This window comes from Vigna angularis, chromosome 8 (genome assembly GCF_016808095.1).
Source record: "Vigna angularis cultivar LongXiaoDou No.4 chromosome 8, ASM1680809v1, whole genome shotgun sequence".
Classification (NCBI taxonomy): Eukaryota; Viridiplantae; Streptophyta; class Magnoliopsida; order Fabales; family Fabaceae; genus Vigna; species Vigna angularis.
In genome coordinates this window covers 445,564-513,156 of record NC_068977.1, presented here as the reverse complement: position 1 = coordinate 513,156, position 67,593 = coordinate 445,564, and the positions used below count along the sequence as shown (strand labels likewise).

Sequence of the window (67,593 nt, the reverse complement as noted above, 5' to 3'; positions counted from 1 at the left end):
ACCAGAGAGTTCAACAACCAAGCTGTGAATAGTCTCACAACCTGTGGATGTTGCTTCTAAATGGAGTTGCAAAACAGAAAGTTCAACAACTGTGCTGTGAAAGTTCCCACAACCTATGGAGTAATCTGTGGATTCACGTAAGAAAACAGAATTAAAGCAGAGAAGAACACAGGCAGAGTGGGGAGTTTTCCATGGGCTGTGAAAGTTTCCAGGAGCAGTTATTGAGCAGTTATTGATCTCTTTTATGACTGATTTAAAGAGATTAAATTAAAGGAAAATTAGAGGAAGTTAGGAAAAAGGAAAACCACTCTCCTAAAAAGGAGGAATTTGTGGAAATGATGGGGGAGGAATGAAAACACGTGGAAGGGGGAGACAAAAAGGGTATTCACGCACAACAAAAGGGCTTCTTCTTCATCTTCTTCTTGGGGCTTTTGGCTGCAACTTTTTGCGGAACTTTTTGCTTTTTTATTTTTCTTTTCCATTATGCAGAACTAAATTTCCTTTTGTTAGTGGATTGATGTAGTGCTTTGGATTATATTTTCTGAACCTTTTTCAATTGATGTTAAGTTCATTTTAATTATCCCAGTGTTCTATTTATGTTTCAATGTCTATTCTATGAGCAGTTTCACAGTTGGGAGATTGGGAATTGCTTGCGTTTATAAATAGAACAGATTAGATGCTGTCACAATTGGGAAATTGGGCAGGACTAGTTAGTTTGAATTGAGATATGATTGTTTTTCATGATCTTGTTGAATTTGTAATTGGCCTAAGGGATTGGGGATTCAAATTCAAGGGATACGTTTGCCTACTAAGGGATTAGGGGTAAACAAGCTCTAAATAAACTCAAGTGGATAATTATAATTTACACATCGATTGAAAATGGGAGGAAATTATATGAAAAGGTATGAAATCAATTCTCTAACATTGTTTATATCATTTGAATTTCCATCACTTGTTTATGTTCATCATTTCACTGGATAAATTTCATCACTCAAAATTAAGTAAGTTAGTAAACTGGTACTCAACTCATTCAATCCCAGAGGACGATATTTTGTTACTACAATTACGATTGGTACACTTGCCAAACGTACATCAAGTTTCTGGCGCCGCTGCCGGGGATTGATTACTATTGATATTAGTGATCTAATTGGCTTAAGATTTGAGTTGTAGATGTTATGGAATTTTTGTTCTTATTTTTGAGTGTTTTTTTTTCAATTTTATTGTCACCTAATTTCTGTTGCAGTATTGTGTGTTTTTTGTTTTAGTTGTTTATTCGAGGTACTGTTGGCCCAGAAGAATTGCTTTTCGATTCAGAAATTGAACGCACTGCTAGAAGAAATAGAAGTAGTGCAAGAAGAAGAAAGAGAGAAAGAAGACAAGAACAAAGATTAATTGAACACGAAAAGGAGGCATTAACAATGGCAGACCAAGAACCTGTTAGAAAGACTCTTCGTGACTATTCAATGCCAAATCCTAATAGTTATCAAGGGAGCATTGTGAGACCTCCTATTCAAGCTAACAATTTCGAAATCAAGCCTGCATTGTTGCAAGTCATTCAACAGAATCAATTTGGAGGTGCAAATTCAGAAGATCCTAATTCTCACTTGGAGAATTTTCTGGCAATATGTGATACCTTGAAAATTAATGGAGTTTTAGATGATGCAATTCGTTTAAGGTTGTTTCCCTTCTCACTACGGGATAAGGCAAAAGGTTGGCTTCAATCACAACCTCAAGGAAGTATTTCTACATGGGAGGATATGGCCACAAAATTTGTAACCAAATACTTCCCTCCTTCCAAATCAGCGAAAATGAGGAATGAGATCACCTCCTTCGTGCAGCAAGACAATGAATCCTTATATGAGGCGTGGGAAAGGTACAAGGAGCTAATGAGGAAGTTTCCACATCATGCTTTACCTGAATGGTTGCAAGTGCAGACTTTCTATAATGGTCTTTCACCCACTTTAAAGGCAATGTTGGATGCAGCAAGTGGAGGATCATTCATTTTGAAAACACCAGAGGAAGCTTTGGAGACTTTAGAATTAATGGCAAACAACACAGTGAATATGCAGTTTGACCGTCAAAATAGAAAAGCTGGTGTGTTGGAGGTTAATACCTTGGATGCTATCTTAGCCCAAAACAAGTTGTTAACACAGCAGATTACAGATTTGACTCAGAAGATGGGAATTATGCAAGCGAATAATGTGAATACTAGATCTCCAGGGTGTGATTTTTGCGGAGGAATGCATCAAAATGGTGAATGTCAGGCAACTCACCAAGAAGCACACGTGAATGCAGTAGAACAACAACAAAACCAGTTCTCTACCAACTTTAATGCAAATTGGAGGCCCCAACAACCTAGACCTTGGAGTAATCCAATCCAATCTAACCCACCAAGGCCTCCATATCAATATCAAGCTCAGCCCAACAATCAAGGAAACAAGATGTTTACGTTGGAAAATGCACTAGAGAAGTTAACTATGCAAACTTCTACCTTTGTGGAGCAGACTTCAAATTTCATGAGTGAGACAAAAACAAACTTCAAGAACCAGGAAGCTTCAATAAGAAATTTAGAGAACCAGATTGGTCAGCTTTTAAGACAACTCTCTGAGAGATCTCCTGGCACATTCCCTAGTGACACTATACCAAACCCAAGAGAGCAATGCAAGGCAATTCAATTGAGGAATGGAAGAGTGATAGAGAATGAAAAAAAAAAGTGAGATGGAGGGAGAGAAAAAGAAAAGAGTGGAAGAAATAGTAGAAGAAAGTACTGAAAAAGAAGTTGAGAGAAAATGTGAGGAGAAGGAAGAGAGAGAGAAAAATCAAGAGAGTGAGAAAAAGATGCGTGAGTATGTCCCTACCATTCCATTCCCTCAAAGGTTGAAGAAGCAAGAATAGGCGAAGCAATTTGCAAGATTTCTTGATGTTTTTAAGAAGCTCCACATTAATATTCCATTTGCTGAAGCATTAGAACAAATGCCAAGTTATGCTAAATTTATGAAAGACTTGCTGTCAAAGAAGAGGAAGCTTCAAGATGATGAAACAATTATGCTCACAGAGGAGTGCAGTGCAATAATTCAGCAAAAATTACCTCCCAAGTTGAAGGATCCAGGGAGCTTTGTCATTCCATGTGAGATTGGAAATATAATGGTGGGTAAGGCATTGTGTGACCTTGGAGCAAGTATCAACTTGATGCCTTTGTCCATTTTTAAAAGGCTGGGTATTGGAGACGTGAAGCCCACTATGATCACTCTACAATTGGCAGACCGATCGATGACTTATCCTTATGGAATTGTGGAAGATGTTCTAGTAAAGGTGGACAAATTTATTTTCCCAGCTGATTTTGTGGTTCTTGACATGGAAGAAGATGCTAAAGTCCCAATCATTTTGGGAAGACCATTTTTAGCAACAGGGAGAGCATTGATAGATGTTGAACAAGGACAATTGATGTTAAGAGTGGCAGATGAGAAAGTCACATTTTCTATGACTGAAGCAGTGAAGCACAAACTTGACAAAGAAGACTGTTTCAAAGCTGAAATAATTGAGTCTCTTTTGTTGGAAGAGATAAAATTCCAGGTTAAGCAGAGTCCATTAGAGAAAGCTCTATTGTCAGGAATGAAAGCAAAGGAGTTGAAAAGAGGAAGTAATGAGGAAGAGGTATTGAACTGCGCTCAACAATTAGAAGTGCTGAAGCCAATATTCAATTCCACAAGAGGAATAGAAGATCTACACAAGGGTGAAAGTGGAGAAGTAGAAATGCCCAAGGTAGAATTAAAACAACTTCCTTCTCACCTTAAATATAGGTTCCTTGATGAGCAAAAGCGTAATCCAGTAATTGTGAGCAATGAACTTTCATGTACTGAAGAAGATAAACTTTTAAGGGTGTTGAGGGAGTATAAATCTGCCCTTGGGTGGAAAATTGATGATTTGCAAGGTATTAGTCCTACTGTGTGCATGCATAAAATTTATTTGGAAGAGGATTTCAACCCTGTGCCGCAACCGACCACCGATGCTGCTGAATCTGCACGCCCAAATACAATGCCACCAGTCGTGGAGCAACGTCAAAGAAAAAGGGCTCGTGCTTCTGCTAAATCCAATGGTATCACATTTCAAAATGAAGAACAACGATTGAGGTACGCTTCATTACTCAAGCGGAATATTGTGCCTACGCGTTATTTAGATGAAAACACATTAAGCACGTTAGGCATGTCTGAGGAATTTAATGGGATGCTTGAGAATATTGGTTGGAGTTCCTTTGTAACTCTAAAACCCCCTGCCTACGAGAACATCACAATGGAATTCTTGAGTTCTGTGAAAGCGGAGATACTGCAAGGAAAGGATTGTGAGGAAGGATTGATTGAATTTAGGTTGCATAATGTGTCTTATAGACTCACTTTAGCTGAGTTCAATGCAATCTTTGGTTTCCCAACTGGAGGTGAAAGGAACTATCCTAGAAGTTTTGATGCTTGGTCTTTTTGGTATCAATTGTCTCAATCAAGCTCTTTTGTCTCATCTGATTCCAAGGAGGCTAATATCCAACACCCCTGTTTTAGATATGCCCACCACCTCATGGCTCATACACTATTTGCTAGGGGTGATAGTCATTCTGCGGTTCGAAAGTCCGAATTATTATTCTTGTGGGGTATGGTTAACGATGTTCCATTAGACTCAGGAGCTTGGTTGGCAAGGCAGTTTCTCAAGGTAGGAAAAGCATCATCTGGGCAAATAGCAATTGGTGGACTGATCACCATTATTGCTTTGCATCTCAACATTTCTTTGGAGAATGACAAGGCAATCTCAGGAAATTCCCGAATTGATTTGGAAATGTTAATCCATAATGAGATGCTGGTGAAAAGGGAAGATCACTATTGCTTAGTCATGAGTGTTATCACAGGCTTGCAACCTCAACATCTTCCAAATCCAGAGTTCACATCAGTGCAGGGTAAAGATAGATGGACCTTCTCTGCTTCTCAATGCCAAAATCCCCCTCATCATGATCCAGAACCGTCATCTCACATACCTCCAGTTCCTCAGCCTTCTACGGCTGACACTCTTGCTCATATCCAGCAGTCCCTTACTGAACTCAAAGCACAACAAATCCTACATTATCAGGAGTTCATCAAATTTAGGGACAATCAAATTCTTCATCAGCAGAAGGTGGAACAACTCTTACAAGAAGTTCTCACCAAGCTCAACTCTAGTCATCACTAATCTTGTGAGTTCTAACCCCCTGTATTTTTTTTTACTTTCCATATATTGGGGACTTTGTAAATATGTAGGCTTAGGGTGTTTGTATGTATGACATCTTACCTTTTGCATTTGCATGTGCATTTAACGTTTATATGGAAATGTATCATTTTAGCTTTGCGTTCCATGTTTTGAACACTGATATTTTCTAAGCACATTGTGAATAGATTTCTGATTGCTTGTTGGGAAACTTCACACACTACACAGTGAAATTTGACACTAAGATACTAATGGAAGATAATATTTGGGGAAAAGATAAAAAATATTTTCTGTTAGGTTTCTATGGTGACACTCACTGCACTTGGTTACTGGAGAATTGTCTGTCCAATTTTAAATAAAAACTAAAAAAAAAACAAAACAAAAATATTGAGTGAATAATTTGACACCCCTTTGAGACTATATGTTACTGGGGAAGAGACACTCCTTTGAGACTGAGTGTGGCAAGTAAAAGACAAAATGAGTGGAAGATCCATGCTTAGTTGGCAGGTAAGTGTTTTCTAAGTGAGGAACCTACTAGTAAATCTTTTTCAAGACACTAAAATGTCAAATATTATCTGCCTTAATGTCTTGTTTCATACCTCAATTCAGTAATTGCACTTAGGGTCCCAATAAGTTAGTCATTATGCTTGAAATTTTGTGAAGTATGGGCTTGAGGAATATCATTGTTTGAACTGAACTTGAAATGAGATGGTATGTTTCCATTTAGGTTTTATATCATTCTGTGTGCATAATCATTCTGTGTTAGTTGAATTCTCTTTGCTTGAGGACAAGCAAACGTCTAAGCATGGGGTATTTTGATGTGTGAGTAAATGTAATTGCATTCATGTCTTAGTTTAGGTCATTTGCATGCATAATTGCATTCATTGAAGGATTTAGTCATGGATTATCTTTGTTTCGGATCATACATTGGCATTTTGTGTTTTTATTGTAGATTGATGATTCTAAGTGCCAAAATCACAATTTGGGAAGAATTGATGTACAAGATACCAAGATGAAACCAGAGAGTTCAACAACCAAGTTGTGAACAGTCTCACAACCTGTGGATGTTGCTTCTAAATGGAGTTGCAAAACAGAAAGTTCAACAACTGTGCTGTGAAAGTTCCCACAACCTATGGAGTAATCTGTGGATTCACGTAAGAAAACAGAATTAAAGCAGAGAAGAACACAGGCAGAGTGGGGAGTTTTCCATGGGCTGTGAAAGTTTCCAGGAGCAGTTATTGAGCAGTTATTGATCTCTTTTATGACTGATTTAAAGAGATTAAATTAAAGGAAAATTAGAGGAAGTTAGGAAAAAGGAAAACCACTCTCCTAAAAAGGAGGAATTTGTGGAAATGATGGGGGAGGAATGAAAACACGTGGAAGGGGGAGACAAAAAGGGTATTCACGCACAACAAAAGGGCTTCTTCTTCATCTTCTTCTTGGGGCTTTTGGCTGCAACTTTTTGCGGAACTTTTTGCTTTTTTATTTTTCTTTTCCATTATGCAGAACTAAATTTCCTTTTGTTAGTGGATTGATGTAGTGCTTTGGATTATATTTTCTGAACCTTTTTCAATTGATGTTAAGTTCATTTTAATTATCCCAGTGTTCTATTTATGTTTCAATGTCTATTCTATGAGCAGTTTCACAGTTGGGAGATTGGGAATTGCTTGCGTTTATAAATAGAACAGATTAGATGCTGTCACAATTGGGAAATTGGGCAGGACTAGTTAGTTTGAATTGAGATATGATTGTTTTTCATGATCTTGTTGAATTTGTAATTGGCCTAAGGGATTGGGGATTCAAATTCAAGGGATACGTTTGCCTACTAAGGGATTAGGGGTAAACAAGCTCTAAATAAACTCAAGTGGATAATTATAATTTACACATCGATTGAAAATGGGAGGAAATTATATGAAAAGGTATGAAATCAATTCTCTAACATTGTTTATATCATTTGAATTTCCATCACTTGTTTATGTTCATCATTTCACTGGATAAATTTCATCACTCAAAATTAAGTAAGTTAGTAAACTGGTACTCAACTCATTCAATCCCAGAGGACGATATTTTGTTACTACAATTACGATTGGTACACTTGCCAAACGTACATCACTTGCCAATATAACTTGTAGTGGTTTGTTTCTAACTTTTTTCGTGGTAGAACTTTGATGTGATAATCTATTGACATTCCTTCATGGTCGAGTTGCGTGACCGAGATCATGTTATGCAAGCCGAGCTCTTAGGTTGGTGTCACACTGTGTAGGCCGAGTTCATCTTTTGCAAGTCGAGCTTTGAGCTTGAGTCTATTCTTTGTAGGTTGAGCTCCAAGGCTGAGGTTACCCTTAATAGGTGGAGTTTCGAGGCCAAGGTCATGCTTTGTGTGTTGCGCTCTGGGACTGAGGTCTTTCTTATGTTTGAGAATCCCCTCTAGGGTGTTTGCTCAGGCTGTCAGGATGTTCAATATGCTTGTGAAACTTTGTCACAAGGTTGTCTGCTTTGAACTCTTCAAAATTTCTTTTGAGTTGATTGACTGCCACTTACCAAGCTTTGTAGTGTGATGGCTTCGAGCCTTGGTCCTCCGCACCTACATCATCAACAATAATACAAAATACAAGCATAGTTTACTTGTAAGGGACAGTGGGATAATGACATCCACATTTTCGGTGTCATCACTATCATCAAGAGGAAGGATGATGCTTTAAGGTTATCAAGGTTCCGTTGTTGGCTAGTTTTGTGTATATGATGTTAAGACAAAATCATCTATAAGACTAATATGTCTAAAAACTCTCATATGTTTTGAAGTTTAACAAAACAACATTAAAAAAAAAGAATATGAAGATGTCATCACTAAAATATCAGGATAACAATAACTTAAACGATAAGTTTAAAATCTCTAAATACCTAGTAACATAAGAAAGTTTTAGAAAAACACTTAGGTCTAAACGAGACGTTATACTAAAAAATTCACAAAGTCAAAGCATCTATGTGAATTATGCTAAAAACGAAAGTTATACTGTTCCAAATGATAATCAATCAAACTCTAAAAAGAATATAAAAGGGTCGAGACAATGATTTTGGTAAAAGTCCTTTAAAAGTTTGATAAACATCAACTTTACTTATATTTAGCACTTAGTTTAATCCCCTTTTATATGTTTATGTATTAAATTCTGATAAAAAGTTGTAAAAAATGTATATAGTTATTCCTAGATATTTTAATTTTTTTTTGTTTATTTCGCAGAAAAATAAGGATTAGAGAAGATTAAATAGTTCCTGTTTTGCACCATTCGCTCAACTAGAGGGATTTTTCGTCCAACCAAGGCCATTAGCCCAGCCAACTAAAGAAATCCACTCGCCCGAGCGAGAAAGTCAACGTGTGAGCAGTATCGGTCAACACACGAACAATGTTGGTCAATGCATGAACAGTACCATATGAATATTGAACAGTGACTCAACCAACAAACATGCACTAAATGATTTCTCAATAAATGAGTCGACAACGAAGACTTATTCAGTTTTGGACCGTGGGAATGCTGTGAAGGCTCTCTAATTCGAGTTCAAATGCTTCTAGGGTGCAAGGCTACCACTGTCCACCATCCGATCCATCATTTTCACTCATTCTTGCTTCCTAGATTATGTGTAGTTAAAATTCCATTTCATTAGGGTTGAAATTAAAGTTTTAAAACTCTTATAAACTTCTTTTTGTTTTAATGCTTGATCTTTGATGAATTATATTACCTAATAATAATGATGTGATTAAAATATTGTATTGAAAAATATTATGTTATAAATTTGAAATGTTCCAAAATCTGTATTTAAAAAGTAGAAATGTGATTGTTATTTTTATCACAAATATAAAAAAAATGTGTCTATTTTTAAAAATTAAACAAAATGTGGATTGTTTAAAAGATTAAATATATTAAATAGTACCAATATTCTTTTCGGAACTTATTATGAATTCATCAGTTAAATATGATAGTTGATAAAATCATCCGGAGTAACTGAGAGAACTATTTCTTTTAAAAAATAAAATCATCAGTATTGTTTTCTCCTCTGAAGCAGTTAGCAAGCATACAAGATGAGCTGAACCAGTCCATGGACTGCGCCAATGCTGTTACTGACCTGCAACAATAAATCAATACACAATGGTAAAAACATTATTTCATTCAAAAAATTCAAAAGGAAAGTGACGAACTAATTACCATAACATAGATGTCGAAGGGGTCGATAAGGGATGAATTAGAGCATATGTGATCCAGCACACACCATTAAAGAAGTTCGCCAGATCGCCAGATAGAGCCAGAATAGTATGTTTTTCACGCTCTTCGTTTTGATAAACTTAGCCTGATCATATTATATATATACATATATATGAATCAAAACGAAAAGTGTGAAATACATGCCATTCTGGGCTCTGTTTAAATATGCGTATAGAGAGAGTAAGATTGATTACGCTGGTGAGAAGAACAAGTCGAAGGAGATGACATTTCCTGCAGAAAAAGGAACCCTAATAAACCACAAAGTTTTCACGCATAAAAAACTATGCAGAATTGGCAAGCATTGATGGAGAGCAAAAGAAGCGAAATGCGATCGATCCATGATGCAAATCAGAAGTTGAATAGGGAAAAAAGTCGATTAAGAAGAAGATATGCTTGTGCGAAATTCGGAGTTGCAGCTTGGAAAAGAGAAGAGAACGAACCTACGATGCCGATGATTTTGCGAGCTACTGAAGCGCTCACCATTTTAGAAAGCAACGCAGAAAACACAGAGAATTGGAGGGAACAACGTCAGAACACAATGCGTTTTATGCGTTTTGTGTGAGCTTTGCGTAGGTGATGTGTGAGTTTTGTGTGGTGATGTGTGAGCTTTGTATGATTTGACACGGAAGGGAAGATGAAGAGTTTTTATTTTGGAAAATATTTGTTTAATAATAGTTTTTTATAATATTTTTATAAGTTGTCATCCGTTCATTTTAAATACTTTCTTTAAAAATAAATTCAAACGAATTAATAGAATAATTATACGTTATAAAAAGTTATTACGAAAAAGTTATTAATATATCAAAATTTTATAGAGTTTTGCTGGATGGAGTTTTAAACAATAATTAATTCAAGTTTTATTATTAAAATATTTTATTATACATAATTAATTTTAGTTGAATTGTTAAAAGTTAACCATAATAATAATTATACCTTTCCATCAACTCTATCAAACTTCTGTTTTTAACAGATACAATTTTTTTTTTTAATTTTGACTGAAACAGTTTTGATACAATTTTTTTAATAGGTAACACACATAATGTCGTTATTTTGAGAAACCAATTTAAGTAGTTTTTTAAATTAATTAAAAATATTTTTGAAATTATATTTTAATCCGTTATAGGTCGGAGGAAAGACGAATTTTACTTATTAATTTGATTTTACGGTTTATGAGAAGCTAAAAATTTGGGATTTAAAGGAGTGAATTAGTATATATTAGACTAATAGAACCAAATTTCTATTTCAGTATAAAAATATATTTTAGACAAACTTGGTTCATTAGCCTACTTTCATTCTCTCTCTAAAAAAAACTTAGAACTCCAAGTTTCTCTGCCTTCTCTCTACCACATATATGTCTTCTCTCTTTAGTCTTTTTTCACTGAGCCAGTGGATTCCAGATTAGGTGACGCCCAAACGTCTGCAACGTAGGGAGTTTCGAAAATGACCGATTCATTTCGGGTTCTAGGCTGGTAAGTCCCTACATGCAGCCTCTTCTTTGTTCTTGAACCTAGCACATGCAATCTCTACCGGTTGCATGTAACTAGAATCGTACTTCTTCCTGTTTCTGTAAAACTCTAGCTCTAAGAGATGTTCTTAATCACTAAGTGGTGGTGTGTAGGGTGCTGTCTAGGTTTCTCACAACTCGAGGTATTGTTAGGACATTCCTGTGAACTGTGATGTTCAACTCTAAGGTAAGGGGAGCTAGAAATACATCTTTGCATTGTTTGTATGAGGCATATGTATGTTATATTTTGACTTGGAATGTTGTTTAGAGTGGTATTTCACTTGCTTGGTTATGACGCGTTATATGAACCTAACTGTATAATGTGTGATGCTGGAATTAATGCATGTGTAGTTGTTTGCATGAAGTGGATAGCTGAAATTGGGTATGTTTGATGTATGTATTTTGTTGAATGGGTGATCAAGTGGAAGGTAAGGTAAGTATGCACTGTTTTGAATAAATTGGTAGTGGTTTAGGTCATTTTGAGAGGAAGTGAGGTAGTGATTTTGGACATTTGAGGTCTAGAGTGTTTTTGGGCTGTTGGGGCATACTTAACTAGTGTATTGTGACTTGTTTGAGTCACCAAAGTGGTCCAAATAGGTGCAAAGTATCATAAGTGGGTTAGGGTTCCTCAAGTTGTGAAAATTGATGTTGAGGAGTAAAAGTTGAGTAGTAATCCCTTTAGAAATGTAGTAGGAACGTTTAGGATCAATTAGACAAGTTTAATTAAGTATAAAACTCGAATTAAAGGTGTTAGAAGTTAGTAAAAATGGTTAGAAATGATCATGTTGGGTTTTGGTAGCAATTATGCAGAATTATGCAGAACGCTGTAGTTGACCGTTCGGTCTTAATGGGTGGTATTGGTAGCGTTCGGTCTTAGTGAGTGCTCTTGGTAATGTTCGGTCTTAGTGGGTGGTATTGGTAGCGTTCGGTCTTAGTGGTGATCTTGATAGTGTTCGGTCTCTCTTAGTGGTCGACCCTAAATAGTGTTCGGCCAAGGTTCTAAGTGTTCGACCAAGACTCTAGGTGTTCGGTGAAGGCTCTAGGTATTCGGCCAAGGCCCTAAGCGTTCGGCCAAGCCTCTAGGCGTTCGACCAAGGTTTTAGTGTTCGGCTAAGGCCCTAAGGGTTTGTCCGAGACTATAACTGTTCGGCCAAGGTTCTAAGCGTTCAGCCAAGGTTCTAAGTGTTCGGCCAAGGCTCTAGGTGTTCGGCAAAAACTCACAGCGTTCGGTTCAAGCTCATTTGCTCTTGTTTTGGTTTGAATTAAGTGTGCGGAATGATTGAAATGCATAGTATGATCGTGGTAATGTTATTATACTGAAAGTATGTGAATGTATGAGACATGTTTGGTGGTTGAATGTAACAAGTATGGTGGATGGACGTAATTCCATGATCTTCAAGGAGAAGATTCATGGTGGTGCCTTAGTGTTTAGAATGATCTGCAGGGAAGCTTAGTCTTGGGGGTTTTCCTGACGCTCTAATGGTCTTTCATTCTCAAGTAGAGATGATTGAACCATGTGGTGAGGAGTAGCAGGAGGTATTAGTCTTGGGGACTCCCAGTATGCCTCAAGGCCCGGAACAGGCTAACCTCGTGAGTGTGGTAGGGTGGGGAACCCAAGTTTCATAAGCCACCACGAGTGCATAATCCGTCATAGCTCGGCAATCATTCGAAGTCCGGACGAGTCAAGTATAAAGTGTAACAAGTGGTGTTGTATGGTTCATTAACTTTGAATTAAACTTGCATGTTGTGTGTGATTATTATAACATAATTTTTATATCTAGCTCACCCTTGCTTGTTTGTGTTCGTGTTATGTTGGTGTGTTTTCTTTTGCGATGATCATCCACTTGGATGGGAGCAGATGTCGAGGTGCCCCTGGAGCAGGCTTTGGAGGAAGGCGATGTTGCTGCTTAGTCTCCTTAGGTTCTCTTAGTATTTCTCATATTTTGAATTACTATTCAGTTGTTAAGGATCTCCCTGTGAATCCTATCCTTTTGAAATACTTTATTCGCGTTCAAGTTTTAAATTACGACTCATTTCGGGATGACTGTAAGCTTAACAACTGTATTTACAGTCTTCTTCTAACTGTTCTATTATATTAAAATGTGAACTACTAAATTATATAGTTCTATATAATTTGGGACGTTACACGGTTAATTTAGGTTTAATTTTTATATTTTAATATAATATTAAAGTTATTCAAAATTTCTAATGAGATATTTGAATCTATTGTATTACTTGAATTCTTTATTCTCTTTGAGAAAATGTGCTAAAATGGTGAAAAGATGCGTTAAAATCTAACATTTAAAAGTAAGATTAGTTTATGTAAGTCGAAACAAATTTTATCTTATTAAATCTGTTGATTTTCATATTATAGATCAATTAAAATAAAAGAAAGAAAAAATTATAGTGGATGAAGAGTTTCTAAAATTTATTTAATTGAGAACACGTTTTTAAAAGTGTAATAACGTTTAGAAAATTATATTATCCATCTAATTGTATGTAATAATTCATGCAAGTATAAGAACAAATATCATTATAATTAAAAAAGTTTGAGAGTTTTTAACGTCTCATTTTAATTATTTAAACATTATTAAGGAAACATTACACATTCAATCAAATATAATAGTTAATTGTATATAAAAATGCTTCTACAGTTGTCCAAAACACAATTATAACATATATATATATATATATATATATATATATATATATATATATATTTCTAATAAAAACTATTTACTTTTATTTACAAAAGGTTTCTCGATTACAATCCAACAAAGAACATTATTATACTAAATAACAAAGTATATGTGTAATCATCTCCTAGAGTTTGTTCCACAAAAATCTCATCTCCCTGTGTTAACATCTATCAAATGATCATTTCAAATCATACAAAAAAGCAAAAACAAACAACAATGCAATGAAAGCAAACTAATATTATAAAAGAATCAAATCATGCAATTATAAAACATCATATAACAATTAATTTTCAAACCAAATCAAACCTAAGCATACATATGAATTTTACACTTGATCAATCCAAATACATATATTGATGTCAGACTATGGAAAGTTGTATACTTGAAGTGGTGGAACAACTACCTTCCCCAAGCTATAACACAAGATTAGTTCGTTAACAACCTATGGACAAAGAACATCAGACCATAGACTAGGATCTCGAGCTACTCCTCACCACAATTCTCTTCTCTACCTGAGATGGAGTGATTATTGGAGTGTCAGGATAACTTCCAAGGCTAAATCCCTACATCAATACATTACTCTACTTGAAACAACCATCAAGAATTTCACCTTGAAAACTCTTTTTAAACCATACTTCAATACATACATAACTTCATCCATAAACCATTATAATATTCAATATATATTATCAAACAAACATTAAAGTATCAATATATCTTCTATCCATAATAAATAAAACAAAAGAAAGTGAAAACCTAAACTATTGACAGGGTGCCCAACGCTAGAAAGTGCATTTTGCTCATTTGTTAAAAAATAAGATGCTTAGATCAACTCAACCACTTAAAAACACATAATCAATTCTACACATTATAAACTAGAAAATTGCAAACTAAGGGTCTAAACAAATCACAATTTACTCAAAAACAGACCATAAACCTTCATTTTCATCACAAACATTCTCTTTTTTATTCTCACTTGTTAAAACCCCTAAAATGGACCAAAACAACATAAAACTCAACCTACAATTCTACCTATTTATCACTTCCCAAATCAACATCAGATATTTGGTTAACTAAGGTCTTAAACAAGTTTAAATTGACCTTAAAACTAAACATCAGTTATCACTTCAAAGGTGTTTCCCTAGAAACTTACATACCAAAATCCAAATCTAGACTTAAAAATAGCCCTCACAACAATTTCTTTTTACCACCTTCTATCCTACATCCGTTTTGCACTTAATTATGCCCAAACATAGCAGCATCAAACGTTCAAATCGATATCACTTCTCAAACACACAATATACATCAAGATATAAGTATCACTCAACAATAATCTCAATTATAGCATATCCAGCTAAACATGATTTCTCATAACATCTCAAACACAAACTCGCACATCTTAACACAAAATTATAGAAAATATTATCTTCCCTTACTTGGTTGGAAAGCTCAAACAGCTCTAGAAAGTAAACTGCCTTTGCCTTAACTCAAATAACTATATTTGTACCCACAGACCGTAGAATTTTGATCAAGGTAGACCATTAGGACCAATGATCAACAAGGAACACGCAAAAACTATAGGAATATGCATTCAACAGATAATCTTTCCCCATGCATCAAGGAAACTTAGCTTGAGAAAAATAGTAGAAACTAACTTACTCTTTCTAGAAGATTGATCAGATGAAGTTGAAGATATCACTATTGTGATCACCAAAGTACTTCCTGATAGTCAAAGACATGACTCAAGGGTTAGAAATCTTAAAGAAAAGGGAGAGGAAGTCTAGAGAAAGAGTTATAGAGAGATTGTACGTGTTTTAGATAATGAGACGTGTTTATAAATTTCTACTTATATTATCAAATTTTTAACATAAAAAAATCAATCTCATTATTTTAAAACACTTATCAACTCTAATACTCTATTTTTTAAGCTATTACATAAATTATCTCAAATATTAGATATATAAGTTATTTAATAAAGAAGTTCATGGATTTATGAATGTGATGATATGATCTTGTCGAAGAAAGAGACAAGTCAAGAATTAGAGTTATAATCTTAGAATCAAGAAAATCTTCTCTCAACGAATGCAAATACATATAATATGACTTAAAAATGTTTACATTAGCAATTGGTACCTCTATATATAAGTACATAAGTTTAAGAAACCAAGAAACTGTAAAATAAAACCCAAAGCCCAAAACACATAAAAATAACAGAGAATGAAAATTACCGAGGTAGACTCTCACCTAGCAAGGCTCGTTCACCCAGTAAACACAAACTGACTTGTCCAATGAATTTAACATTCTGTAAAATTAAAATAAAATATTATAATTATTTAATTTCCTAAATTATTATTCAATTGTGCCCATGATCTTCATGTTTTTTAAATTTCCTCATGCATAGAACATTATAAGATTTAAGGAGATGTGTTTTGATCTTTAACCTTGTCATAGATCCTTTGAATTGCAAACGTTCTTCTTTAAGTTCTTCTCATATATGGTTAGGAGATAGTGCTTTATCATACCTCCTATTTAAAGAGAATTTGTCCTTAGATTCGTACCACTTGAAGATTCCTTATCAGTCTCCCATGTTTTGAGAGAATATGACTCGAATTCTAGAAGATCATAAGCAAAAACACAAACATAAATTAAAGACACAAATCTAAAATAATAAAAAATAGAAATTCTACTAAAGTGATATTTGGATCCTTGAAAGAGGTCAATCTCTTATTATCAAAGGTTTGGGGGTCTACCTCAAGGGCCAAATATCCACCTACAAACACTAGCAAAAACAGCGTATAACGTCACGCGTTCAACGTCCAACCACTGAATAATCAACGTTAAAAATGACTGGTGACATTTTTGTAAATAAATACAATTATTAAACATCGTTTAGAATGGTAATTCGACGTCAATTTGTTATATTGGGTAAATTTTGCCAAAATATTTGGCGCAAAGGTGAAAATGTATGTACGTATGATGTCAAATTGCTTAGGAATTGGACGTTAAAAGGATATAAAACGTGGAATGTCCAGCGTTAGACGTTAAAAGGTTAGTGAATTCAATCAAAATTTGAGCGGGAGATTGAAAATTCAATCACTTTATCTTAGCGCGCGATACTCTCTTCTCTGCTCAAACTTTTCTGAAACGAAGTTTGACGACCATCACATATAATCTTTCTTTCATTTGTTACAAATGTATGTTAATTAACTACTTTAGGTATGATTTTTGTTTGTTTTGGCCGATTCTTTTCATAGTCTTATCCTTCATAGGCGCATTTTGCTTTCTCTCTCACTGGTGGCAATACTTTATTTCGACGAACCCACTTTTGAATGTTAGTTTTTGTTTTCGTTTTGGATAACTTATTTGTTGAACTTGTTTGTCTTTTCTTTGAACTTGTTTGTTATTTTTGTTTGGTTGAACTATTTGTTGTTGTTGTTTGATTAAGCTTGTTTGTTGTTTGTTACTGTTTGTTGTTGATATTATACTACACATTCATAGTTCATGCTTTATATAATATCAAAAACTAAAATTTGTTGTTGTCCTGCTTTTCAGGTCTCGTAGAGTTTAAAAAAGATCACAATTAATTAAAAAAAACAAAAAAAATTGATTAACGTCGAATATTGACAAAATTCGACGTTAATTTGATTTACGTCGAATTGTTTTATGTTCGACGTCAGTTTAACTTCTCCCGATATGACGTCGATCTCGAATTCGACATGAAAGACCGAAAAACAACAATGTTATACGATATTTTTATACTAATGAAAAATCATCAAGCAATTTTAAATTAAAGATGCAATGCTCAAAGAAAATCAAAAGAATATCTCATTTTCAATCATTCTATTTTCCTTCAACAATTGATGTCATGGTTCCTTGATAAACAAATATTCCCTACACAACAAAAAAAATCAATTTCCTCTATTCTTCTTTCACTTTATCATTTATATCATATTATCTCACCTTATGTACATAATTAACTTTTAAAAGTAGGTTTTTAAAGTAAATAAATTAGTTATTTAATGAATTTATAAATTAGTTTCACAAATCTAAAATTACCGATAAAATATTTTAAAAGCTTTTAATCTATAAATTACAAAACCAGTTATTTTTTTGTCATATTTTATTTAATTTATAATTTATATATATATATATATATATATATATATATATATATATATATATATATATATATATATATATATATATATATTAATTATTACATTATTTTTAATTTTTGTTGAGTTAACTTTTAAGATTTTAGATAATCAATTTTATTATATTGTAATATCTTAAAAATATTAATAATCAATTATTATATTATTATATCTTAAAGATATAATATAATATAATAATAAGTTATTATATAAAAATATATTCACTACAAATACCTTGAAGATTTTTTTTTCAAATATAACATGTATAAACTGAAAGTTTATCCATTAACAAATTACTTAACTGCTATCAATTAGATTATAAATTCTTAATTGTCATATAAATTAGTTTTGCTAAAGATGGCCAATAGCCAAATTAATTGATTTCGATTGTTTAATGAAGTATTTACACAATTGACATACAAAACTTGAAAATAAAATCCAAAGTAAATCTTAGCATTAAGCATGCATATGTATTATAAAAGCAACCATTCTATATGTCCACATATAAATCTCTTTGTTGCATTTGAAACTCAAGAGGCAGAAAGAAGTATAAGGTGAAGAAGGAGTAAACAGAAAATAAAAGAGAAAAAAAAGTTATGACTCCATATTGATGTGTAATCACACAGCCACTGTTCCATTTATGTTGGAGAGCTGAACCCCAGCTGGTTTCAAATCATGATCACCATCGTCATCTTTTTCACTCTTGCAGGAACAGTAACATGCATATAACAGGAGCTGAACTAGTCCGGAGATTGCTCCAATACCGTTGCTGATCTGAAATAATATACAAAGGTAAGGGTAAAAATCAAAACAACATTCATAATAATTCCCAATAATTGTTTACATTTGAATGTCATAAAAGTGGACATGTTAGATAATATTCTTAACAATTTATTAAAAAAATTATGAAATAATAAAACCAACTATTGTGTAATAAGAAAGGAGTGTATCAGGGAAGAATGAAAATAATAATAATAACAATAATAAATGGGTTGGGGGTAAAAATGTTTATAACAATGTAAAAAAAAAGTAAAATATTTGTTCTTATTTTTAAGCTTCTAATTGAAAGTGGTGTTTATTTCTTTTATAAATCTCGATTCATAATGTTTCTTGCATTAATTAATAATAGTGGAAGAGTACATTTTCAAATATTTAAAACAAAAGAAATAATATTTTAATACTAAAAATAGTTATGAGAAAAATATAAATTTTGGACAAATTTATTTTTATTGACTAAATGAACTATTCTGTCTTCAATACGAATCAATCCAAATTTTTTTTTTTATCGTAATCTGTTTAGATCACCTGGTCATTAAATTAATTTAAATCCTAAACACTTTAAATAGATTGCTTCTGTAGTCAGATTTTTTCTGTTCACATGTCATGGTTTAAATATTTTCTAACCAATTTTTGTCCGTACCCAAGTCATAATAATTTTGATTCCTTTAACTACTTGTTTAAGACCCTGAATTCATTCTCACTCAAACCTACCCATTTGTGATGATTCACCAGAAATAGAAATAATAAGAGGACAACAAGGTGAGAAGTGAAGTTGCTATTTACCAGCACATAAAGGTCAAAGGGGTGGATGAGAGCATATGTTGTCCAACACAGACCATTAAGGAAGTTAGCCACAGAAAGCCAAAATGGCATGTATTTCACACTCTTAGTTTTTATAACCTTTGCCTGTTCATCATGCATACAAAGACTATGGTGTGAAAAATGTTATACATTAACTATTATGTATTATGTGCTAAAAACTTATTAAATATAGAAAACTTACCATAACTGTAAGAGGAGAGACATACATCATAACATTGAAGATATCAGACAGAATACCAACCACTAATGACCTTTTCTTTGTGCCATGCAGTGCCAGCATTGTTACAAGAGCAACCGCAGCAAAGAAAATAAGCTCGATGAGAAGGAAAATCAGTACCTTCTTCTGAAGTTAGGGAAGAGACAATTAGAGACAGTTAGTGTTAATGAAAATATTCAATTTTAAGGGTAATGAAATATAGAAAAGAACAAAAGTTTCTTTGATCTTGGGCATCTCTTTAAATTAAATATATGCTATTGATTTGGCAGGTATGAGTGTTTTAGAGTTAGTTCTACAATATACAACCGATAAAAATCATTCACTCACTAACAATTAACAAACCAAATTGATTTTAATCCAACTTAATTAACCCAACTTTTGCATACATAATATATATTTAAGTTCCAATGAGTGGTTACCCCAATATTTGCTCGTGAGAGGACTATTTGAAAACCACAATAAAATGATTGATACATTTGTTTAAAGATGAGTACAAAAGAGTCAAAAAGAGAGCTAAATATAGGAGATTCTAGTCATTATAGGGAGAGAAAAGGGTATTAAAGTGGGACCATGTTATATAATGAAAATGTTGAAATGAATGAGTATAATGAGAGGGAAAAGATATGCACCCGTCCTTTGTTGGTGGCGTAGATATAATATATGGTAAGATAGAAAAATTCGAACACAAGCCCAACACTATTGATGGTGAGAACTAAAATGCTGTTTGGATGCACAAAAGGCATTCCATAGAACACCCAAAAAGCACAATTCAGAACCGTTGCTAAGTAAGGATCAGGCTTGAACTCTTCCACGCTCTTCTTCTTCACTATTCCATAGAAAGTTGGTCTGCACTCCATTCAAAACCAATCAAAATTTCTAATAACTCTAATTCTGATTAGATGATAATGCAAAATTTTATCAATTCCTCTGTTAACGTATAAATTAATTATTTCGAAAAGCAACCTAAATTAGACTAATTACTGAAAACGACATGTAACAAATGAAGAAGAAAAAAACAAAACAGAGCAAGGAAGAAGAACAAGTGTTTACGTACGCAGGTGAGAAGAACAGGCCAAAGGAGATGACATTGCCTGCACAGAAGATTACGCTAAACCGATTAAAATTTGCTTTTCGTCATTATTATTTTTCCGTAATTTATTCTTCAAGCATTATTAACTACATTTACGAAGAGATTAGTTAAAATTAATTATGAGCAGTAGTTCCAATTAATAACATGATTATATTCCAAATTGTTTGACTAAAAGGATTACAGTGAAAGCAACACAAAAAATTGATGTTAAGATTGAAAGATTGAGAAATGAGAAAGAAAAACCTATTATGCCGACGACGTTACGAGCAATTGCAGGGTTCACCATTCTCAGGTTTTTTTCTTTTCTGCAGAAAGAATTAATAATGCAACAGAAAATCACAGAATGGAAGAGAGAGTGAGAAAGAGAAAGAGAAAAGGAGAATGCATGAGGTTGGGAACCGGTACCAGCCAGAGACAGCTACATATACTTACCTACTAGAAGCTTCTTTTTATATTTCTGGAATAATGTATATTAAAAGAAAAAAAATTCCATGAAATTGAGATATGATTTGGAAAAAGATATTTTTTTCCCAAATTTTTTGGAAAATAAATTAATTTTTTATTGGTTCATTGTTTATTTATTATTATTCCAATTTTAAATTTAATAAAAAAATAACATAGGTTAAAATGTTATTGTTATGATTTTTTAACATAAACTAATTATGATTTAAAGCTATTTTTAGGTGCTAATGACACATTAAGAAGAGGGAAAGAGAGAGACAGATAAAGGATTATTCATATCTATTTTGATGGGTGTTCTTCTTTCATCTTCATTAATGAAATTAGTGCATAGTGGTAAACATGTTATCCAAAATTAATGATGCATTAAATGAATTCTTTTAAATAATTAATTACATTTGAAAATGAGAGTAATATATATGCCTGTAAAATGTTTTTCTTTATTTCTCATTTATTTTTTCAACATTTGAAATTAATAAATGCACTGATTTTAAAGAAATATTTAGTCAAGTCTTCTGTTTTCTTTACTGGATTGTTTTTTTTTTATGATGAAGTGTTGAATTTCAATGACATATTTATGTAAATATTAATTAGATGAGAAAGCAAATTAATGTTTTAATTATTTATAAAAATGTGTATTATAAGGTCTTGTTATAGAAAGATGTAATAAAAAATTCTAAAATATATAAGAGAAAAATGTGAAATATTTTGTAAAAAGATTTCTTTTTAACTTTGTGGAAATAATATAACATAATTACTATTCAGTTGTTTCTTGCAATCTATAAATAGGATAATTCAATAGTTTATTTTTACACAACTTTTGTTTTTCTATCATCATTTCTTTTTTAGTTTTCTCTAAGATAATCACACTCGTTTGTAGATCTACGAGAACTTGATGAAGAAACAAGGAATTCTAATCAATAATATAATTAATTAATTAAGAGTGTCTATTAGTTTTTAAATTTAAACATAGTAATTATATTTTAATTTTATATTTATATATTAAATCTCATACTAAGTGAGATTCTCTTCGTACACTCAATACATATTGCTACCGTGAACTATGTATGATAGCAAAGATTTACAGAATGATTACATTTTTTTCATTAGCTTTTTCTTTTAATACGAATGAGAAAACCTTAAAGAAAAGATAGAATGAAACATATAGATAACAATACACGTGTCAACTAATAAACATGAATAATAATACGTTGACTTCTTTTAAATTTTCAAACATTTAAAAATATAAACAATTAAATAAAATTAAAATATTTACTAAAACGTAAATATTATTAAGAATGTTTGTTATGCAATATCTTTGAAAGAACGTGACTGTGTTTTGATTTAATATTAAATGTTAAAAAAGTATTTGAAAATTGTCAACTGATATATTTTTCTTGAATTGGTTTTATATATAACTGGGGAAGTTATCACATTTACGATAATATAAAATAACGAACAAAATTAAAATTTAATTATTAAGGATTACACATTATAGAAAAATATTAATGGAAATAACAATATCATGCGAAGACTAGATCAAAAGTAAAAGTCATGCACAAAGGATGATTACTAAACTTAATATCTGTTATTAATTGTTATAGATTAAATATATATTAAAAATTAATAAAAGTATATTTATTTTCTTGACTTGCTTTTATGAATTTCTAACAAATAATAGCAAACATGTTCTACCCATTCCACCATTACAGTCAAACTTCTACTTTATTTATTAAGAATCAAAAAATTAGGTAACAATAATTTATAATAATCTATGGGTAATATTACCATAATACATGAGATAAAATAATCATAAAAAAGTTTATATTTTTTTAGAAAAGAATAAAATAAAAAGTAAAAGAAAATAATTTCAAATAAGTATAAAAAATTTAAGTGTATCAAAAAATATTTTTCTTAATTTATTTGAGTGGATATTAAGTATGTAAACATCTGAATAGTGAAATGTGAGATAAAAAGAAATTCTTCCTCTAAAGTAGAATTCGGTGGGTTTTAATTTTATTTTTTATTTTATTTTCTATTTTTTATAAAGACGAAGTTATTCTCGTTATAGATAAGAACAATCTAGTTTGGTTTCATCTTTATCTTTCCATGACAATTTGTTTGCGTTGAATATGGCTCTTACATAAAATATTTTCTTTTTCAAAAAGAAAACATTGGAAAATGTGTTAATATTTTCTCTTAAATATTAAAATACATTTTTTTAGGTTAAAGTCGTGAAAAAAAAAGTGAGCTGATATACAATACATAAAATATTTTCATTTTACAAAAAGAAAACATAGAAAAATGTGTTAATATTTTCTGTTAAATATTAAAATATATTTTCTTAAGTTGAAGTCGTGAAAAAAAAAAGTGAACTGAAATAGATGATTTAGGAAGTGGTAACTCATTGACTAATTATATTGACTTGATGGGCGGAAAGTAACTTTGTCTCTTACAAGTTTTCCAGGATCAAATAGGGAAAATATATATTTTTATATTATTTTTAAAAATAAATAAAAATATAAAGTTAAATAGGTGATGATAACTAGCAGTCTAAACTGCCATGTTTGGTTTGAGGGATCCAGTCTAACTGATGTAATCCTTTAAAGTAATCATTTCTAAAACTATTATGACATAATATAATTTCTTGATGTAATCTTTTTTAAAACATTATCATAAAATTATTTTTCTTTGCATGCTTTAATTAATCTCAATTTTCTATCTTTTCTCTTATTTTATATTTAAAAGAATTTAATTACAACTAATATAACATATCTTAAGTTCATTATGGTAATATAAATTAAATATATATGCATTTCAATATATATATATATATATATATATATATATATATATATATATATATATAAGTTGTCATAGGTTTTGACTTTTGAATTATGCTAGACCTTTTCAAAGGTTACATCTTTCGTCTTCACAAGAAAAATGTAAAAGTTAGTTAATTATTACAACTAAGATATTGCATTTTTCCTATTTTGTCATTAAAAATATCAATAAATTAAGAGAAGAAAGTGTGCATATTCAATTTCTAAGTTAATTTCTAAGATAGGAAAGACTTATAAATATACTAGAATTCTATAGAATTGATTAAAAACATTTTTAAATATGATTTTTAAAATAATTACCATAACAAGAAAAAAAACATTACCATGTATAAGAAATAAAAAAATTTCAATTATACAAAACTATTTATATTATGGATAAATTCTAATTAAGTTCTATTTGTATAGATAAAATGAAATACGAACCATGAAAAGTGTCATATGAGAAAATTTAAGCTAAAAGGAGAATTTAAATATTTTATTATTGAAATTTATAATATATATATATATATATATATATATATATATATATATATATATATATTGATATAGTATAAATATTGAATTACTTTAAGAATTATAAAATTTCAAGTTCCATCAATATCCTAATAATAATAATATTTGAACGAACGGCATCATGATAAAAAATTGACTAGGATTTATGATAATTGGACAATGTTAATAAAATATTTAAGTCTCATGCGGTTTTCAAAAGTTATCCTATTAATAATCTTGGTTGCCTAACTATTAAGTAAATCATTAAATGAAAAAAAAAGTGTTGGTTTGTGGTGTTTATATTCAAAACGTAAAATTTTAGAAGTTATTTATTTATTTATATAGATAATGTTGAGTTGATATATATTCAAAATGAATATTATTAGTTCGAATTATTGGGATGACGAATTATTATACATATTAGTTTATTTTTGTTTTTGTTTTTGTAAATGTTATTTGTTTGTTGTTTGATTTAATAGTGTTTTATAATACAAATATATGATATCCCACTATATAAAAAATATCATGATAGACTGTGTATCATTGTACGTGGGATTGTTTCATATATCTATATCATATGTTTTTTTATTTATCTTAAATATAATACATTTGATATATATTTTTAAATATTCGTAAATGACGTCGAGGTGCGTCACCAACGAAAGTGATGGTTACATGTGGTTAAGTTTTTTCATATATTTTATAGATTGACGATTTACACAAAAATAAATAATAGATTGTTGAGTATATTAAAATTTTGTGAGTTCTTATTTTAAAAATCTCACGAGATATATTCGCACCTCTTATTAATTTTAAAAAAAAATTATAAACGAGTTAAATAAAATGGATTTGAAAGATAACAACCATATAGTTTATCTATTAGTGAAAATATGTAATTTGTAGAGTGATTATTTTTCTAAACACACATTCTAAATTATTCTAAAGTATTAAATTTCATTACTCAAAGTAGAAAAGTGGAACCTTAAATTATTAGTTACATTAAATGAAGATGGGCCCAAAAATAGCATCTTTGAGTCACGTGACTCTCGTTTTAGAAGCCACCTATTTCCACTTTCTCTTATCTTAAAGAGTTATTTTTATTTTGGAAAAAATCACTCTCAAACTTTATTATAATTTTTACTCTTAATCGATATTTAAATATTTAATTTTCAGACAATATATTCTTAGTTTTAATTTAAAAATTATTATAGCAATCTTTTAAAATAATATTTTTAACAATTTCAACTAGAAAAAAAATTATTTCTTATAAAATTTCTAAAACATAAAATAATTTCTGTATCATAATTTTATTTAACTTACATGCATAAGTTGATTTAACTTATAGAAGAAATTCAATACGTTTTACATTTTTATTTTATTATCTTATTAGTAGAGATAAAACTAGACTATTTTATACAACCCAATAACCATCTACACCAAATTTTCAAACAAACAAAAAAACACATCGTAAAGCTTTTAACAAAGCTTATACAGTTAAAAAAAGATAAGAATTTATATTTAAAAGTTATACATAATGCGTCGACATATTTAAACAAATATCTGATATTAGTATATAATTATTATATTAAATTTGTTATTCTATATCAAAATATATATTTATTTGTATTTTTAAATATTAAATATGTTGGCTTACGTAAATTTTCACACACATAATTTCATTGAAAAATAAATTCGTAACTTATTTAGGAGAAGTTTTATACTTATTGTAAATCATGTTTTTAAACATGTTATCACAAACATGTAAAATCATACTTAAATTTTTATATATATATAAACTTGATTTTTATAAAAATATTATATAATTTATGTTTCTTCTATCTTGGTATAGAATTACCACAAAATAAATATTCAAATAAACTTGTAAAATACAATATTATTTGTTAATTATGAGATATGTACAAAGAATTATTCGTAGACAAAGATTATTAAGTTTCCCTTTTAGAGATAGTGACTCATGGTCAACATTTTCAACGAGACAAAGGTCTTGAGAATTATGCTCAAGTGGAAAACAATACATGGCTATGAGGAACAAAAACTATATTTCCTCCTAAAAACACCCTTAAAATAAAAGTAATATATATATAAAATTTATGGTAGGTAAAATTTAATTTCTCAGCAATGAAAGATTCTTCGGTTACTGTATCATCTTCATGGCCAAGATTCTTTGTCTCCATTGACAGAAAAGACAAGCAGAAAATACCAGCAATGTAAAGTGTAAATGTAAGCACACACTAAAATAAGAGAGAAGAAGGAGAAGAAAATGGAACACACCTTTTCTTGAGTATTGTTTCTCTCTGCTATAAAATTCTGTACTGAGCTGAGAAATGTTTGAAAGAGGGTGATGTTCATACAAAAACATTCCAAATGTATTTATAAGGAAATGAAGAAGTGCATAAATAAATGAAATGAAATGTGGCTAGCTAGAACAGTTACCTGCGGAAAAGTAATTCACCAATGAAATGAGGTAAAATTAATGGAGCAAGAGTTAGTCTCTCAGCTTCTGATTACTACAAAGACGTGGCCATTGTAATCAAAGTGGAATAATGCAATGATATTGCTTGCACAGAACAAAAATGGTTTTATTATTCAAATTTTTGTAGCTTAGGATGCTGCTAGCTACTCATCATTGGGATAAGATGAGAGCATTTGAACCTTGGAAGGCTGGTTTTTAAGCTTTGTTTGTCTTCAAATATTTAATCCATTATTAGTTTGGGAAACATTATTTATGGTTAGTTAGTCTAAATCATAATTAGATTATGCTCAAAATAATAATAATAATAATTAAATTTATGTGTTTTTATTATTGTATAGGATTTGTCAATGATTATCAATTTATGTTTGATAAGATAAAAAACACTAATAGCTACAAGTAAAAATAATGTAAAATATACGAAGTCGATGATAATACTTACAAGTATTTTTAATCAAGTTTTTATTATTTATTTTTGTATAGGATACTCAAATTTTTACTTTTTGAGTCTATATCATTTATTTATTTTTTCTAATTGAATGAGATGATTGTTATTTTATTTTATCATTTTACTTATTTGTCTTTACATATTAAAAAAATATAAAGCTTTGTGATTAATATAAAACAATATTCAAACAACTAAAACTTTCATTTCACATTAATTTAACTAATGAAAAATTTAAAGTACAAATATTCAAATGAAAAATATAAATTTTTTTAATACTTAGTGACAAAAATAATAAGAACTTAATAAACTTATTAAGGCTATATATATATATATATATATATATATATATATATATATATATATATATATATATATAATAATAAATTATCAATATATAGAAGTAAAATTCTATCCCGACTATGCTATGAAAAGAACTGATTAGGGCAGCCTAATTCAGCCTAATTCATTAGAAAGAATTAAGAGTTAATTAATGAGCAATAGAGGAGCCCATTTGAATAAAGAGAAAAAACAGTAATACCCACAGCAAAAGTTAGAGAAGCAAATAAGCATTTGCCAAATGAAACGAAAGAGAAGACACTAAATGAATCATTTTAACAAATGTTTGATGAAATTTTCGAGTGCCATAAACTGTAGGGTATGTGGTGTGGCAGAGTAATTATGCTGTATTTTGACTCTCTTTGTTGTTTTGGTAGTTGCTTTCATTGATCATAAAGCAATGTGTTAGTTTTCCATTTGCTACATCCTTATAATAATACTCACAAGAACATAAGGTGTAGAAGAGATAGAACGTGAAGGACAAGGGTCATGCATGTGTCTAGATTCTAGAAGCTACATTACATGGTGGGGTGTATGGTGGAGTCGTGAAGCCATTGTTTCCATGGATTTGGAAATTTTGCATATAACAAGATGCACACAACAAACAATGATTCAAAAGTTGGGTTCACTACTTGCCAATAAAAGGGTACATACAGATAAAACCTACTCATTCACCTAACTTAGGCTCCATGAGTTTATGTATGAATTTATATGAATTTTACATGTATATTATAAATTTTACATAGATTACAAATAAGATAAATTTATAATAAACAAGTGATACAAATTTCATATTACAAGTCAATTTTATAAGGTTGAATTAAGTTTAAAATTTTTTTCTAAAAAATGATATCAAAATCATCTCAAGTTTTTTCTAATAAAATTTGTGGTTTATGTACCTATAGAAAAAATTTATAAAATGATTACAATTTTCTTTTAATAATATTCAATACAAAAGTATATATATATTTTGTGCTTATTAATTCTTATTCACAAAATCACATGTCCTTCGTTATTGATCCTCAATATTACTTATGAAATATCTATTATAGTATATATAAGAAAATCACAATGTAAAAATAAACTAACATTAAATCATAATACATATAACATTATGATCATCAACTTAATTTAAACCATTCATATCATACTCATATAATAATTTTTTTTTGTAATTTACTAATTCTTCTTTATCATAGTTGAATAAATATTATAGTGGCCACAAAATCCCCTTAACCCCAACCTTTCACCAAACAATAAGTTTATATATATATATATATATATATATATATATATATATATATATATATATATATATATATATATATATATATATATATATATATATATATATATATATTACGTATTCACCATCCTTAAAAATTTCAAATAATTATTTTTTATTGAAAGTGTTTCTTTTTAGAAGACACTCTTAAATACATGACCACATAAATATGTATATTTGTGTCCATTCATATTCACAACATCACAGAATTCTTATCAATCCTCAATACTACTTATGAAATATCTACTCATGTATATATAAACATATACATGGAAATCACAATCACAAAAATATAAGGATAAGTTATTGATGTTAAATCATAATACATATAACATTATTATCATCAACTTAATTTTATTTTCTATAATCCATTACTTTATCATAAAAAAATCAATACTAAAATAACACAATTTATTTTTAATTAAATTGTTATAAAAGAAAAAACAAAATAACCATAATTCATTATTTATTTATTTTTATACTATCAAACTCTTTATTTAAATATTATATTTATAATTATATATAATTATATAAATAAATTATTTATTTAAATATAACACTAATCACATTAATTTTTTTAATACAAATTATAAAATAAAAACGAAGAACGGGTCACAAAGTAGTTGATATTAAAAAGTTCTCTTTGAAGTTTGAGTTCATTCGGTATTAGGTTTTAAATCTGGTCATGTGATCCATGAAAGAAAATTTCAATTTGGAATCTATCTCAAGGTGTATTTTATCTTGTTGTAGAACAAAAGTTGCGGTTCTTTATGTTTTTCCAAAAGTTAGGATATAAAATATAGAAGTTCGGTTTAATTATAAGGATATTATCAAACAGTTTTACACCATGATATAAAGTACAAAATATTGAATTATCATTGCTATTGCTATTATTATTATTATTATTATTATTATTATTATTATTATTATTATTATTATTATTATTATTATTATTATTATTATTATTATTATTGCTATTGCTATTATTATTATTTAATATTTATTATTATTAAAAGTAAATATATGAAATTTAATTATAACATATAAATACAACGGTTTAAATTGCTTTTAAAAAAGATTTTTAAATAGTTTTAATGGAACGTGTACTTATGTTTTTTTATTAGATACAAATAATTATTATTGTTTCGGGTGTGGGATGAGAACTCACTCAAATACTTCTTAATCCATTTGGGTTGTCCTAGATGTTTTTAGTCAAATTTTTTCTTCAATGTCCAAGCTTCAAACCATACAGGCGAGTACTTGTCAAAGACACTTTAACGCTCAAGTCAGTAATTAATCTGATCGAAAGTCACATTAAAATCTTAAATTCATGATCTCTATTTATAGGTTTTGAGCTTATGATTAGCGAACGGCTCATTTCCTACTAAGCAACATTTAACAGTAATCTTGATTAGAGACGATGCTTAAGGGTACTTATAGCTGGAGGTCGTTCATCCCTTTGGTCTTGCTCGGTCGACCCATCTCCATGACCATACAATCATACAGTATACATGCCCCCAAGCTCTAGCCAGTATTTGCTAGCGTTGGGATTTGTTTTTGGAGTCGGTCGGAAGTGTGGACCAAAAGCCTAAGGGTTCGCTTTCCACCTCACCGAGTTCCTTACCGTCTCGCAAGAATTTGAATTAAGATTTTGGTGGGAAGATGTATGTTTTTGCATCGTGGCACGTGCCTTGTGAGAGCGATAGAGTTACATTATTTGGGTCGTTGATCGTGGTCGAAATCAACGGTGGAGGAGCGCTAACAGTTACGCCAAATTTTTCTTATAAATAGAGGTGAGATTGAGTGTCATTTTGGCCAACTCTTTAAATTGTCCCAACCAGTTTTGTCACACCAACAATATCAACACATGTTACCCAACCATCTCTACCATGAACACATTTTAGTGAAGTATCACATGAGAGTCAAGCTAAATCACATGAGAGTCAAGCTGAATGTTAATTCTTAACTTTGATTGTAAATCCAATTTATTAAATCTATAGATATTGAAAATTTTAATGTTGATTCTTAACTTCTTTAATAAATATATTAACCTTTATTTCCTTAATAAATAAGGACATTATAATTTTTTTTCTTTCCCCATTTAATTGTAACAAAATGTTATCGAAGAAAGAAAAGAAAAGAAACATGACATGATTACTTTTTTCTACATCATGACTTTCAATTTATTTTTTTACACTTTCACATCATTTGTTACGTTTTTCATTTCTCTTGTTTCCAAATATATCATCATAATTCATCAATTTTGGGTGTGGAATATGATTGAAGAACCAAACGCCATTGACTAGAAACAATATTCTTTTGCACGTACAAGCTTAAGGATGTAACTTTTTCACTCATAACTTTATGAACAGTTAACAAAAGAAGAAACATGTGGTTTGAAATTCCCACTAGCAATGGCACATAATTCTCACAAACTTTAACTCTTCTTCACCACTGCTTTCACTTTCTATTTAGGGATGGATTGATCTGATTTTCAATGTCTGCCAAAATCTACATCGTTATAAAGTGACACTTGACAATAACGTAACAAATCACAATATGTGATTACAATCCATATTCAACAATGTAAATTTTCATTTCTTTTTTAATTTTCTATATATTTATTTATGTTTAGATTTGACGTAAATATAAATTGCTTAATTTGAACTAATATCTCGACGTAATATGATAAAAAAAACCTTTTGCTATGATAATAATATATACTTTAAAGTTTAATTTCCATATACTATATTTGAGTAAGCTATATTCAAGAGTGGTTGTTATAAATACTAATCGATGTTAAAATAGATTTGGACCTGAGTTACTAAAGATTCGAAATGGATTGGATTAGAAAATTTGCAATTATTTAAGAAAATTTTCACTTTTTATAAATATAAGTTTAACTAAATCCTGTTCAGTCAATTAAACTCATTCAAGTTGGGCATAACCTATCAATATTAACACTTTGTTATTTTTTTACCATTTTTTATAATTATTCATTACTTTTAATTATATAAGTGAATATTTTAATTCTATAATTATAAAAAAATAAATTAAATTCATTCATTTTTACTGCACTACAATAAATATATAAAATCAATTATAAAAATAAAACATTCATAAATGAGTCAACATATATTAAGTGAGTGAACCCACTAACATCTTATCAATCAAACCGAATTACAAAATTACGTAATTATCTCGAATTCTATTTAATTTTTTGGCTTAATATATAGTAAGCAAACTTTTTATAAGTTAGGTTAGCTCAACGTTGTAAGAAATATAATATACAATTGAATAAGATGTTAGTATAAGTTATTTTAGACACTTTTATGTTTTATATTTTTTTTATGCTTTTATGTTTTATATAATAATTAAAAAAAGTATATTATACCATTTAAACTTGTTTGCATATTTTTATTAATTAACTATCATAAGTTTACAAATTGTATCACTTAGTTGTTTAGTATACTTAAGTAGCATTTTTCTTAAATTTCATATATATTTACCTTTACTAGCGTGAAATCTTTTCAATATTTTTTCATTTTATTTTTATTTTCATGAGATACTAGCAGTTGTTATATTTTATTTTACTTAAAATTTATTGAAAATTAAAAAGAAATTAGAAAAATTAATTGAATAGAATTAATGTGAGACCTGTCCACTTTTGTCATTTCCAATAAATTTTGACAGCTCTATTTAGCATTAAGGGAGAGTGTAAATAGTAGTACCCTAATTACCACAAAGTTAGTAGCTTTTTTGGGTCAGTGGACTGGGCTTTGAACGTTATCTTTAGACACATTAGGCCCATTGTATTCACACACTCTTGTTTGTTATTTACACACTCTTGTTTGTTATTTACACTTACACTTTTATATGTTTTTTTAGTTACGTATCTTATAAAAATCTTGAAATGACAACGAAAACAATTTTATTGTGTATTTGGGGAAATTTTTTCAAAATAAACAATACAAACATGCATCTTGAGCAGTTTGAGACACAATAAAAAGTTATTTTTATCAAATATTTTTGTCAAAAGGCCCAATGAGTACTTGGTGGATACTATTACCTTTGTTCTCCACTGCATAAGAAGAAGAAGAAGAGAGAAAGCCCATTTAAGAAAAAAGCAAAAGTATTCTTTTGAAATACATTTTATGTGTTCTAAGAAAACCCGTTTCGCAAATTTTTTTCTAAAATACATTTTATGTGTTTTGAAATTTTTTTTCTGAAAATTTTATTCTAATAGTTTTGTTCCAGAAATTCCAGAAAGCTTGTCCTGAAGTATTCCAAAACAGATAACCTAGAAGTCACTTTAAGGGAGGATAAAATATCATTTTGAAAATTACGGGGCTGGGTCAAGAAATTTTGGGTTGCAGAAAGAGAAGGCCTCAGTAAGCCCAAATCCACTTTTGGCCCAAAACGGCAAGTTCAACTTTGACAAGAATACAAAGAGTACTAATAAAAAGCCAGCATCTCAAACCTGATGAAGGTAAAAAAGATAAAAAACCAAAATCACATACAAGAAAATAAAAGGAATTACTATTAGATATATTATTTTTATTCTATTTTTATCTTTTATCTTTGGTTAATTTATTATTATTTTTATTTATATTTTAAGCATGATTCATATTTTTTCATTATAAATAAAATATTCCATATTTATATTTAACAAAGAAAATTAATCACATATATAACTTTTTACTATTTTCAGCCTAATATCAGAACCAAGATATAAATAATAAATAATTATAAATTAATTAAAGAAAAAAAATATAAAAATAAGATAAAAAATAATATATCTAATAATTATAATAAAAAAAATATGAATAAATATTTAAAACAAAATTTATTTTTTCAATAGTGTGTCATGATCATGTACTTGTTTTTCCTTTTATGGTTCTAAAGATTGAAGTGTTGCTGTTTTTGGGTGGGACATGTCAATTGATTTGTTTCATCAAAGACAAACTTTTTTTGAAAAAGAAAAACTTTTGACTCTTCATCATGGCTATGGGACACTTCTCTCAAGATTCATGGATCTTCTAACATGAACTAACTTACACCACTTTCTTTACTCATTTCCCATTTTTAAATTTACCATTTTAATATATGAAAAAATAACTAAATGCAGATAGAAACTCAGGCAAGAGATTTTTTTTTAATTTTTTATTTATATTTTGATCTTCACAGTCTTATTTAATTTTATGGAATCAAAAACAAATAGTGAATTCAACAAAACTATATTCTTTTTCCAAACATATATTGTTCATAGACAATTACAGAAGTTACACAGCAGTAGTTATTTAAGATTAAAATTGTTTAGATTGATAATTTTACCTCATATATACAAGAGGGAATGTTTTTAATCCTTTATGAATAATTCTATAAAAAATAATAATAATTTATATTATTATATGGACTTGTTCTGATAGTTTTGCCTCCTGTTATACAATCTTAATTACAACAATTAGGATAATGTCCCACTTTAATTAAGCAAAAATAACGAAAGCAACATACCCTTTTTATTTTATTTTTTTGAGAAAAAAGGAATTTGACTTTTGAGTAATTAAATTCCTTTACCAATTACTTTCCAGCTACAAGCAACAATATTCAGTATTATAAAATAGTGAGTGGAAAAAGATTCTAAGATCACAAAGGGCTACACTAATTAATTAGTAATTACTACTAATCTTGATCATGTTATAATTTTTTTGTATTAAAGTCACAAAGTGGGTGGTCCTCTCACCCATATATAGAGTGAGTGGTGATGGGAAGAGTTAGTAGCACAACATTGAAATTTTGAATAATATCTTCAATTTTTAAATGTATATTTTGATGGGTTTGATAATAAATTAAAAAACTAGAATAATATATAATTCTATTTTTTTTATAATAGTGAAAATTGTGTACCATGCATGTGTCACATCCCCAAAAGAACACAAAGGTGGTAGCACTAAAACTTTTTCACCATGATTATCACAATTTTTATGAGCCATACATTTAGTAATAGTTGCCATCACTTGATGGAAAAACATATCTAAAAGTATTGTTCTTTCTTTGCTTTCTTTATTAGCTCTTTTCTTCTTTTTTTTTTTTTCATTTCCCACTTACCCTTAATTTTATTTTATTTAATTTAATTTTCAACAACAATTCCTCCTCATCCTCCATTCAACTTTTTCTAAAGCTAAAAGGGAAATCATGGACAAAGATAGCATATAAAGAGAAAAATGTCCAATACCATTGCTGCATTGCATTTAGACCCTCAACTTAGGGTTGAAGGAATTAAAAAAATAGAAAGAGAGAACAAAAGGGTTTTTGATTTGTTCTTTTACTTGATAGTATTTAGAGAAAAAGTTGGATGACCCTTTTTTTTACCGACTACACCCCCTTTTTTAATGTGAACATGTTTTCTATGTTACAAAAAGTGGCACTCCCATTTCTCATAGATAAAATCTGAAAACAACCCACCATTAGAAGAAGAAAAAAAAAAGAGAACTCAATAAATTTGAAATTTATTGAGTTATATTTAGATGTTGTTTTATAAGAAAATGTTGAAATGATTTGTAGACCTAATTACACTATGATGTATATTGTTTCTTGTTTTCATTTATCATTTATTTAAATATTAAATCAAGGTTGTGATCTCAATGAAAATAGGAGTTTCTTTTTCTAATGGGACAACAACTTTTTTCTTTTATCTCTCATTAGGTACTAAAGAACATCCTAAGTTATTCACATCAAAAGTTTAATAATTAAATATCCATTGTTTTATCTAAAGTGTGTCACAATATGAATTTTATAATGAATGATTTTAATTATCTTAAAACTATTATATGATTAAAATAAAGGGTTGAGTGTAGCACAACACAAGCAAAAGTGGCTTAAGCCAAGTGTCCTAAAAGAAAATGAGTTGTGTTTGTTTTGTGGGTGAATGAACTATCAAACATTTCTATCAGATTGGAACTTTTCCCGAGGGATTTATTCCGCCATGAAATATTCATTGGCACTATCATTTATTTTATTTTATTTTCTTAGAGTTTGCTTGAGAAATCTTATATGCTTTTTTTCTTCTTCTAGGGCTTCATGGAACTTCCTTAGAGATAGAGACAGCACTACGACTTCAACAGGGTAAAACAATTATTCAATAAAGAAAATTTAATCTTTGAGTAATACGTGAAAGAAGAATAATATCAAATTAATACTTTTATGAGAATATTAAGAGGTACACTCTAATGAGTTTTATAAAATTAGTTTGTATTAATATGAGATTTCTATTCATTGTTAATTTATTGTGAAATTTTTAATATATTATGTCACATTAATATATATAAATTTTGAATGTGAAATTGAATATTAATAAGGAAATTGATGATATACGAATAAACAATAAATTGTTAAAATATGTCATTAGAAAATTTTTAAGTAATAATCAATTTTAGTAATTAAAATAATTAGTGATTATAGTGACCAATTTAGATACCAAATTATACAATAAAAATTATCTGTAACTAAAATAGTTTCTATTATACATAAATAATTATAATTGGTTTTAAAATTTGTAACTAAAATAATTTTCATTATAAATAAGTATCTATATTGGTTACTAATATTAACTAAGGTTTTGAATACCAAGATATTGGTCTCTAATAAGAAATAATTCCATGGGTTGAAAAACTCTGTTATAAGAAAATTGGTAAAGCTATTTTAGAGAACGTGGTTTGTTAAATGTATATACATTGAACTTAGGTAAAGGTTAATATATAGAGTTCATAAGCTTAGATTATGGGTAGGTAATAATTGTCGCTTTGTTAATTTGAGAAAGTTTAATAAAGACTATGCGTACACGTTATATACAAATGTTTATAAAGAAAAACCTAATGCTTCTGTCATTCCTGCACATGTGAGGCTAGCCGTTTTAGATTCTAATTTATTTATTTTTTAAGAATTTATCTTCAAAATTTTACTTCACATTTTTAGTTAAATGTTTTTATCATATTTTTGTACTTTATTTTGTGCATAAGGTTAAATTTCATAATTTTATTTAATAATAAATAAATTCAATTTTACTTAAATAAATTATTTATGATAATATTTTAGGTGACGGTATGACAAATAAATTAGAAGGTATGGTGTGATATATATATATATATATATATATATATATATATATATATATATAATACTTATCATTATTTTAAATTATTAAAATATTATTATTTCATTTGATAAATAATATATATAATTATAATTTCTTTATATTGAAAAGAAAAATAAATATATATTACTTTTTATTAGGTCTTTTTATAACATCATATTTTATTTGTTATAAATTCTTATGAAATAAATATTTGAATAGATATGAATATGTGTTAATAAAAGATACTATATTAATGAATTACTGAAAATAAGAATATATATACATTTTGATCACTTTTTCTTATAATTGGTCACTTTTTTAGATAAATTCATTAGTAATAAAAAATTTAAATGAATGTCAAATTTTGGACAAAATGTTTATTGTCTTTTATCAGAGGATTTATTAATGAAGAAATTCGTCAACAATAAAAATTTTAAATTAGATTTTATCTACAGATTTATAATATAAAATTACTGACGATAATAATTAAATAAGAGTCTATTTATAGTAATATTGTTCAATAAGTCCATCTACTCCAACATTTCGTACTAATTAAAGAAGATATTTCGTACTAATTAAATGAGAGACTATTTATAGTTATATTATTGAATAACTCAGACTATTTTCAAGTAAAGTGAAAAATAGATATAATTTTTTTAGTGAAATAAATTATTCATAGTAGTTCAATCCATTACCTAACCATTATAATTTGAATAAATTATTTGAGTCGTCCTTAATTATTTTCTTTATACATAATATATTTCTCAATCCAATATGTGTTGGCTTGTTCCTTTTGAACTACATTAAGGCATTAGAGAATATGTCTAAAACTTAGCCATTGATTATCACATGAGAGATTGAAAATTTACAATTATTTTATACATATAATAACTAATGTTTTATCCTCACATCTCGTGGGTTTGGGTCCATCTTATATGAAAGGAAAAGAGAGAGAGAGATTACAAAGTGGAAAATGAAGAACAATATTGTTTGAAGTTATAGATTAATTGTCACATGTTTGAAGGTGGGAGCTAAGTGGTATCAAGCGTAAGAAAGAAAGTGATGAAGTGTTCCCTTGATTCCATTCAAAAGATGCTTAGAAGATGAGAATATAGTATATAATATATTGTTGAAATTTTAGTAACTTGGTTATACCTTCTCTCCAATGAAAGATTCTTTTAATGTTTTCTTATCCAAAGATAAACTAAATCACACATTACATTTTTTTAATAGATATCTTCATTCCCCAAAAGTTAAAATAGTTATATTATTTAGGTATTTTAGATAAATTTGTTTATATAGAACTTTAACAAATGAAAATTAAAAGAAGATTGTAGAGAGTCCTTAAAATTTAATTTATGTATGAATTGTTTGGAAATATAAGGATAAGTCTAAATTTTTTATTTAGTAAAAATGAAAAATTTGATTAATATAAATTAAAAACGGTTAAATATGTTTTTATTCTTGAAATATTATTAAAAATTATAAATGATTTTTTATAGAAACTTTGATTTTGTCATACTTATTTATTTTCAAAATTATTGATTTAGGTCCATCGTTTCCAACAACGTTAATTTTTATTCTATGTGGTAAATGGTGTTTCACTTTAACATTAGGACTCTTGACACCTAAGGTGATATATGTTGATTTAATCTTTTAACGATTTTTAAAAAAAATACAAAACACTGCTTAAATGTTTAATTAAAATGAACCTTTTAAGTAAATGAAATCAGTTGTGAAATCAAAAGATTGAAGTTCAAGTTTTACTTGACGAACTACGAAACATCAAGAATAGAGGTGAGTTACGAATAAAGGTGCATTCGGCCCGACCGATGCCCAAGCTCCGCCCCACCACCTTTAATTTATTAGATTTTGGAGTCATCAATGGTTACATCTTGTTAATACTAGGGCATTTGAGAAGGTCATTTTCATGATTTTGAAGTTTGGGAAGTTAAGCGGTGCCCAACCAGTAGCTGCAACCATGCTCAAATCCAGGCTCATTTGCAAGCACATGGTTTGCAAGCACATGGGTTGAGTCTTTATCAACCAAGTTTAAGGTTGAGTTTGCCTATTTCCATTTTTTTTACCAAAATAGCAAAATCTGATACCAAAATTACAGGAATAGGAAAATTTTAAAATTACAAAATAGACAAGTTGTATAGGGCCAGATGACTTTAAATGAAGAAGTTGTACACTTCTCACACGTCTTTCCTAGTCAATTTGTTAGAATCGAGACTCGCTAAGGGGATTCACGACTTCAACTTGAAAGTTTTCAGAAAGGTACACAACTTCTATTTAGAAGTTGCCAGAGGGTGCGCGACTTCTAATTGGGTTGATTTTTGTACAATATGTGATGTGTTAATCGATTACATCATGCTCCACCGAACTAACCTCATGTTTCACTAAACTAACCACATCATGCTCCACCGAGCTCCCCTCCCCCGTAGTCTACATCAAATCATTAACAACATCATTTTTCTTCAACTTCATCAATGAGATTGATTGTCTTTTCTCTTTCATTTTTAGATGGGTTATCTCCACTTAAAAAGGAAAATAGAGAACTAGATGAAGCATGCAGAAAACTTGGAGGAGCATGAGGTTAGCTCAGTAGAGCATGAGGTTAGCTTGATGGAGCATGTGGATAGCTCGATGGAGCATGAGGACAACTCAAATAGCTTAGTGGAGCAGGTGGAAAGCTCAAATAGCTCTGTAGAATATGTAGATAATTCGGATAAGTTGGTAGAGTCGGTAAAAAGCTTAAATATCTCAAAGAAGGATACAAAAAGCTTAAAAGATCATGTAGAGAGCTCAAAAGAGCATGTTATCCATTATAAGAATCATATCAACATCAAAAGTGTTATAAAAAATATCCAATACTTTTACACCGTCTAAACATTAAAATTAAGAATAATTTAAATACACTTTCATCAATACTTTTGAAGTATCTTTAATATAGTTGAAAATTTCAAATTTAAAAATAAACACTACTTTACATATAGAATGTGATTGTTAATCCTAATGTTATCTTAAAGAACTTTTACATCTCATTACATAAAATACAAACCCATAAATCTTAAATATGATTTTAGATCATAAAAAAAATATGTTGATCCTTGTGGGAAAGAAGTTTTTATGGAATTGTTAATATACTATTGTACGGCTAATAAAAGAATTATAGGGTAAATTTGATTTATTTCTTATTAGATTATTTTGATATTACATTTTAATATATAGAGTGAATATACTTTATTTATTTATTTGATTTTATTAAATTTGGTTGTATTTTCAATTGGGTAAAGATAGAAATTATTGTATAAAATAAACACAACCGGCAAAACCCATGAACTTTTTTTTTACTTAAATTGATCAAATATTCTTCAACCAATAGAGTTCAAAATGCGTGAATGTCGCTAATTGGAAAAGAAAAATTAAAAAGAAAATTAATCAGTAATATTATTATTATTAATATTAATATTATTATTTTATTTTAATTATGTCATATCTCCCATGTGTATATTTGCACATGCTTCGGACCTTCAAAATTAATATATGTCACACCACTAATACAATTCCTTTTAATTAATATTTTTTATCAGTCTATTAATTAATAATTATTTAGTGTAGTCTTACACAACCATTACTTTTACTATAAGAAGTAAAGTCATTGTGAAAGAAGATAGAGACATCAACTATCGTGTAACGAATTTGTGGCCTTTAATCTTTCAAAGAGAAAATATAAATTAAATTTCACCAAATGGCATGCATGTGTAAGATGATTTTGATGTTTAATTTTTTTAATTATATAAAGAATACGTCAAATCCTCTAGTTTATGTATAATTAATGCAAAAAATAAGCCTTTTTATTAACATAATCTTTTTAAATTCTGTATCTATTCTCCTACTTATTATAGTGGGTTTAAGGTTTTTATATTATCTCACATAGTTGACTCAAATATTTTATGCTTACATTAATGAAAAAGAAGAATGGTTTTGCATTTTATTCATACAATAGTCTCATAATAACTTTTATGAATGACATTTTATATAGTTGCTGATATTAATAGTTAATTAGTACAGTAGTTTTATTGATACTTAATTAGTATGTAATCATCTTATTATTTACCTTAAACATATATTTTAATATAGAATAGATGTCAGAGAGCTGCATTTGGAACTTTTGAACTATTTGAACAAAAGAATTTATATCGGATCAAAAATAAAGAAAAAATCATTATCTTTAACTAAGATCACCTCATAATGTTATTCGTGCATATAAAATCACATTTTAATTAACAGAAAAATGACACAATTATGAAAAAAACGTAATTAGTGTAATTAAAATTTGGAAAACCAAAACTGTTATTCATAGTTAGAATATAACTATGAGACTCAACAGAGACATAATTGAAATTTACATAACCCAAAATCCAAAAGTTTAATTAAGCTTTTGAGCCTTCAGAATTCATGTTCTTCGGTTTGCAACAAATCGACATTCTTCGTTTGTTTCTCTTAATCGTTCCAAAGTTGTGCACCAACATATATATATCCACATCTCGTAAATTTATTATTATTTTTTAAAAGAACAAAACTTTCTATAATAATTTGCAAACATGAAAAATTAGAATGAGTATATTATTATTTGGTTAGTTTCACATTAAATAAAAGGCAATTTAAATTTATTTTTTATTTCAATTTTTTAAGACATTTTCACTTATAAAACTGTAACAAGAGTAAATATAAAGAAATATATAATCTTCCATAAAAGATAACAAAAGTTCTATAAAATAATATAGTTTTAATATTATACTATAAGAAAAAAAAAATTCATCTTTCATTATGCATTATTCTCTTTTCACTTATGACACACTATCTTAGTAGATAAAATAATCAAATACGAACAAGACACTAGTATAAGCTTATATATTTTTTTAGAAAGTTCTAACATATGTATACGTTTTTCTATATAATTATATTTATATCTAAACTTTAACAAAAACATTCACAATTTCAAATACATATAAACATTCAATCAACACAAGCAGTTAAATTTTGTAAGTAAACAATCCTTTTTACTTTAGATTACCAGAATGAGAAGTAAGAAAATACGAAAATTAATGTGTTTGTTTTGTGATGTTTTTGCAAATATTTTCAAAGAAATTAAGGATGTGTAAGTCCCAAAAGTGGTGCTTAGCGATACAAAGGCGACTAAGGAAACCCTTATGAGGTAGAAATCTCAAGCACCATCTCAGTAAAAGCAGTTACAACTCAAGCCTAAAATGTGTCGTTGAACGTTAAGAAAGACAATTTGAAAAGATTTAAAATGCAACTTTTACAGCTGAGCAAGATGACATTAAGCACTTAAGGTGGTTAAGAGAAAACCTCGCATGGAGAGAAACCTCTATGGTTGAGCGCCAAAGCTGGAGTTAAGCACAACCATGAACAATTTATAAATACAGACCCCATGTCCTTATTAGACATTGAGTGAAGAATTAAATATGTAATAGTAGAATAGGAATACAATGTTAGAGGCTCGAGAGAGATACTTTCATTGTAAATCTTATGTCTATATGCTGCTGAGATTGTATTACAATATTCTATGAGTAACAGAATTCTCTCATGTTGGGGTTGGATGTAACCAATTTTAATTCTGTGTACTTTTACTTCTTGGATATTTATTTATATTTTCATTTAATTTGTTTGTGAATTAGTTTGTGCTTGTTGTTGCTGATAACTCATCTTATTTCACTAGTTTCAAGTTGTGGTCCAACTAATTCTCTTGTATTTTTAGAAGTAAGGAATATGTGTAAGACTCTAGCCGGTTATATAGTCTCGCGCTTAAAGCAAGTGTTTCATTCAAACAGTCACTGAAGAATCATATTGAAATTTGATGACCTTACGCTCTAGATGTCAGGAATGAATCTAGAGTTATATTCAAAGAAAATTCTTATAACATTGAATGTTTTTCGTAAGTTAATAGACAAGATGAGTAATGATGTAGTGAAGAGGATGAGATGAAATCCAATCATAGTATTCACTCCACTCAATCTACATAATATATATTAATATCAATATTTTCATACAAAAATATCAAAAACAAACTACCAATATGCTTGCTAAATCCCTAAGGATACGACAACTTCATTTGGTTGTACTACAATTGACTTTGTGCACTTTACCAATCAGTCATACAGTTAGGTAACTCTTTTAAAACTTGATATTATGTGGTGTTGGGGCTATAGGGACTTAAGCCTTATGAATACAAAATCTCAACTTAAGTTTACCCATCAATATCTCAACACCCAAATTTTAAAATACACAAGATATAGAATTTATAAGCTTCACTTACACTGAGGATAATTTCTATTTCAGTCCACTAACTACATAGCTCCTACACCTAGAATTGCTCTATCTATACAAAGAAAATTTTGATCAAAAATCAAAGCACAACACATGATCACAAATAAAGTGAGATTACCATTAAGTATCTAGATATTGCACGCACCGGAAAAAGTCACACACAAAGAAAACAAATGACTTATTAAAAGAAAAAAAAATAAAAAATGAACTTACTCTAAAGAAAAAATTGATAAAAAGCTTGTAGAGTACTCTTCTTGAGAATCAATATCCTACCATCTCTAACATTCAAAAGAAATTAAAATAAAGTTAAAATTTCTAAAACAAAAAACAAAAAAAGAGTCTTTAGAAATAAGTTCTAGAAAAATAATTATTTTCATAAAAATTAACCCTGTTAATAGAAGTAATATCTATAATTCCAACCTTTTCTAAAATAAAATAAACTTATTAAAACAAATTCTACTCTTAAACTAATTTATAGTTTCTTACAATGAATATATTTAAGCCTAAAACGGATTAAGCGTGTTGAAGTAATATTTGGAATGTGATGCGAATAGAATATGATGGGAAATACGCGTGCCATTTCAACGTCTTTCTGTGAAGGTCGCAAGCACCACCGTAATTCACAAGTTACGAATATTATTCTTATTTATACCTTTTTTTTTCTATTATTATTATTACAACCATTTTTCACCATTCATATAATACATATTTATGCTACGCTGTTTCTACGCAATATATGAGACAGAGACTAATGAAAAAAGAAATATAGTTTAGATGTGAAATAACGTTCAAATCCAATCCACCAGTCATTTTCTTTCATTTATGGTGTCTCCACTCTAATTTACTTAACCTTATCACATTTCAATCATTTTCATATATTTTACTATTTAGGGTTTGTTTTTCTTGTCTGTTTTACCATTAAATTTTTTTAAAAGTACACTTTTTTATAGTAAAATTCAATTGATTTGAGTTTGAGTTAAATTAAATAGATGATGGAAATATTTTTAAGAAAAAAAAACTATAAATAGATTTTAAATTATTTCATTCTTTATTTATTATGAAATTTTATTTCTATAATAAAATAAAATTTTTGTATTATCTCTTTCTAAAATAAAAAATTATTAAGATAGATTAATCAAAATTTTGACTCATAAGTTTTATGTTCTTCCACAGTTGATTTCATGTTTTTTTTTAATACGGAAATTTTACTCAATTTTTCTAAATAAACTAAGTTAGAGATTCTTACTGATTTTGAATAAGGTTTTGTATGTAAAAACTTTAGAAATATAATTGGAAGTTTATGAATAAATATATTATGTATTATTGAATTGAATGAATTTTGATATTAGAGATTGAGAATTTAAATGAGGTTTTTTGCTAAATGCAAAATAATCACTTTTACATTAGAAGCTGGAGAGTTGAATTATTAAAAGTGTTTCTAATTTTTTAGGTATTAATTAGTATTAGGTGATACATATTTACTATAAATATTTTAGAAGATATGAAATTGTGAAAAAACTTACCCTAATATTATAGAGTATATAATTTCTCTTAATGAGTTTTTGTCTTGGTTACTTTATGAATATTTTCCAATAATGAGATCTTGAATGCATATTGCATAGACCCCATCTGTTATGTTATGTACATAGTAAGGATGCCACCTTATCCAAATAGAAATCTCAGTTTTTTAGTTATGTTGCTATCATGCATGGAACTCTATCTGGCTACCCATTCTTTCTTTTTCATTATTCATTATCTTAAATAGAAAATAAATAAAAAATCAACTTTCTTGAATTTTTATTTCCAGTTGAACTCATTCACTAAAATAGGCCCAATTATATTTTTGTCGTTTATGTTATTTATAAGTTTGAATTTGGTTTTTACTTTTTAAAAAAGGTTCATTTTGATCAGTCATCTTTTAAAAAAGAGTCACTTAGTCATTATAATATAGGATTTAAACTATTTTTTATTGATTAAAGTTTTTCTATTAGATTCACTTTCAAGCTAAATTTATATTCAAACTAAAACAGATATAATCATTGTGAAAATCATACTGAATTCCAGAATCATAAATTAAAAAATAAGTATTTTTTTAATCCAAGTTCGTTACGATTTTGTTCTTAAAAGCGATATATAGAAAAGGAAGAAATATTTAAGTTAATATGTGAAATTATTGAATATGAGAGAAATCGATAAATTTTAATGTTTCAATCCAAAGTTTGTTGAATGATATCTCTAGGTCAACCATCATACATCCAAAATATTATCTTTTTTGGAAACTGAAATTCAATCATAATTTTTTCTTTAAAAAACTTGATAAATAGAAAAAATATTTAAATTGTATTTGATTTTGACTCTTTAAGTATGTGAAACTATTAAATGTAATAAAAACATATATAAAACCAATAAATAAAAAATGAAAATAAGGTTTTATGAGATAAAAAATATAATTTAAGTTTAATAGTTTTTTTCTCTGTATTTATATATTTTTTATTTACTTTTTATTCAATGTGATCTCTTCTATTATATTAATATTCTATTATATTAATATTAATGTAAAGTCATTTTTTTCATATTATTTTTTGGACTGGACAATGAATGAGTAGAAAAAGTAAAAATGGTTGTATTAAAAGATGTCAACTTCATCATCTTCTAAATGACATCAATAATAATTTAACAAGAGGGACCACATTAATTTTATTTTATAAATATAAATATCACATTTAATAAAATTAAATAGAGAAAAAGTATTGAATCATTTATGAAAGAACAAAAATATACTATAAAACCTATAATTTAAGGTGTAAATTATGAATAGAGGAGAATAAGATGGGTTCAATGGATGAGGGTGGTGTTTTGGAAAGGTAAAGAAATGAAGATGCACTAAAATGGTGGTTAAGTGTCTGCCATTGTCTTAGGCTTTCCATCACCACGTGCTATATCATGCATAATCCACATTTTTCAAATCAAATATCCCAATTCTAATTTTATGGATGCAAAAAATATATTTAATCATATTGTAAAATTCACCAAAAATAACAGTTAATATTTGGGAAGTTCGTCACCCATCCATACAACTAGTAAATAAGTCGTTATAATATTATTTTTACATGTTTAATTTTTAACTATATTATACCCACAGTCATAAATATAAATTTTGAGTGTTATATAAGCTAGTAAATATCTTATTACAATAACTTTTACATACATTTTTTATTTAATTAAAATTGTATTTAGACTTTTTAAGAGCATTTTATTCACAGTTACAAGTATAAAATTTAGTTTTTACCAAATCTTTACATCCATTAAAATTCGTTGTTCTCTATTGGTATCTACTAAGTTTCACCTTTGATTAGTACGGAAAAGAAAAAAATATGAAATTACTATAAACCAAAGAGTTTATTGAATGTATAAGAGACTTTGATAGTTGGGTCATGATAAATTTGTACTTTTTATCAAAAAAGAAATATTATACAAGAAAGTTTGTAGTTTTTGTTAAATAATCATATTTATTAATTATTTGTTTACATAAATCTTAATATTTTATTGCAGGTTTTTATTTCTTCTCTTATTTATAGATTTTTATTTCTAAAAAAAAGTTATTTCCAACAAAATTTAATGATTTAAATCATAAGAACCAGAAAAAAACATTTTGACCTTAAAAGCAATTTTATTATGCTCTCAAGAATTTTAACAAACAAAAACACTTTTAAAATGAATGTTCTTTTAAGACTCTTGCATAAAGATGTCTTACTAGTCATAAGTGATGTGATGAAATAAAAGTTACAAAAACTAAACTATAACATTGTGTAATTATTCTTATCACAAAATTGACTTAAAAATAAATAAATATCATTTATAATATTATGTAAAAGTCCTACGTCGACTAGAAATAAGATCAAATTATAATATATAAGACATCCATTAGAAATAAAATCAAATTATAATATATAAGTGAATGTAAACATTATCATACAACGTACAAAGTATTTGTATGGATTCATTTAGGTTTAAAAACAACTTTATAATATATGGTAAAAGATTATGTTAAAATATATATTTTTTCTAATAATATTTTGTTTTGTGTCTTCATTTTGAGATGTTGAAGAAACCCCACCATGTGCTTGACAACGGAAAGCACTTGCTTTTTAAGTGTCTACTTGGATCTTCCATACATAGTTTAATTACAGACACTGTTTATGATGCGTTGGAGATGTTGGCTCTGTTGAGAGCAGAGGGGAATTTCCAAATTGCAACAACAAACACAACCATGTGCCCAACCATTTTCATTCCACTTCCAATCTTTTTTCATTTTATTAATCTTCAAACTAACTCTTTTTCATCACTCTCTAACATAACTATTTCTTAGTATGACCAAATTTTAGAAGACAAAACACAGGCAAATCAGCAACAGTTTCTTCTTTAAAAATGGAAATGCTTTTACCATGTTGTAATAAAAGGGTCGATCGTTTTGCTCAATAATGAATATATAATTGAATTTGAAAACAAAACTTCAAAGAAATGTGATGACTTCAAAGAAATGTGATGCACGCTTTTGTGACATGACAAAGCAGGTTTCATATTCTGGCTTTTTCAGTTTCCAAGTGATGATGCTTTTGGGATCTTGAACATGGCGTCTATGATCTATCATCCTAAGATAGCCATTTAAGTTTTCTCTGCAACCATGATTTCCACATGCAAGTAGTATTAAAGATGACACTCCAATATTTGATAGTGACACATTAAGGAATGAATTTTAAACCTAATTTTGTATATCTTAAATTAGCTTTTAGTCTATATGAAACTTTTAACAGTGTAGTTCTTGCTAAATCAAGTTATTCTCTTTTCTTTTTCATGATGTTAAAATTACACAAAGTTATCAACATGGAAGGATGGTAATGTAACATTAAGAAGTTTAAATGAACTATATGTAATTCCATTTTGAATATACTCGTCTAGTTAAACTATAACAATTTTGAATTGAAGATGTGTAAAAACATTGACATTTTTTAAGAAAAAGTAAATTAGATTAAACAAAAGTAAATTAATGGAGAGATTAAATGATTAATTAAGAAAAAAAACGTAATAAAGGGCAATTTAGTCTTTTAAGAAGGAAGAAAGTACTATAAAGGGCGGTGGCCATGGGTCGGACAACTTTAGTCGCAGAAGACACTCACAAAGACACAGTGCGTTGACGATACACACAAACGCAAAAGAGGTTCGCCGGAAAATATTTCTCCGGGACTCCGTCGACGGTGTTTGAGGTTTTTCTCGAACACGAAACTGAGGCCAGAAAAGGACGAACTTGGGTGGTGGGTAGGATCTGGCGGTGTATGATGGGATCTTGCATATGCCCGTTGGAGACTCCGGCGAGGTTGCTTTGGACCACGAGCTTCTTCCGTCATAAGCTTATGATCTTCTAATAATTCCCACACAAAAGCAAAAATCTCAGCAAAAACAACAACAACAGCAACCCTTCTAAATTTTCAAACAAGATTCTAGTAAAACAGAGTAAACCGCAAAAAACAACCACAAACACACAAAAAAACACTTTTTTAAGTACTAATCTCTTTCTCTCGCTGGAAAGTGTCTCCGGCGGTGGTGAGTGATCGAAGTGCCATGGAGTCTGGACGGCTTTTCTTTGATGCCTGTGCTTCTCGCGGGAACACCAACATGCTCTTCCTCGGCAACACTGAACTCGCTTTCCGAGGTCATTTTCTTTCGCTCCTTGCTCTTGAATTCATCTTCTTAGTTTTATCTTGATACCTTTTTTGTATTGAAAATTTGGATTTGAATGGTATGTTGTGGAGTAGTTTTTGTTTGTGTTTTTTATGGTATTTGGTGTTCTTCCTTCAAAAGGGGAATCTTGCCTCATCAATTTATGTTGACCTTTAATATGACTCATTATTAAGCAGATTGTCAAAACAATTGAATTTCACCTCTAATTTATGTTGATCTTTAGTATAAATCATCATTGCCTAAATTGTCTACATGAAACTCTAATATTGATTGAAGAAAAGTATTAAAAAAACATGTAAAGAAACCGCATCCAAGGTTTTGTGCTTCTAAAATTGATGTGTTTGGTTGCTGGGGAGTTAGGAACAGAGAGATGGTTCTGGTTAAGGAAAAATTAAAGCTTAAAAAAGGCATGATTCGATTTGGGGTTGTGATAAAGGAAGCAACTTCCTTTAGAGTGACAAATAAGGAAATAAAATTTCTATATTTATTCCGTGTGTGAATTATTATGTTGAGACATGAAAGAGAGTTAATTGATGAAGTTTTGGTTTTGGGATTGAAATGGAAGCAGGGAGATCGATGATGAGCTTGGAGGAAGCCTCAAAGAGGCGACCTTTTTTCACCTCACCGGATGAACTGTATGACGAGGAGTATTATGAGAAGCAGATGCCGGAGAAGAAGCATCGCCTCAGTTCTGAACAGGTTGAAATTTGAATGAACTGCTATTTCTTGTTGTTGTTGTTTTGATCAGCAATTTGAATGAATTCCTTTGAGTTTGGCTTCTAAATTTAATAGTGTATGGAAAAAAAGATGGTTGGATTTAAAGAGAAATTCCATTTTGTAGCTATAAAGTGATTGATTTTGAAACCATTTCTTATTGTTAGTAGTAAATGAAGACAACTGTCATGGAGTTGAATGGTTGGTGGTGTTATTAATTTAGTAATGGATCTGATGAGAGAGATAATGTATAAGGCAAATTCCTGTGACAGTTTGCCGTGAATATTATAATGTTGTGACAGTCTTGTGTGATTGATGGTTAGGTCCATCTGTTGGAGAAGAGCTTTGAGGAAGAGAACAAACTGGAGCCTGAGAGGAAGACCCAGTTGGCCAAGAAGCTGGGATTGCAACCAAGGCAGGTAGCTGTGTGGTTTCAGAACCGCAGGGCTCGATGGAAGACCAAACAGCTCGAAAGGGATTTTGATGTTCTCAAGTCTTCATACGATACCCTTCTTTCATCCTATGATTCACTCATGAAGGAGAATGAGAAACTGAAATCTGAGGTACATTTATGCATGGATAAAATATTGGAAAAGTAGTAAAATCATTGTATCTGGGCAACAGGGGAGTTGAGATTTTTTAATTTAGATTTGGTTGCTCATATATGCAACTTGAGAAGATGTGAATGTTAGGACACAAATAAAAGTTCCACATCGAATAAAAATAAGAAATGAATATAGGTTTATCAAAAGCAAATCCGTAAGGACTTGATCGAGAATGGACAATATCTTATTACTTTGGAGAACTACGTGCGTTGTACATCCCTACAATGAATGGTGCAATGGTTACTTACAGCTATAGGTATGGTAGATGTGTGATGAAATATTGGGTGAATAGAGTAGAATAGAATATAAATTGTCTGTGAACACTATAGGATAGAATTAGTGGCTTCACAATCAGAACTCCATCATAGCATAGCATAGGGAAAGAAGTCGACACTTGAAATAGAAGATGATTGGTAGCTATCAAGAAAGGGCCCTACACATGAGATTCGACACTATAATAATCACAAACTACCAAGAGTAGCATCTGTTCTGAACCCCACCTGGTTTGCAAAGAAGCCACTTTCAGAGTAACTATGCGAATATACCTCTGTAGATTTCTCAAAATATGCTTTAAGACCCCCTTTTCTGAAAGGGATCGATGAACTTTAAAAAAAAAAGAGTATGCAAGCTAGGCCATAAACTAATTAACAAGTGGACTTTTTTTTTAAAGTGTGGTGGATTGAATATCTTAATGACATGTTGACTATTCCGCAGGTGGTATCCTTAAATGAGAAGCTTCAAGTTGAAGCTAAAGAGGTGCCTGAGGAACCATTGTATGACAAGAAAGTTGATCCACTTCCGGTAGAAGATATAGCTTCAATTTTCAGCACAAGGGTGGAGGACCACCAGAGCAGTGGGTCTGTTGGAAGTGCAGTGGTGGATGAGGGTAGTCCACAGCTGGTGGTTGACAGTGTTGATTCACACTTTCCGGCTGAGAACCCTGGTGGATGTGTGGGCCCAGTTGAAAGAGTTCAGTCGGAGGAGGAGGATGGAAGTGATGATGGGAGGAGTTACATGGATGTGTTTGTGGTATCTGAAACTGAGAACCAAAACCATGAGGAAGGAGAGGGATTGGTTTGGTGGACCAATATGTATTATGTTGGATAAATGATAATGCAGCAGCAGACATGAAATTAGAGGCATAATTAAGAGAAGGTAATGATAATAATATTGAATAATTAGATGTATGGTGTGGGCAAGGAGAAAAATGTAAACGCCCGGGTGGCTTGGACGACCCCTAGGAGTTGGAGTGTCCTTTTGCCAAGTTTAATAAATAAAGTCTAGTAGTAGTAATTTCGTCAAATAATGTCAAGTGTGGGTTAATGCTTGTACTTCTTCCAAAACTACAGTAAGATTATTTAATGTTTAAGTATAAAAACATAGTTAATTAGTAAGTCCATATATAGATTTTAAGTTCTTCTTCTTTTTACCCTCCTAAATCCTCAATTTTCGAAAACCATTTGGATAAGATAATCCAGAATCACATCGCGGGTGAGGCCCACAAAGGTAGCAAAGAGTACAAACTGTCTACTTTTCATCAGATAATATTATTTTCACACCCTAATCATGGCAAATAGGATGAAAAATATATCCTTGTTCACAAATATTGACAGATAAAATTAATTTATGTTTTACCAAGTTAAATTAAATTAAAATTAAAATTAATTTACATTTTATTAAATTAAATTAAATTTTGATTTATATTAAATTTTCTATTTTTAATCTTATTTAAGTTCTATTTTTAAAAATTATAAAATATTTTTATTAAATATCTATAGATATATCTACAGGTTTTAAAATATTTTTTAAAATATTCACAAATATATGACAAATAACGAAACCATAGGTAAAAAAAATTTACAGATTAAATAGTAGATAAATACTATCTATACCGGCCCGATCTATTTCCATGACTAATGATAACCAATGTGTATATTATCAGCAACTTCATGTATTCAAAACATAGACAAGAAAGTGTTCAGAAAGATGGCGAGGTAGGGATGAGAATTTTTTTTCTTAAATCTTTTATATAAAATGTACAATCTAATCCAATACCATCCAGAGTCAAAACTTCTGGTTGAGACCGGAGACTTGCAATTAACAGAAAAAACTACACGGATCAACTTCAATTTCTCACTATTCAGTACGAATTTTCTTCCAAGATAAGATGGAGGCTTCCAGCACTATATTGGCTGAAAGTAACAATAAGTACATGCAACTTAATTACACAGAATAATTCACTGATCTAAAGATCATAATCAAGCAAACAATGATTTGCAGAAATCACTCAATCTACCTCACGAACACACAGTAACCACGTTATGAAAGTGGTATCCAGCTTCCACCACCCCACAATTGTCATTGACACCTCCATAACGAGGAAATGGACTTTCTGTTTCTGAAATATGAATCAGAATACTAGAAAGATGTCACAAGTAAATTGAGGGATATAGACAGAAAAATCCATGCAAGTGCTACCTCGGCACGTGCAATGCACATGAAGTAGTACCACAGATCATTAACTACCAGACATACCCCACAGCAGTGCTATAAGAATGTAACCCCCAAACTGTAACTAAATACTTAAATTGACGCGAAAACAGTGAAGGAGGGGGTCAAATATTAGTGTGTATACACTAACCCCAACACACATGACTAGAAGATTATAGGAATTCTGCAAATAAAAAAAATCAAGAAGATCACGCACGACGCAAGCACAAAGCAGATGGAAAAAAAGCTTTGATTCCAATAATTCCCCCAGCATTCTAACACATCTGCAGATGCCCAGGAACAAAATCAAGGGCATGCGTGTGCAGGACCTTTGGTGGGGTGGGTGAGAAAAAGTATAAAGAATGAAATATTGCCTACAACTGCTCAACTTAACATTTTCTGATTTCTTTCCCATCCTTTTCTTTTTTACTACTTTCCTCCTATTCCTTTACAATAATTCCATTTGTATACATATATGGATCAGACTCTGCTAGAAAAATGAAAAATGGTTCTTCTCGCTATGGAGCAGCCAACTGGACATCTGCAGCAGAATTATAATTTCAAAATTGGACGCATCCTTACAATTCCCTCGTACTGTTGCCCTCACTGAAAGCAGATAATGTTATAAATTCTGCTTAGCCAAAAAAAGGCATCCGAGTTAGCAGGTCAGCTTTACCTATATGTACAAGCAGGCAAGAGACACCAGCAGCTGTGGCTGCCCCATTTACAGCCTTAGGTTTGCCCAATGAACCAGTCGTACCAGTGGATGATCACATCACATCAAAAAAGACTGACCAGATATCTGATTTTCTGAAATGCAAGTATAAGATCAACCATCTGATTCCTTCCTTTTCCTGTTTGACTTCCGGCTTCCTTTGGATTTCTCTGCATCCACATTCATCGGTGGTCTCGTCTCTGCTGTGCCAGAAGGTTCAGAGCTGTCAGTAAGACTAGAATTGGGCGTTTTCTCGTATATAATGGCTAAATCAAGAGAGTATATGCGAAGGGCAAGGGAAGGCAAAGTAGAAGATTTCGCAGCAGCTGAGAATGATGACCAGTACCACCAGTCATTCCTCAAGTACTCCGTCTTAATCATATCTTCTAAGGAAAATGTCGCCTGAATCATCTGAGAAAAAGGAAGGAACCTCTATTAACAAACATAAATTCATATAATCACTAACCTGTTTGAACTACAAATATAGTATAAAAATATTAACATCTTTTTTTTGACTGATATCAAAGTTAAAGCAAAGTGGCACTAGTAAGTCCACAAATTGTTTTCTAGGGTAAATGTCGCACGAATCATATGAGAAAAAGGAAGGCACCTCAATTAACAAACACTAGTGGAAATACATGCACTACGCGGATGTTTCCACTTTTTTTTCATGGCAAAAATTTCATTAAACTATAAAATGATTTTTAGTTATTGAAACAAAAAATAGTGTGGAATTTTCAATTTATAAAAAATATTTTATAGCTTATAAATGATTTTATAATTTTTTTATTGTGTAAATGGTTTTTTATTATGAATACAAAAAAAAAAGTTCCTAAAAGGGTAAAATTCGCAAATAATATTTTATTTGAATTTTAAAAAGTAGTTATTAAAAGGATAAAACTGAAAAAAAAAATGTACACCAAAAGGGTGAATCCCCTTTGTTAATAGTATACATACAGATGAATTCATATAATCACTAACCTTCTTGAACTACAAATATAGTATAAATATATTAACAGCATTTTTTCACTGATATCGGAGTTAAAGCAAAGTCGCATTATTAAGTCCACAAATTATTTTCTATCAAGAATAAAGACATCTCAGTCAGGTAAGTAGCAGTACAGAAACTAAACGAATGAGAAACATGTGGAGTTGGCAATGCCAGTTAATAGAGAACTGTATGTTCCAGAGCCACGGATATAAGACAAACCTCGTATATAGTCTCTGCAGATTTCACAAATGCACGCCAAGCCTGTCTTCTGTCAGACTCGGCCTTTGATGGTCTCAGAGCAAATGCCGGGAGTGCAGCATCCATATCAAGCAGATTAATCTTCAGTTGCCTCAAGATGTGAGAAACCTTTCCAACTAATGGTTTCAATGACGACAAAGGAACCACACAGCAGCCATCTCCCATATCTGAAACAGGACCACAAAAAGAGAATTTCCCATCTCTTTGTTCTCCCGAGGAGGAGGATTTAATGGATTTATTGCTTTCGTTGACAGCTAACCTACCAGTAGAAATTCCTGAATTATGATCAAGACATGCACCAGCTCCATCAGTATTTCCCTGAGAACCCCAGCTTTCCGTTGGTTTGGGCAAAATACCAATAATGTCATCCTTTGAAGTTGAGAATTGTGCATACTCGCTAACAAAAGGAGATACAGAAGGAACAAAGGAAGGGATACCATCTGAACCAATAAGACCTATTTCTTTGACAAGTTCCTTGTTGGAATCACTTGTCTCAAACTTGGAACATATATCTTCAAAATTAAATGGGCATGTGGATTCTTCATTTGAAAATTTAATCACTCTTGAGCTAAGCTTAGAACCACCACCAATTTTGGTTCCAGATGTTTCTGCATCAGCTCTGAATTTCTCTCGTGAGCCATCACATGTTAAGTTCCCTTTTCCTTTAGAAGATCCAATTTTGTTCCTATTCTTCTCTGCAACCGGAAGACCTGCATTACACTTTCCATCGTTGTGTCCATCAAATTCAACATCACTCAAAACAGTTTTGTGACAATATGTGCAGTGTCTCCTATAGGGCCATATGGGTTCAAGGCACTCACACCTAAACAACTTTTCATCATTAGTTGTTCTGGACTTTTTATTTTGCTTCTTCCACGTCTCAATATCCCATTCAAAGAAGGGACCGTATTTCTTTTCCAGCAAGGAAGTCGCCTTTGTAACAAGAGAGTTAGATATTGTTTTCTCTCTATTTCTGGGAATAGAAACAGGTCCCTGGTCCTCAACCTGCTCTTCGGTCTTTGCATTAAGGAACTCTTGGAATCTTGATCTTGGCCCCTGCATAATGGAATCTTTCAGTTCCCTTTCTTTAGGGTCATTATCGTCCAGCCAACCTAAGAGCTCTTCAATTTCAGCATCAGTTTCATAAGCAATCCATGGTGCACTATTGACCAAAGCATTTCTAAGCTGAGACATGAAAGGAGAGGAATCCTTCTCAGTTAGTGAACAATTCTGCAGAACAGAAAACTTCTCCACATAGTCTCTGCTAAACGACATTCCTTTTCCATGAAGCAGTGCAGCACTTGCATCAACAACTATACGTGAATGTCCTCCAGGCAAAGTTGAAGCCCAATACAATCGACCGATGGAATCAATGCCCAAAAATTCCCGGCGAACAGAGAGCTTCAGCAGCTGTGATACTACATTAGTTATGGAGTCTTGCAATAGTGAAATATCACGCTTGATGGCATTGAGCTCAAGGTGATAGGGTTCTGACTCATTCAAAACCATATGTGAAGCATCAACTGGCACCCCACCTTGCTGGCATGTCACAGGTGTAGACATGTCCCTTCCCTCACATTTATGGTGGTTACCCTGGGCATCAGCTGCTCCAACAGAACCATTTATTTCTTGAGACATATTTGGTGATGGAAAAGATTTGGGAGATTTATCAGTACACTGAGACTCCACACCACCAGAGACATTTCTAAATTGTCCCTCTACATCTAAGGAATTCAAATTTTGGCTATCGGAATCTGAATTTGTCACAGATATGCTTTTATCTACACTATCAAACCTATACTTTTCTTTAGTTGTCTCTTCTGAAGGCAGACTATCATCAAATACCCCAAAATTACTAGGATTGTCAACTGCAGTATGTGGCTGGACCAGACATTTAGCAGTATTTGAAAATGAAGTAGTAACCCCTTCCCTAAGACCAACTTCTCCAGAAGTATTTAATGAGAAAGTATCAATTTTAGCTGCTTTTGTGGACAAAACGTCCTCTCTGGTTTTCAGGTTTTTCCACTCTACAGAATGTGCACGCAATTTCTGATGTAACTCAGCAGACAACTCTGCACATTGCTCAAGGTGCTGGCGTATCATGGAAGAGTTAAGCAACTCATCACATAAAAATTTGAGAAGGAAAGTTCTCTGCAACCATTTAAAATAAAAACTAATCAAACGCAAACACATAAAAAAGTTCTACAGTTTCAGAAATACATTATCAATCATGACTCAAGTTGCTAACCACATGGCAATATATGCTTCAAGAATATCACGATGTGCTCAAAACAAAACAAGGGAAAACGGAGCCTTTGCCTTTAAAAGCATACAAGAAAATGAGCAATGCCAAAAAGCAATCAAGTAACAAATGAAAATCCTGCCAGTATAACTCAGGATAAGATATCGTTAGTTCAAGATAGAACCCCATTAAGATTCATTTTCAGATCATAACAGAATAGGAAGCACATACCAGCACCCTGCAATTACCAACAAAACTTCTAGAAAAATACCACAAATATGAAGTTCAAAAATAAGATAATTAGGTCATTCTACCTAGAATGTTTATATGGTTTAGCTATATTGTAAAAAAAAGGTAACAAGTAGATGTGCATCAACTAACCTCGGCCAAGCTGTGCTCCCAGTATTCTTTTTCTTCAATTACAGCTGACAAATGAGTAAGGGATTCCAAGTAAAGAGAATTAACTTCACCCTGGAATTTTTTACTTCGGCGTTTGCCAATAACCTGTGTACGTTCTGTAACATCTTGAGTTGCATGTTTACCATCAACACAGGAAGGACAGTACCAGTTTCCCTCTGGGATCCTTGCGAGGGGAGGGTTTAAGCAATATGTATGATACTCAGCATCACAAGTATCACATAGTAAAACACTATCATCATCCCTATCAATGCCACATACTTTACAGACTCCCTCATCCCAAGGGGCCTTTGGAGTCTCTTTCATTGACTCAATAAAATCATCAACTTCCTTTCTCATTTCTGCAGTTAAGCATTCCAGCTTAGCATACTCCATCAGTTTTTGCATATTCATGACAACCTGTACCCAAGGAGAAAATTAAATGTTCGATTAACAAGAAAGCACAAGAGAAAATTTACTGAAGTAGACACAAACAGGCTACCAACCTCCTCATTATATAATGATTCAAAGTTTTGGGATAATTTTTCAGCCAACTCGAGTAAATCAGGTTGATCCCCAAAAGCAACACGAACATTGTTCCACAGCTGCACCATCAAATCAACAGTTTAGTGCCTCCACACAAGTCACAAAAGAGCATTGTAAGAATGACTCGGCATCTACTAGAAAACATATTAGAGAACAGTAAATGAAGAAGAGCATGAGGAAATCAATCATAATGCCCCTTGAGCCAGAGACTAAAATGGGTCTATATGGTGGTAGTTATCTAAAGTAAAAACAAAATAGAAGGAGCTTCAACAAGCAATCAGAGTTTGATAACACACTGACCTCCCGTACATCCTCAAGAAAAGCGTCATGAGATCCACCATAAGCTCCGGCAGCTAGTCTAAGGTCAATAGTGCGGAAGTCAAGAGGGCGGGCCACCATGGCTGGAGATCCAAGAAGCCCCTCATCATCATTATCGGAAGAATTTATCAATTTTCTTCCCAGCAAATTGCAAAAAACCTTTGAATCATCGGCAGCAGCAGCACGCCGCAATACAATGCGACATCGTTTCATCATAATGTCAGAAATTGATATAACAATCTTCCTTTTCTGCCCTTTACTGGGATTTGATTGCCCTCCTTCACCAGCAACATCAGCCAACACTGAAAGAACTGCTTTCTGTTTTTAAACAAGAATAATGTTCAATTAAGATTCATGCTTCCTTAACCAAAAAGAATAAACGTTTATTTTAACCAGATGACCTACCAGATAGTAACATCAAAAATGTTAGTTTTGTCATTATACATTGAGTGAGAAACTCTGGGTGTGTCTTGCATGTTGTAGTAGATAATATTAACAGGGGGTAAACAGAAGTAAATACAGTTTTACATTACACATGTATGGTGGAAACTATAAACTATGAGATGGCTTGCGTGGTAAAACAGGATAATGCACCAGAAAATTAGAAACACCAACAATAATAATTCAAGCAAAACTCTATGGTGAAAACCATCACACAAGTGCAAGCAGTAGCAGACATTTCCTGGACCATTGAATTCTATGAAAAATCTTTTGGTCAGATATCTGATCTAATGGTCAAGAAACTTTCATACTAATAGTTTTATCATTGCAAACAAAATAGCGATTTTAACATAAGTTTGGCCATGTCAATATCACATGCACCCCCGAAATATATATATATATATATATATATATACACACTAAAGGAGAGGTGCCACTGAGAAGCACCTTTGTTGGTCCAGAAGCATTGCCCTTGTACACTTCCTTACTGATTGAATGTTCCAATTTTTTCCTTGCCCATTCGGGTGGATCCTTACTGAGAGCATCATAAACACACTTTCTTATTCGAGTGCCTACATTTGTTGGTAGCTTTCTGACAGGTTCTAGCATTTGAGCCCATTCAGGAACATTACCATCATTTGCCAAATTTTTCTCAGAAGCACCCTTTGCATCAGACTCTTCTTCTTCCATAGTTAGTACATCACTTTGTCTGTTCAAAGAACCAAAAATTTTCTTTGTAGCCTCTGCAAGCAGCTGAGAGCCAGAGGAAAAAAAAAAATCAGTGTTAGTTCTATCATTCTTTTCAGATTGACAACTTAAAATGTAGTCTAGAAAAGTTTAACCAGCAGCAAGATATAAAATCTTAAGATATAAACTTGAAAGTGGCCATTAGACCCCACTCCAAAGTATCAAGTTCTGAGGGGTAAAAAGGAATATCGCCTGGGCTGAAAATACCACCTATCAGTTAAACTTCTAGAAATTATTACATTTAAAGTGATTGTCTTGCAATATAATACTGTGTTTTTGAAACCATGAATATCATGTAACTCAGAATTTAGCCCAAATGCCAAATAAAATTATATCAAGGTCCCACATACTAGCACTGTGAAGCAAAATGGGTAAGCAGTATCTAAATATTAGCCAGAACCAAGATATAACTGATGCTCACCTGTGCATCTGCTTCCATTCCCGCCACACCAGTAAGAGCACCACACAGCAAACCACCATCACCTCGTAAGCAGCGAAATACTTTACCACTTTCGCGGGCAGTAATTTCTGCAGATTCAAGGTTGCCATCCATTGTTAAAAAAGCCAAGATATATCTCCGAGCTAATTCTGGCCAAGTCAACTCATTAATAGGAAGCATGTTCAGTTTGGTTCGTTTAGCAGGAAGACCACTATCCATATCTTTCTTTCTTCCCCGTCTTGTTCGTGTTTCTCCAGGTTCAGAATTTGGATCCACCAGGACAGCCACCCTTGATAGCAATTCACCTATTAGCACCCTCAGCAGTGAATTATGAGCCTTGGTCAAAGTTACACCAAAGCATCTGGCGTAAGTGAAAGATGCGAGCTTAACTTGAGCAGCCTCCTTCATTGCTTCAGTTTCCATTTGAATAAATGCATGAGAACCTTCCATGGAACCTGATGGACCAGTATCACCTCCTAGGGACAATAATGGTCTGCAATTACCATCAGTTCCTTCGGAAATTAAATCCATGTCCCTCTCCGATTTCTCAAGAAAATCCAATCCATCAAACCAAGGGCTAATCAGTTCCTTCTCAAGCTCATCTAATGACAATGGTTCTTGCAAGTCCAGAACTTCATTAAATCGCTCTAAAAGTTCCCAAGCCTGGAAGACAAAAGCAGAAAATGTAAAGGCTATACAATAGCAAATAAAAATAAAGCCAACAAATGTAAAAGCCTAACAAAAAACATTTAAGATTCACTGTTGGCATGAAACAAAAATACCTGAAAAATGTCACCAATGAGCTCACCCGGAGCCCTGGAGCATAATGGCTTCCCAAGTGGTGGACGACGACCTTCCTTAAAGCTTTTTTTAGTCAAACTTGCCTTTTTAGACCTCCTGTATAAACCTTGAAGTGCTTCTTCCTGATGTTTTGACCCCTCTCTCCATTCAACCACTAAGAAACCATTTTCTACTGTTGGCAATGACGAGCTGTTATCTCTACAATTTAAAAGTTCATACTGCAAAGATTCAACACCAGGAAGCTGTTCCAATACTTCTTGAACAAATTCAACATCCAATCCAAACCTATCCTGCTCCAACCATTTTCTCAAAGCCTCAGAGATACCTTCCAGATCACTGTCTGCATAAATTACATCTGGGATGCCAACTGAACCGAGGGAACCACAAAATTTATCCAATTCATCACTTTTTACATTCCCTAAATCCCATTGATGTAAGCATGTTTCATTCTTAACATGGTTACAATAGAACTTGAGTGTTCCTTTCTGTTTGCACAAATCCTTGCAAGCATCAACTAACTTCTGAGAAATAACTCTCCATGCAGAGCACGATGACCGCTCTTCCACACAAAATTCACCAATTCCATCATTAAACTCATCAGGTAAAGAATGTATAGCATTATCTTGAACTGAACCAGTCGCAGGGCCTAATGCATCTGGTGTATGAGTATCCTTAATTGAGAAGTTTGCAGAGCAACTTAGGACATCATTTTCAGTTGGTACACAAGGGTCTTGAAGCATCATCTGGATATTATCACCATCATCCAAATCCATACTACCATTAGTTTTTCCATTGCCTTCATCAGCTTGACTTGCAAGTTGACAACATTTTGACAATGAAAGGATGGTTGACCCAACTGGAACAGGAAATTCGGAACAGGAACACCTTCGGATCCTAAATATAGGTCCAGAATCACCACCCTCCAAAACTTCACATGTAAAAAGAGAACCAGTAATCTTGTCATGCCAACAAGATTTATAACCTACAGGACAGATAAGATTAACATCGTAATACGATGGTCTCACATCAACTTTCCCCAATGAGAGAACAAAGAAGTCCTTGAACTGTAGAGGGAGTTCATTCTGAAATATAAAAAAATAGAAAAATTAGGCAGAAATAGTAAATTTCAGATTCACTATAATAACTCCCCCTAAATTCTGAGTTATATTGGGAAAAACTAACAGTAAGAAACCAGCTTCACAAAAAAAGGAGGAAATATAAACAAGATTCACACACCTCAAATTGCTGAGGGAAGGACTGTCCATCCTCTTTTCTTCCACTTTCATAGGGTTTTGCGATATTCCCCCTAGTACTAGCACATTCCACATTTAAACCTTCAGAAGAAGGATCCTTACAATTACTATTCATCATGGTTCCCCGTTTTTCCACGAAACCATTCACTACGGGAGATCTTGTTGACTTTTTTTTCCTAGATAGAGAACCACTTAAAGACACAAGAGACCTCTCATGTCTTATTTCAGATTCAACGGCATTGAAGCCAGACATTAGCCCCAAATAACAAGCTACTTCATACACAGAATCAAATATCTTTCCATCGGGTGCACAGTAAACTGCATATAGTTCAGAGCTGCTAACTGATTGTCTAAATTCCACTCGCCAACCTTCCTCTAGTACACCACGCCGTTCAGATATAAAATCTTTAAGAGCCTGCAAAAATATCTCATTTGGACTCCGAGATGGTATTATAATAGCCGTATTGTTATTACTACTATGAATTCTAAGAGGGAAATCTGTACATACCTCCTCAAATTTTCTAGTAATCGATTGAGTATGATTCAATATATCCTCAAAACCCACTCTATCAGCCTGTGTCAAACCTCCAGAAGCCTTTTGGAAGCCAGTAGCATTTCCATTGTAAAAGTTTGAATATGTCACAGGGGCACCAAATGGACTGGCACCAAAATAATTATCACCGCGAGTGTGCTTTCTAAGATCAAAATAAACATAAAAAGTAACCAGATAAAACAATTCAGATCAGGAGGCATAAAGTATTGCATTAATAAATAAAAAGACATAAATGGAACTAGTACAAAGATTACAACAATGTACACTCAAAATTCATCAGGCAAGCTTTAAACAAACATGAGTATATGCAACCTAAAAAGTAATCGTATGAAACCAGCTCTAAAAAACGAGGAAAAACATTCCTTTAAAGTGTGAAGAAACATGGGTAAGGGGTAACCTTTTCTGGAATGGTAAGAAAGAAGGGTTTCAAATCCTATTACCTTTCTGAAGCAAAAATGCATAAGAAAGAGTTTGCGAAATTACAATTTCAACCAAAAAAAAAAACAACTAAACAATGTTGTTTGGGGTCTAAAAATGGGTTTTCAAAGCCCATATAACGGTAGCACACTATTGTGGCCACACTGTCAGCTATAGAAAATCACTCAGCTATCAGAATCACACTGCAGCACAAGGCCACTCCACTCTGACATGTCACAATACTGACAACTGTGTTCTGCAATGGTGATTCTGGTACCTGCAAAGAACTAGTGTTTCTGGAAAAACTATATGAAAACATGTATTAAGATTTTCCGTGTGAAAGCAAAACTTCTAAATGCCAGTATAGCATCTAGAATTGAAATCAGAATTTGACTGACTAATACTAAGATTTAAGTTTGGAAACCCTAAATAAAATGATAAAGCCATTTCAAAATTCCATGGAATTACAAAATAACTAGCCCAAACCCTTTCTAAGTATTAACCAACACCCTAAAAATTGCCAATACCACATTTAGGAATTAAAGTCATTAATAACCAGAAAAGAATATTAATTGAGAAAAAAAGTACAGCAAGAAAGGAAACATAAGGTAACCATCCAAACAGAACACGGAAAGAGAGAAAACAATATATTGTCGTACTAAAAAAATAGAACAGAACATAGACCCCTGTGTGACATGAACATAACAGATTCCAAAGGATGTGAACAGAGTAGAGACCATAGAACGGTGTGCCAGTGTTCCACCCTAGTTGGCCAAAAACTCTACCAGATTGCAATGGGTTGGCCAGGAACACAGCAAAGAGTTCTAAGTCAGTATCGGAAAGAGGAGAATACGAGAAAAGTGTATTATTTAAGCCTTTGGAAGGGGAGAGTAACAAAATAGGGCTTATACTCAAGTAAAATATAATGGAGAATTATCGGTCCCCTTATTTAGCGCCAAACGACGTCGTTCAAAGGGCCAGGAAAGGGGTTTTCACACTTGGAAAGAATAGCAGCTGAGCTGGCAGCACACAACAACTGACACTGAACTACAGCCCTCTCAAAGAAACGGCACGGGGCTGTGCTGTGGCACCGCACCCTATAACAGCCCAATCACAACCTATTGAAAACTGCAGAATTTATTACTCTAAACCAATTTAAGCTCAAACAAAATTGGAATTAATATTATTAACTATAACTTCAATTCCGTCACCAAACGAATCTTACCATTAAATGTCCACAATATCTTAAGTGAATTCCTATTTTGTATTAACACGGTCTCTTCCAATTAACAAAGGAACAATAATAGCATTGGACATTCCTTTCTGATTACATTTGCACCATATTGTTCAACAAATATTACACCAAATATGAAAAAAAACAATGAAGAAGTGCATTTCATTAACGTAGTTACCGCATTCAAAATTTCAGTGGGGAGACTTTTCGATACTTGAAATTTGTTCGGTAGTGTATTAATTTAGTTGTTCCTGAAATTTTTTGGAACCAGAAAGTAGAAAACGAGGTGGCAACTATGCAATTATAACAAATAGTTGAGAACCACAAAGCCAAAAGCTCATAGCTCAACTGGCACCGCCTCGACGGTGATGTGACAACAAAGGAAGGGGTTCGATTCTCCTTGCACTATGTAGGTAATTGCTTCTATTTTATACTAAAAATAATTAGCATTGTTATTTATCAAAATAATTAAAGAACAGTTAACCAGGTAGAATCCATTAAATACATAGAAAATCAAAGGAAAAGGTGATTTTCAATGTAACTGCTCACACTTGCATATTCTACCACCTATCATACCTCAATTTTCGGAAAGTTCACAAAATATCTTAAAGAGGTAAGCACTTTCCAAGAAGGAGTGAAAAAACTAAACTAACTTAACAAATATTTTCTAAACTTCAAAAACCCGAAATCTTAGAAGAAGGAGACGGGTCGGTTTCAAAAAGCAAATGTTACAATTTAGAGAACACAATGAGTTAAGTCCGGGTAAGCGTCTGATCCAACTATAAAAATCAAAGTCAAGGTCATGAATTTGATATCCAAAAGAACACTTGTTGAGGGAGAGATTGGCGCGAGGTGCATCAATCATCTGGTGGCTTAGATTTGGTGGATCAAGTCTCAATTGAATCATTATACTTGCATTGGTATGCTCATAAAATGTTGGTCAAAACTATCAGCTATAGTATTTAACTAAGTTGTAAGCACTCAATCTAACTATAGGTACCATAGTTAAGATCACGAGTTTGATTACCAACATTGCAGGGGGAGGTTGTTCTGAGGTGCATTAACTGTTTTGTGACAGAGAGTGGATGGGTGGAGTCACAATTAAATAGTGTAGTTTGAGCTAATACGCCCTTAAGTCAAAAAAAAAGTATTCTAATTATCAGCTATAGTTTTTTACATATTGGTAAGTGTTCAATCCAACAATTACAATCTTAGCTATTTGCGAATTCAGGAGCAAGACAAAAGCATAAGGATTCTAAGACATTGCAGACTAAATAGTGACTTTAACAACATCTGTACTATTTCCTTTCTTCAGAGGGAGGAGGGTTGGAAATTTGTTTGGTAGTGTTTTAATGAGAATGTTCTTGAGAAGATATCAAATAATTTTAGGAAGTGGAAAGTTGAAAATACAGCAGCAACTGGAGTTGGCACCAGATGCACTGCCGCACCTGTTAACAATGTGGGCTGTTCAATCCCCCAGGTCACCTATTCTCCCCATGCAGAACGTATTTTTGCTTCATTTTGATACCATAAACAAAGTGCATCCCCACTTATCACATAAAATAAAACAGTTATCTGGGGTTTACCACGAAAAAGGAACACATTCGCATACATAGCTTCAAAGAAAAATGTGATTTTTTAACTAACTACTCACAGTCACATATTCTACTATCTACCATATATTACCAGCCAACTAACTAGCCCAGTTTCCCAAAATCTCACTACACTCTTTTTAAAAAGTCACCATTTTTCGTGAAGAAATAAAAAACAATACTCCTAACCTAACACACTCTAAATTTCGAAAACCTAATAACACAATATGAACTGAATGACAAAAACACGTTCTCAGCACAACAACCAGACGCTAAACCACCCACATTGATCTCACCACACTCAAAACCTCTTCCTTCTTTCAAACCAACTCATTCCCAACAACCTCACTGAAAAACCAACCAAGAGGGCTTAGCCTCACACCACACCGTAGTGCACGCACAGTAAGCTGAAAACACAAGACAATAAACATACATTTCATAGTACATAACAATGACAAGAGAAAGAGAGCTCGACAGTTTTTTCCGTACCTCAAATCATGTACGTCTCCGTCGCCGACGCCTTCGGCTTCGGCTTCGCTCGGTGGCGGAGCGTTGATATCGAGAAGCTGCTTCACTCCCAACGGCCACCGCTTGCTCTTCACTCCAGAGGCGACGCACTCGCCGCAGACCCACTCCTCCAGGCTCGCGGCCTGGCGTCCTCCGCCGCGAATTCCAGCGCAGGCGAGGTGGAAGCCGCGCTCGCAGCCGTCGCACACGACGAGGTGGTGGTGGCTCCCGGCGGCGGCGGGGCAGGGCTTGGAGCAGGCAGCGCAAGGAGCGAGACCACCGCTAGGGAGGGCAGCGGGGGCTCCCGGCGGCGGCCCGGGGTTCTCGTGATAAGTGCGGACGACGTCGGTGACGGAGTCCGGTAGGGTTTCGGCGAACAAGGAGGAAGGCGAAGGGATCTCGTTAAGGTCGATTCCGAGGCCTGAGCGAGCGTCCTGGTGGTGGTTATTGTGCTGTGGCTGCGGCGGCGGCGCGTTAAGGTTGCGGTCGCCGCCGGTGGAATCGGGGAGCTCCATGATCATCGGAGAGTCGGCGCTGAGTCACACGGCAGCGAGTTTGGGCTTTGAGTTTGAACCATTGTGCTTCCGATTTCGAAGTAAATCGTTGTTGGGAAGAGATCGAAGGAAGGAAGTGAGATTGGAGCGTAGAGAAGAGAGAGAAAGCGCGAAGAGAGAGAAACTTGAGAAGACAAAGAAAAGGGAAAGACAGGGATGGGACCGTATCTGTATCGTAAACTCGTAAATCTCTTTCTCAGTTTCTATTCCCTTTTCTTTTTTTTCTTTTGCTATCTTCAACTGCGAAACCTTAACCTCGTGCTTATTTATTATTACAATAAATAATACTAAATCACAAAAACCATGAAACCAACCAAAATTTCATAAAACATTTTAGGGTTTATACCTCTTTTATAATGTTTAGAGTCTTAGTTACAATCAAATCTTACAAAATTAACTGAAAAATGTACCAATTTGTAAAAAACTATATAAATTAGTACAAATAAAAAAT

At 31.3% G+C, this 67,593-nt stretch overlaps 4 protein-coding genes and 1 non-coding gene across 10 annotated transcripts; 2 read left to right on the top strand and 3 right to left on the bottom strand.

Moving 5' to 3' along the window:
• Window positions 1-1,418: 1,418 nt before the first annotated feature.
• On the top strand, window positions 1,419-2,717 carry LOC108327255 (uncharacterized). Its single transcript, XM_017560979.2, has one exon. It carries the CDS (start codon window positions 1,419-1,421, stop codon window positions 2,715-2,717), a length of 1,299 nt encoding a protein of 432 aa, XP_017416468.2.
• Window positions 1,806-1,912, bottom strand: LOC128193847 (small nucleolar RNA R71). Its single transcript, XR_008245156.1, has one exon. It is a non-coding gene; the product is annotated as a small nucleolar RNA R71 (small nucleolar RNA).
• Window positions 2,718-18,261: 15,544 nt separating the features above from the next.
• LOC108345027 (bidirectional sugar transporter SWEET6b) lies at window positions 18,262-27,100 on the bottom strand. 3 transcript variants are annotated; one of them, XM_017583583.2, is made up of 8 exons: window positions 26,994-27,100; window positions 26,832-26,877; window positions 20,989-21,050; window positions 20,710-20,746; window positions 20,285-20,501; window positions 19,620-19,781; window positions 19,400-19,522; window positions 18,262-18,610 (listed from the first exon to the last, which is right to left on the bottom strand). In XM_017583583.2, the coding sequence occupies exons 3-8, from the start codon at window positions 21,029-21,031 to the stop codon at window positions 18,455-18,457; spliced, it is 738 nt and encodes a 245-aa protein (XP_017439072.1). In that variant the 5' UTR covers window positions 21,032-21,050; window positions 26,832-26,877; window positions 26,994-27,100; the 3' UTR covers window positions 18,262-18,454. The 3 variants fall into 3 exon arrangements, with proteins under 3 accessions (XP_017439072.1, XP_052723647.1, XP_052723648.1); XM_052867687.1 differs by lacking the exons at window positions 26,832-26,877; window positions 26,994-27,100 and having other exon boundaries at window positions 20,989-21,149; XM_052867688.1 differs by lacking the exons at window positions 19,400-19,522; window positions 26,832-26,877; window positions 26,994-27,100 and having other exon boundaries at window positions 20,989-21,151.
• Window positions 27,101-48,738: 21,638 nt separating this feature from the next.
• LOC108343681 (homeobox-leucine zipper protein HAT5) lies at window positions 48,739-52,042 on the top strand. Its single transcript, XM_017582005.2, has 4 exons — window positions 48,739-49,300; window positions 49,898-50,028; window positions 50,367-50,606; window positions 51,363-52,042. The coding sequence occupies exons 1-4, from the start codon at window positions 49,210-49,212 to the stop codon at window positions 51,753-51,755; spliced, it is 855 nt and encodes a 284-aa protein (XP_017437494.1). The 5' UTR covers window positions 48,739-49,209; the 3' UTR covers window positions 51,756-52,042.
• A 601-nt stretch (window positions 52,043-52,643) lies between these two features.
• On the bottom strand, window positions 52,644-67,367 carry LOC108345535 (methyl-CpG-binding domain-containing protein 9). Of its 4 annotated transcripts, none has more exons than XR_008244688.1 (12): window positions 66,571-67,366; window positions 62,794-62,980; window positions 62,269-62,700; window positions 61,014-62,114; window positions 60,214-60,894; window positions 59,493-59,798; window positions 58,587-58,922; window positions 58,247-58,345; window positions 57,726-58,160; window positions 55,064-57,253; window positions 53,815-54,264; window positions 52,644-53,046 (listed from the first exon to the last, which is right to left on the bottom strand). XR_008244688.1 is itself a non-coding variant. In XM_052866750.1 (12 exons), the coding sequence occupies exons 1-12, from the start codon at window positions 67,107-67,109 to the stop codon at window positions 53,968-53,970; spliced, it is 6,507 nt and encodes a 2,168-aa protein (XP_052722710.1). In that variant the 5' UTR covers window positions 67,110-67,367; the 3' UTR covers window positions 53,375-53,967. The 4 variants fall into 4 exon arrangements, 2 of the variants coding, with proteins under 2 accessions (XP_052722710.1, XP_017439610.2); XR_008244687.1 differs by lacking the exon at window positions 52,644-53,046 and adding an exon at window positions 53,375-53,744; XM_052866750.1 differs by lacking the exon at window positions 52,644-53,046 and having other exon boundaries at window positions 53,375-54,264; window positions 55,064-55,269; window positions 55,366-57,253; window positions 66,571-67,367.
• Window positions 67,368-67,593: the final 226 nt, after the last annotated feature.

Bases quoted from the DNA above. Each gene is read 5' to 3' on its own strand.
- LOC108327255 (XM_017560979.2), top strand. From the start codon at position 1,419: ATGGCAGACCAAGAACCTGTTAGAAAGACTCTTCGTGACTATTCAATG.
- LOC108345027 (XM_017583583.2), bottom strand. From the start codon at position 21,031: ATGGTGAACCCTGCAATTGCTCGTAACGTCGTCGGCATAATAG. The intron at 19,782-20,284 runs GTGCATATCTTT...CCCTAACTTCAG, and splicing joins ACGCCACCAACAAAGGACGG to AAGAAGGTACTGATTTTCCT. The intron at 18,611-19,399 runs GTAAATAGCAAC...ATATTATTTCAG, and splicing joins CCTTTGACCTTTATGTGCTG to ATCAGCAACGGTATTGGAGC.
- LOC108343681 (XM_017582005.2), top strand. From the start codon at position 49,210: ATGGAGTCTGGACGGCTTTTCTTTGATGCCTGTGCTTCTCGCGGGAAC. The intron at 49,301-49,897 runs GTCATTTTCTTT...AAATGGAAGCAG, and splicing joins CACTGAACTCGCTTTCCGAG to GGAGATCGATGATGAGCTTG. The intron at 50,607-51,362 runs GTACATTTATGC...ACTATTCCGCAG, and splicing joins ATGAGAAACTGAAATCTGAG to GTGGTATCCTTAAATGAGAA.
- LOC108345535 (XM_017584121.2), bottom strand. From the start codon at position 67,109: ATGATCATGGAGCTCCCCGATTCCACCGGCGGCGACCGCAACCTTAAC. The intron at 57,254-57,725 runs GTTAGTTGATGC...AAATGGTTGCAG, and splicing joins GGGAGCACAGCTTGGCCGAG to AGAACTTTCCTTCTCAAATT. The intron at 54,265-55,063 runs GTTTGTCTTATA...CCTTTTTCTCAG, and splicing joins CTGCAGAGACTATATACGAG to ATGATTCAGGCGACATTTTC.